This window comes from Uloborus diversus, chromosome 1 (assembly GCF_026930045.1).
Source record: "Uloborus diversus isolate 005 chromosome 1, Udiv.v.3.1, whole genome shotgun sequence".
Classification (NCBI taxonomy): domain Eukaryota; kingdom Metazoa; phylum Arthropoda; class Arachnida; order Araneae; family Uloboridae; genus Uloborus; species Uloborus diversus.
The window spans coordinates 11,224,978-11,297,066 of record NC_072731.1 but is presented as its reverse complement, the minus strand read 5'-3'; the positions used below and the strand labels follow the sequence as shown (position 1 = coordinate 11,297,066).

The 72,089-nt window shown below is 33.0% G+C and overlaps 1 protein-coding gene across 1 annotated transcript; it reads left to right on the top strand.

Moving 5' to 3' along the window:
• Positions 1 to 19,789: 19,789 nt before the first annotated feature.
• LOC129234424 (uncharacterized) lies at positions 19,790 to 63,393 on the top strand. Its single transcript, XM_054868423.1, has 4 exons — positions 19,790 to 19,926; positions 25,215 to 25,322; positions 29,633 to 29,746; positions 63,217 to 63,393. The coding sequence occupies exons 1-4, from the start codon at positions 19,879 to 19,881 to the stop codon at positions 63,256 to 63,258; spliced, it is 312 nt and encodes a 103-aa protein (XP_054724398.1). The 5' UTR covers positions 19,790 to 19,878; the 3' UTR covers positions 63,259 to 63,393.
• The last annotated feature ends 8,696 nt before the right edge of the window (positions 63,394 to 72,089 follow it).

The following is a 72,089-nucleotide window of genomic DNA, read 5'->3' as shown; positions in this document are numbered from 1 at the left end:
ATAACTTCTTTGTGTATTTCATTAATTACTGAGAATGCAACGATTAATCGACAAAAATATTTTCAAAATAAATATTTTTAAGCATACCTTCAACAAGAAACTATGGTGGATACATTTATATTTTCATATTCCGAAATACTCAGAAACTTTTTTGAAAATTTCATGAACCGCAGCTGTCCGATGTATTCAGAAACGTTTCTGGATTTTTTTTATAGTGTATGAGCATTTAAAGTGACTGTGGAGAACAGAAAAAGTTCACGACATTCGGTTTTTTTTTTTTCTCAAATACGTTTTTCTCAAAACAACTTTTTTTCAACTGGTGGGCATACTAGCTCAAAGAGCTGTTGACCAATCGTGCTGAAAATGTGTGTGAATAATTTTTATTCACTTATACTCTATATGAACCTAACTTTTTGATGATAAAATTAATAAATATTTTCTTTAACGCAAGGAACGTGAAAAAAAAATAGTAGAAAAACATAACATTGTAATCAAACACCGACCGCAAAAACGTGCAAAGAATTATGTTCACATTCTAAAGAAATATGCTGCTTATGAGAAAGAAAAATTTCAATGATTACAGACAAAAATTGTAGCTTCAGTAAAGCCTACCAGCAACAAGCTCTGGTGACCTCCGCCCATGGACAGCAGATACTAATTCCACTACTTCTATGGGAAATGACTTTTAAAAATTACAAGGTGTACTTCAAAAGATAAATAAAATATACCTCAAGTTTAAAGAAACGCTAATCATTTATTTCCTGTTAAAAAATTCACGAAAAAGCTAAAAATTTTTGTCTCCTTAACTGGTAACAGTTTAAAAAAATTCTTAATGCTTGAAACTAAATAATGGAATTTTTCTTTTGTAATTCGGTCAGTAATTTTCACCTTAGTCGAAACATCCTTCGTTTTCATTATTTAAAGTTGCAAATCGAAACTAGTGGTAAGTCAAGTAAGTCCTTAAGTCAAACAATCGATTGGTCAAATTTTTTCTTCAGTCTTTTTGGATTGGAGATACCAATAATTGACTCATAGTTGTCTTGGGCTAGCTATATTTTTCCAAGTGCCTGGCTAGTAATATGAGAAATTTATTATGGTTTTTTTTTTTTTTTTTTTTTAAATCCGTTTCTAGATTTTTATAGGATTTTGGAAATATGCCTCGAAGCTATCTGTACTGATATCTCGTAGCAAGGGAGAAGTGGATACTTAGCTATTATGTTCTGATTTTATTTATATGATTTATGGTGTTTTTAAGCCGAGCAAAATTTTCCCAACATGATACTAATGTATAAATAAATATTTCCAGGGGAAAAACTACTAAATATTCTCGCACTTTTAACTTCGACACAATAAATATATATATATATATATTATTGTTTCAAGATTTCTATTTGTTTTTATTCGTGAGAATTTAATCTAAAAATAATAATATACTTTTTATTTTTATGAAAGGCAACTAACGAGAATGTAGATAGCGAGAATATGCAATTTCGTTTATTCATACTAATGAATCGATAGATTTATTTTATTTCACTTCTTGTTAGATTTTCGTTTTATACATCAAAGCATCAATATTTTTTTTTTTTTTTTTTTTGAAAGCTGTTTCAAATATATCAGCTTTCGCACTTATAACCTTCTCATTTACTCTTAAATGCAAAAGTTGCAAATATATTAAGGGTTTAGGCGCACCTAGAACTAGTACAAAACAAAATTTTTCTTTTTTAGAATAGATGTACTTATGAGGTTTTCCACCAGTATTTCGGTAAAGCATCGTCGCTAAAAGAATACAGGTGTAAAGCAAAACCAGCGGTTGTAAGAAGCGCGCTACAAGTAGCGACGCTACTGTAGTAAATACATTTTATAGTAGTTTGTAGTGTAGCGCACTACTTTTTTAAAAAAGAAGTGTTTAAGGGCCGTCGTAGCCCGATCGGTAGAGTGTCGGATTCGGGGCCGGAGGGTCCTGAGTTCGAACCTCGATGGTCGAAGATCCACCGTCGTCATTAAAGGGGACTGGGCGACGTTAAATATGCTCGTGGTCTCAATGTCCTCCAAGTGAAACGATACCTCTGGGGGTGCTAGCACCAGGTAGCTATTAGCTCCTGGTCTAGTTCTAAATTCTCATTAACTGTTCGATCCGGTGATGGTCCTGCCATCTATCGGTATAAAAAAATAATGGAGGCAAGGCACTTAGTATGCAGTCCTCGACATAAATACAGTTGTAGTCAGTTGTGACTCGGAATCGAAATCGAAATCGAAGTGTTTAAAAAAAGTAGTTACATTAAAAAAAAAAGTTGTAGTTGAAGTTAAATACATTTGTAACAAAATATTTGTAGCTGTAGTTCACTGTATAAAAAATGTAGTTTTTTTAACTACTGAGCAAAACATGTGATCTCTTTTAGGCGAAAGACCGAAAGAGGTTTAGTTGCGACCCGAGTGTATCATTGACTCAATGAAAAGCATGCTCATAAAATAATTAATTCAGCTATTTTTCTCCAAAATCAGTAGCATATTTGTGGCTTGATGCCGACATCAATTAAAAGACAGGAACTAAAGATCGTATAGCACAACTGTTAATTTGGTGTTTTATTTCCCGGTTATTGCTAATTATTCAAAATCACGTTTTTACAGAGAACATTTTATCGCTAATTAGAAGCATTCGAAAGTGCTAAGAAGAATAAGTTTTGTTAATTGCCTTCGTGTCCTGGCCGCATATTCACGCGGAAAAAGAAGCCATAAACTTGGCAAGTGAGCAATGATTTGCAAAATATATCTATAAAAGTTAATTAGCTTGCACAGAATTTCGAAATCATGAAACTGTTTTGGTTTACAAAAGGCCGGAGCATTAATAAGGTTGAAAAAAGTAAAAGAATTTTAATTTCACGTTTTACTTTCTTTTCTCATGCTTTCGTTTTATTAGTTCTTTTTTTTAATATGCGTACATATAATCGCATAATATCACACTAAAGTGGGTGCGAGGTTATAAAAAATGAAAATATTACAGAAATTATCATAAGTTTCTCCTTAAAAACGTTACTTTGTGAGAAGAAAAAATAAATTTATTTTTTTTCTTATTATTTTTCTTTTCAAGTTTAAGCATCTTTTATGTTTTAATCACTAGTTTTTGAGGTTTTGGCAACAAGGACTTTGAATATTCTGCCGAGGTAAGTGGTGTGGTGTCGTAAAATTTTGACTAGGTGGAAGAAAAAGAATAAAGTAGCTGTTAAGGATCTTTGTTATTGTAGTCTTCTTTTAACACAGAGTTGTTAAAACATTTTTAGTTTCCCAAGTGAGCATAAATTATGCGACGAGATTCCAGAAAAACAAAAAAGTGTTAAAAAGTGCTTTCATTTGCACCTTAATAACACCTCGTTATCCGCGACGGTCATTTACTAAGATAGCGCTTTTGAAACTACCTTAAGAAGGAGAAGATTTTGTTTCAGCTTCATTAGGTAGTTAAAAACTTTCCCCGAGCATGTTTCGTTATTTTTAAATATTAACAGAGTAACTAATGGCAATGGATTTACTATGACTTTCAGTTACAGTACCGCTAAAAAAAAAATAATTTGAAATTTGACATCTTGAATTCAAATTATGTTTTTCGCAATCACGAGAATGTGCATGTGTGTATGTAGGCGTGTGTGTTTGTGTGGGGGGGGGAGTACGTGTATGTGTGTGTAGGCATGTGTGTTTGTGTATGTGTAGGGGTAGTTGTGTGTATGTGTTTGTGTGGGGGGGGGGTATGTGTATGTGTGTGCAGGCATGAGTGTTTGGGTAATTGTGAGTATGTGTAGGTGTGTGTAGCTGTAGGTGTATATGTGTGTGTGTGTGTGTGCGTGCATGTATGCGTGTAAGTGCAGGATATTGACGCAACCTGGTGACGGTTTTCGGTAGAGGAGCAGCATCGTGAGACCCGGTGGTGCTGTAGAGGGAGGCGGGGGGGGGGGAATAAAATCATAGGAATTCAAAACCGTCAAGTGAGAACAATAAGCAATCGTGATTGCTCAAAAAAAAAAAAAAAAAAAACGAAAAATGTTGTTTAACATATTTTTTACTAACATGTGAATAGACTAAACTCAAACAGAAAGCATTGCTTTATTAAGTCCACCATACTGTTATATTGCGTATATGTGACTGAAAATGTGGACTTTAATAACACTTTGCTATATTGTGTGTGACGATTATTCCCCGCAATTTGTTAACAAGTTTCCAAGGCATATTCCGTTAGTTTTAAATGTAAACACACTAATGCAAATCAACTATGATTTTCAGTTACTGTGCCCTAAACTATGAATATCGTTTTTATGAAGCGTATTGTATAATTTTAATTTTTTTTAAGCAGAGAGATTGGACAGATCTCAATTAAAGAAACCAATTTTATTAAATCATTATTAAGTTAAATGACGTGACAAGTGCCACCGTTAACTAGAAGGTAGTCTGGTAAGAGTTTTATTGCTTTTATTGGGCGCACAAAACTTATAGAGCTGATGTGTGCATCACATGACTTCCTTTTACTCCAATTTAATTTCATTTCCCCATTACTGGCAATTTAAATGTGATTCAATAGTCTGCTCTCTAAATATCACCAACAGTGGCCAAATCGGAACCAGATTTCTTTTTTAAAAAAACGCCAAATTTGTCGCTAAGTTGGTGACAAAATCTGGTGACCAAAAGACTGGCGATCTATCGCCAAGTGTCCGTCAAATTGTAACACCACTTGAGTTTACATCGAAATCAACAATGATTTCCCCCCAAAATGGAGCAAAAGACCCCTTTAGAAACACCCGAATGCAACCAAAAGGCGAGGTGCACAACTAGACCCCACTAGGAGTCTACGTACCAAATTTCAACTTTCTAGGACATACCGTTCTTCAGTTATGCGACATACATATGCACATACACACATACGCACCTACATACATACGTGCGTACAGACGTCACGAGAAAATTCGTTGTAATTAACTCGGGAATCGTCATTATGGATATTTCGCGTGTCTGTACGTTCTTAGGCACTTATCCACGTGTGGTCGAGTGGAGAAAAAAACTCAATATTCATTCGGGGGTGAGTAAAATGGAAATTAATGTCGATTTCTGAATGAAATTTTTTTCGCGAATACAATACTTCCTTTTTTTTTTTTTTAAAGGAAGTAAAAAGCAAAGGTAGAACAGTATTACACACCTAGTTGATATTTTTAAAGTTTCAATCGTTATAGGATCAATCTTGTGCATAAAAACCTTTTTAGGTTGGAAAAAATTGAAGATCAGTTATTTCTTTCGGCCAATTTAATGAAACTCATTTTTCGTCCCTGTTTTTTTGAGCAATCAGGATTGCTTATTGCTTTCATTTGACTGTTTTTGGCGTGCTATCATTTTATTTTCCCACCAGCACCCTCTGCAGCATCATCGTTGACCGGCTCCTCACGATGCTGCTCCTATAGCGAAAACCGTCTCCAGGTTGCATCAATATCCTACTCACACGCGCATACCTACACAACTACCCACACACAACTACCCACACATTCATGCCTGCACACAGATACAAACAAATGTGCCTACACACATACACATATCCCCCCCCCACACACATTCATACACACAACTACCCACACACTTATGCCAGCACACAGACACAAACGCACATGCCTAAACATACATACACATACCCCCCTACACACAAACATCCATACTCCCCACACACAAACACACACGCACTGTCAAAAATGAAACGCTCAATTTTGACGATTCGGCAATCCTCGAGCACTATTTCGTTATTTTCGACGATCTTTTTGTCACTGAATCACGTGATATTTGACGAAACCAGAAATCTCAAATTTTTCACGAAATTATTTCGTTCCGATTTCGTCACATTGCAGTGCATTCTGGGAGTTTTCGTTTCAATCTTGTACTTGCTCGTTAAATTATCTTACTTCAATTATTCTAAAGGATTCATAAAAAAGGTTAGTATTTATTGAAATTTATATGTGCAATGTGCCTTCTTTTATGTATTGTTACATTTTTGTTTAGTGTTGTGTTGTAGTTATATTTAAAACACATTAAAATTGAAAACTAACGGTTCGATTAGGTTTAGAATTCTGTGTGTGTTAACTTTGAGTCACCTCCATGTTAGGCTTAGCTAGTGTTGTTTTTTTTTATTTGTAAAAGAAAATGTTGGTTCGTTGACATTTGTTTTCAAAAGCGTACTTCCTTTATTCCGTTAAAAAAAATTACAAACATGACTAAAGAGTTTGTACGAATTAAAACTTTTTTTATAAAAGGTATAGAACTTTGAAGTTTTTAATTTCAACATGGAATATATTACATGGTTATGAGTTTTCATTCTTCTCCATGAATTTTACAAAAATAATTCTGTTAAACGAAGTGTATTTTTTAGTTTAATAGTTCAAATTTGTTTCATTCTGCATTTTTATTTTCTTAAACAAATATTATATACCAATCCCCCAATACGCTTACCAGCTTACCCCACGTTGTTTATATAATCTCTTTCCCTGCGGCAGATGTTTCTAGCAATAAGTGCTTACGTTCATTATTTGTGCAGTCTTTTTTTTTTTTAACTTGCATAAAACATGAAGTAATATCAATTTGATAAAATCATTTTAAGATTAAAAAAATATTATTTTCCATAAAGAACTCTATCTTTGTGCTTGATATTTCAGCAGAATATTTTCAATATTTTTTCAATTTTCCCGCAAATTAAAATAAATTATTGAAGTGAAGTTTTAATGTTTAACCTCGATTTAAAAAGAAAAAAAGAAAAGATAGTATAGCATGTTTGAAAATTGTAATAACAATAATAAGCATTTTTTGTTGTTTATTTTCCCACTTCATGCACTAAATTTATAAGTTTTTCTATGTCAATTTGTGTTACATGATTTGTCATAATTATGAATTTTTTCCATTATACATAGTTTCTACAGCTAAAATAAATGCAGCATTAATTTTATTGCCATATTTGCCGCCTCAAGATATTGACAACAAAAAGTGAGAAATCCCGGTCTACATTAAATCAGACTAAGAAGCATTTTATAGATGAACTTCCAATAAATCTAAATCTTTTAGTTGAAGTTGTGATTTTGCTGGATATAAAGTAAAATGTCTGAAAATTTAACCGAACTTCAATTGAAAAATTGAAAGGATAATGAAAATATATGAAAAATTAAAAGGATAATGAAAATATATGATAAGCTTTATATATGTAACAAGCTTTACTCACCACACTAGTCCCTATTTTCATTATATGCCTTTGAAAAAAAAATCCATCGATATCAGTCAATTAGTTCTCAAGACACAAACAAACAAGAAAATGCACTTTTTTATTGGGTTTCCCCTATCTTTGGCAGCTCTTCTCCCTTGACGTTTTTTTATTTACTGCGTGAAAATTGCATATTTTAAAAATCAAATATGCTTAGTTAAAAGGTGATACTCCCTTCGTCTCCGTCCCAAACTAGTAAGTAGAACTACGTTTGAATATTTTTGTACTAGTGATTGATTCTGATGATTTTATGATTTTGTTCGAATATTTTTTAAAAATTTCAAGGTACTATACTATCAATTAACAACTTTACTTGGCAAGAATTCCCTCTTAAAATCATTACCAGCTGAGTTAAAAAAATCCTAAGTACACACGCCCTTAAGCTACGCCCCATTTTGTAAGTACTCTACCCCCAGTATTGCAGAAAAATCAGTTTTTTTTTTTCTCCTAAATCCCTATCCATCAGCTAGAAGGTAGCTTTATGTAATTACTAATTAGTTTATGAAATGGAGCGTGGCTTCGAGTGTTGGAGCCCTGGGTTTTTTGACTCTAATTTGGTAGTGGTTTAAGGAGGTAAAGCTCGGTAGGTAAATGTTGTTTATTGATAACATAGCACAATAAAATCTCTGAAAAAAGAGCAAATAAAATCATAATCACCAGTTTCAGTACTACTTAATTCATAACTACTTTATTGGAACTAATTTGGGTAGGGGGGGGGGGGAGTACTTCAGAAAACATTCGTGAAGAAAACGAAACACGAAAATCTAAAAAAAAAGGTGTATTTTGGCTATCGGTTAAAATAAAAAATAAATTTAAAAAAAAATCACAGATCAACAATTTTTGCACTTTTGATTTTTTTATAGCTCAAAAAAATGAAAATTTACGACTTGATGTGCAAAAGAATTAACTCGTTTAATGGCTAAATAATGCTGATTCTCGATAAATTGAAGAAACTCTAATTCTAGAATATTATTCAGAAATTAATTTCAGAAACTAATTGAGAGTCTAGCTGCCTAAATAAAAATTTTGTTCATCCGCTGTAAAAATAACTCATTCTTGCAATCTGCTTGATAAAAAGCTGTCAGCATCGAAATAATCGTATGTTTTGAAAAATATGAAAATTAAGTCAGATGCTTTTCAAAGTCACAAGCGAATCGTAGCTTTTTAACTTAAGGAAAAAAAACTCAGATTTTGAAAGAAATCGTGAAAACATGTTTTACTTCAGAAATAAATTGCTGAATTTAATCGTAAAACTTTCCTCGGAATAGAAAAAAGATCTATGTGCATGAGGGCATACACCCATGGACTTAATTTATGGACCTTTTCTTATTATGTATATATATTCTCTTTTTAAAACTTTTTTAGGATGGATCCAACATCACGGAGATAATCAGAACAAGGACAGACGAAGACTTTTTCATAATTATAACAATATTCTAAATGTTCGTATATTATACATTCTTTTCATGTTACACATGTTTGGAAATAAAAATAGAAACTTAGGGGTAAAAAGCAAAGGTATATTTTTATAATTATTTAACAAACATTACACTAAATTAATTTTACCAAAAGATTTATTTCACATCTGCACTTTTTTAAAGATTTATATATTCAAATACCTTTTGCAATTTTGGCAGAGAATTGTTTTCAAAGTATGAAGTATGAAATGCATGCAATAATAAAGTTCCTGTATTAAACATAAATTTGGCCAAATAAACATTCTACATACAAGCAAAATTAGTAAAACAAATAATTAATTGGAAAAAGAAAAAGGTAAGATTTTTCTTAAGATTATCTAATTTTATTTTCTGTATCTAATTTTAGAACAAATATATACTAACTTAAAGTTGTCCATTTTATTGTACTTTTTTTTTTTTTTTTTGAAATTTGGTATAAATTGGATAAAAATCTTTTTTTTTCTGGAATTTTTTCATGCGATGCAATGAAGAACAAACTTCTCAGCAATTTTCTCGCGAGCATATATCAATCTAACTGTGCATAAAAGTGGCACATGATTTATTTTTCCAGTACCCAATGTCTGCTGAGGAAGTAGCACTTTTATATTCCCAAACGAGGTACGGGGAGACATACTGTATCTCATGGTGAGCAAGGTTCAAACATTAAGGGGTAAACTCCCAGCTGGGTTGACGCCCAGCACGTAAATGACGGGCCTGTGAAAGTGACTATACGCAATAAAGTGGAAAACTAAGGTGGTAAGATTCTGAAGTTAGAATTTGATCACACGCACAAAATCTTATAAAATACAGTCAAACCTCGTTATAACGAACTTAAAGGGACCATTAAAATCGATTATTATAAAACGTGGTTCGCTTTATCCAAAAAACAATAAACAATAAGACAAAGATTGCAAAAAAGTTCATTTCAGCAGTTATTTGTTTTAAGCGTGTTCGAATTAACGAGGTTCGACTGTATTCTCAAATAAATAAAAAAAAAAACTAATGTGCTCAAAGAAAAAAAAAAAAGGAAATAAATGTTCTTAAAAATTTACGAAATTAACGTCCTCATATATGACGAAATTAATTTGACGAAACTAATGCTCTCAAAACTACGAAAATAATTGTTAATTTGATGAAACTAGAATGAAGAAATACTTCATTACATTTGACGAAATTCGCATCCTCAAATCACTAACAAAAGCAGTTTCTTCAATTTGACGAAATGTTCGCTCGGAGCATATCCCTGGAAGTGGTTTCGTCAAATACGAAGAAAATTTCGTCAAATTTGAAAGTCCATTATTGAGAGTGCGCGGAAATATACAAGATCGTGATTGCGAAAAACATAATTTGAATTCAAGATGTCAAAATTCAAATTAATTTTTATTTATTTATATTTTTTTTTCGGAGGAGGGTGAGAAGGATTGTTCTTCTAGTATATAGCAAAATATATGCGCGGTAGTAAGTATACTGCTCTCAGCGTAAGAAAGACACCATATAGTCCGTGAAATTTGTTAAAATTACGAACATTAAGCAAATGTTAAATATAATTGGATACTAAGAATGAGTTAACCAATAATATTCATTTATCTCAAGTTTCTTGGTTGCATTTCACATTGTTCCGCAGATTAATGTTATTAAAACAATTCAAATAAATAAAATTAAATTCTGCCGGTTAGCAAAGGAAAAAAAATATTTTTGATCGTTACTTTTAAGAATTTAGTACTTTAAAGCAGTACTTTTTTACCAAATAAAAAAATAATGTAAGCAGTAAAAAGAATTAACTGTCCATAAAATTACGTCGTTCGAAGAAAGCACAATGTACAAATAGAACGCGTCATGAAAATCTTGTTTCACTCTCAGAAATGAGGGGAAATCATTCTTTATACCTTTAAAACTCGGATTTTAGAAATTTGATTGCAATACTGTAGAATGCTTGCAAAGTAAAAATAAAATAAATAACCAGAACCTAATTTCATAAAGAAGTTTATATTTTAAAATAATGATTAACTTAAACTAAGGACAATCTACTACTGTTTAAGCAGAAAATAGTTATCACCTTATTAAAATATTTTCCTTGAATCAATACTTTAAATTACAGATAAGTTAAACAAATAACGTAATCTAATTAACTGCATTCAGTTAAAATATATCATTATTAGGAGCTATTAATAATATTTTCTTTACTTGTGAGAAACAGAATTTTTTTCTGCTGGAAAAAAAAGAATACCCATTATTGATCATCAGTGAGGATATGATTAATGTTGCCTAACATTGAGCTCGCGATCTCTTCAATATTCATAGCATCTTTTCTCATGGAAAAAATCCTAGTCATTTATACAGATTGGACACACACTTCGCAAAATATCTGATACCAGTAATAAAGAATTCTGCAGCAACAAAGGAACATCCTGCTCTATAATTGAGCAAAATTGAAAGCTACATGCATTTAAAAGAAGCAAATGAACCTTTGTCTGTTTCTTCACACAATAGTCATCTGCGCAATTGAAACGGATAAAACAATTTTAGATCACATGACTCCTATAACAATGAAATCATTTCATTTGTCTGACATCTTGATTTTAATCGCCTTACGGTGCTTGAATACAGAATCATAAAATTAATGATTTAATCCTGGTAGTGAAAATTATAGCACCTTCTCCAAGCGCTAAATACTTCTTCACACTCTTGAGATAAACATCAATTATTGCTCTTCCCCATCGATTAGCCGGAGAAGTAAATTGCCGCACCATTAAAACCGCTACAAGTTTTGCAACGCGAAAAAGGAGGCCTGAGAATCTGAAATTCTTCCCTCGATACTCCCCAATTTCCCGCTTACGGAAAAAATCATGGTGAGATAAATTAGGCCACGCAGGTTGGCGAAGGAATCGAATTTCGAAACTTTCCTTTGGGTGGGTGGAGTTGTTCAAGTCCCCTTCATTGAACATCATCGTTTTGGTTATTTGCTTTCTTATTTGCTGTGCCGACAGACACAAATAGCATTCGCATGGCCGCTGTGGCCTCCGTATGAAGATGTAATTGACTGATCTATGTTGGACTGCTGCATTCGTCGTGTACAGCCCGAGGAGGTTGAGGCCCAGTCAACTATTAATTCCTGTCTCCTCCCCAGTAGTCTGCCCAAGAGATGTGACCCGCAACCATGATTGAAAAAAAAAGAATATTTTCGCCGGTGGGCAGCATGTGTTACGAAGGGAAAAAGTACTTTAATAAGTCTTCTTATGAAGATTTTTTTTGTTGTTATTTTCACTTTTGTTTCCCCCGGGTCAAAGTTCGCCAGAGGCTCGGCCCCAAAATGAAGAAAAAACTACAGGGTGGTTCTTTTTTCGGAGGAAACGTTTTAGTTGACGAAGAGGTGTTCAGGTGTCACGGCTGCTATTTCATGATTTGGTTATTAGTGGGTGATATTTGCGGCATTTATGGGCCTCGCATCGATCTTCAGAACCATGGACTACACCCTTGTTCTCTGATTAGAACTCACTCTGCGAGATTTCAAATCACATTTTTTTTTCTTCACTTCAAGCTGCGTTTTAGTTCGGTTACAATTGCTTTCGCGAAAGGCATCAAAATGGAATATAATAGATTATAATTTAAAGCCTCTTTAGCTTTAATACATTTTAATTTCAACTTCTCGGACTTTGATCGAGTCGAAAGTGTGAGCAACTCCCTCCGTTCGTTACAGTTTTGATTCATTGGCAAATTGCCCTTTAATGCTGGTAATGGTTGCATAACTTAGGTAAGTGTCAATTCAACTACTATGTCTTACATATTTTTTATTGATCTTTTTTCTTAAAATTAAACTGCAGTCTGACTTCAGATTAAAAGGAAATATTTTTTTCCCTTGAAATTCTCCTATTTCTCTTCAACTTTTTTTTTCTTTTGTAGAACTTTTTAGCACATTAGTTTTAGTACTTTATGTATATTATGTACTTATGATGCCATAATTATACTGCTGTAACACATGCCACGTCTTTTTCTAAATGAATCATACCAAGTGAAAAATCTCAAACTGACTTCTGCAAAGAAACACCTGTCTTTTTCTTCTTCTTCTGTTTTTACTTGAATAGTACAACCGGTAGATACTCTTACAGAAGCGTTCTATGCTACGCAACTACGGATGCTCCAATAATATCAGTATTTCTAATTAGTTGTAAGTGGTATCGTCATTGAAATGTACAATACAATACCTCTAAATATCTTTAGAATACAAAAGCTCTTACAGTTCTGTCTCCAAAAGTTTTATGGTTCCATTTCTCTTCAGACGTTCTCATAGCTCTATGTATCTCCAAAGATCTTATAGCTACATATATCTCCAAAGATCTTACAGTGACATATATTTCCAAAGATCTTATAGTGACATATATTTCCAAAGATCATTCAATTTCATTATATCAAAGATCATACAGTTTCGTTATATCTCCAAAGATCTTATAGCTATATATATCTCAAAAACTCTTATGGTGACATATATCTCCAAAGATCTTATAGTGACATATATTTCCAAAGGTAATTCAGTTTCATTATACAATCGAGCCCGCTTAATGGAATATCGGGTAATAGAATATCCCGCTTAATGTTATAAAATTCCCATGTACTACACCGTTGATGTGTGTAATTTTTATCCCGGATAATGGAATATCCCGCTTAATGTTATAAAATTCCCATGTACTACACCGTTGATGTGTGTAATTTTTATCCTGGATAATGGAATATCCCGCTTAATGTTATAAAATTCCCATGTACTACACCGTTGATGTGTGTAATTTTTATCCCGGATAATGGAATATCCCGCTTAATGTAATAAAATTCCCATGTACTACGCCGTTGATGTGTGTTATTTTTATCCCGGATAATGGAATATCCCGCTTATTAGAATAATTTTTCCAGGCAAATTACCTATTCCAATAAGCGGGCTCGAGTGTATCTCCGAAAATCTTATAGCTATATATAGGTATCTTTAAAGATCTTATAGTTCTATGTATCTGAAAAGATCTCACGCTTAAATATACCCATATAAAAAGATCTTTTGCTGTCCTTTCAGTTAAGATTGACTGATTATTATTTGAAGATCGCTTGTAACACATTTTGATATTTCTTCTTTATAATTACCTTACTATTTATATTTTTCTACTTCTGCTGATTTCAGTTGTTAACAGTTAACACATTATATGCAGGTCAATTTCGTCGTGGTCTTCCACCAGCAGCGGAAATATTTAGACTGAAGACGTACTTTTAAGTGGCCAACGCTCCAGTGACCGTCTACGAAAAACGTATGAGTACATTTCTCCTATGCAATGTGTTAAACCATAAAAGACATCAAAATTTAAACGATTAATGAATGGTGAAACTTGCCAATTTTCCTATTTCAGCTATCTTTAACGAAAAAAGGGATCATTAAATAGGACAGTTTGAGTTTTAGTAAGGTCCCAGATGAGTTACGAGCTTTTCAAGCTGAAAGTCCTAGAGTCATGCTGAGTTTGCTGTCGCGTGGACTACTCAATAACTTTAGAACATCTAAGAAGTCTTTTTTTTTTGCTGCGCTATTCATTCCGCCATTATCTTCATTTCCAGTTTACTTTTTGCTATTCAGTTTTAGAAAATTTTCCTAAGTTCATACTTTCTGTAATTCATATTTTTATTCATCAGGAGTTCAGAGACGGCAGGTGGCAAATTTATTACCTGCGAAGACACTAATTTTTCAAACTGAAGCAGCACTAAGACTCAGTGGACCTTGTTGTGTTGGTAGATGATTATTTGGAGGCCTTAAAAGAATGCTTGACGCATAATCTGTAAATGTAAATATTGAGGCAGTAACAATGCTAAAAAATAACCAAACTATTTAATGCATTAAACTACTGTTTAGTTTTTGCCATATGAATTTTCAAATATAAATATAAATTTATTTTTAGTTAAATAGTAATTACAATGTTTAGAGGAAACATTGTTACACTGTTCGAAACAAATCATGCTTTAAATTTTTCACGTAAAAAAAAAGAAAAAAAATAGTCGGATATTTTTTTTTCCCGAATTTTTCGTTTGTTTTAAACTTAGTATAGTTTACTTAACATTTAACATTGAATTTACAAAAAAATGTCTCTCAGAAATTCTACTGTGTAGCTTTTCAAAGCTTTGATTAGAGGTAGTATCACAGTCAGTGAAAAATACGTACCTGCTGTATATTTTCCTTCTTTCATTAACTTTTACATGAAAAATATTTAATCACTGGGATAGGAGAGTTTCCAGAAATTAATTTGAAATGAAAAATCGAAAAAAAGTCTCGCAGCCTTAAGTCTCGATGTCCAACTCATAATACAAATGTATATTTCAAAACCAACGTTTAGGGAAAAAAAATCCAAAGTACGCATTTAAAGTTTCAAAAAGCCTAGAATTTGACTCAATTTGCATCTTCAAGTGTTTAAAGCGATATGTGTTTGCACAATGTTATTCAAGTAATTTCTTGTTCTTAAATTGTATTTTTGACACTTACGGATGAGAAATCGAAAGTCTTCCGTTTCTGTATCTCGTTAGGAGGATAACACTAACCTGCAAATATAAACTTTTTGTTGGTTGCCTAAAGTATTAAAGAGTTTTTATAGTATAATGTCGATCTGTTGCCTCGGAATTTTCAATTCGTTTACTTTTAGCATGTCTGGGTTTCTTGCAAAATCATTTTACCTGCATTGTATAATTACATGAATTCCACCACAAACATATTCAGAAACCATCTTTCAAAAGAAAACACAATATTTAATGCACGCAACTCGCTGAATTTAGTTATATAATTGCTCTTTGGACACACGGAAATTACTCATTCAGGAAAATAAAAAAAAAGTTTCAGGGGGAATGAAGTAAATTTGATTCAAAAGAAAAAGCCTATATCCAATGATATGTTTGACGACACAGTAAATGAATATTTATTTCTGTATTTAATTAAATTTATGATAAATAACATTTAAAGAATGATCTGTGAAACTTTTCTTAGTTTTTCTGAAGGAATGAGCCATTAACAGTAACTCTGACTTCTCAAGACAATTTTTTTTTTTTCACATTGTAGTGCCCCTCATAACTAATGACTAAATGAACAAAATAAAAAGCAAACCAAAATTATTTTATAATCGAATAATCTCTTGCTGGTACCAACGTCGGTTGTTATGTATTTTTAAACTTTAGTATGATTTTAAAATATCAGACTTTAATTTTTTAAATGACAACCCGGTATTTTGTGTTTTAAGTGCAGTGAAAAATTAAAAAATCAATTGAGAAAATCAAGAAAAATCATTTGATTTAAGATGATTTATTGATGAGTAAAAAAGGAATGAAACTTTTCTTCCACCATCCATGAAAAGTCACTGTCAATGGCTCATTTCTTCATAAAAATTTACAAAAAGCTAACAGAATATTCTTTAAATATTACTTAATTATGTAGCGATTGTAGAAATAAATATACACTAACTGTACCGACAAAAATATTTTTAATATACTTTTTTAGTATCGAAACAATCTTACTCTCTTCTTTAAAAAACAAATAGCATGTGTTTGGAACTTTCAGGCTTCGAATTTGATTTTAACACGCTAAAGACACTCAAAAAACATATAAACTTAGGAGGCAACAATTTTATCGATTGAACTTATAAGTGGGGTCGAACGGATTGAATTAATTAGACTATTCCTGCCTATACATATTTAGGAAACTGATTTAACCAAGTACAATTAAGCCAACAAGACGAACGATATGTTTTATGGAATTTAAAGTCGCATTTCACTTCCAATGCCTGAGTCCTTCAGTAGAGATGATGTTCATTTTATCATTTTTTTTTTCCTTTTTTGGATCGTTTTTGGAAGATACTAAAGCACAATACTAATTTATGATATATTAATAGGTAACATTAAAAACCAGATGATTAAACCGCGTCGTGGGAAGCTGCAGGTATATAACTTCAAGCGCTTGTTAAGAATTCATTATTTTCAGTCTTATATAATCCGCAACAAATCAAAAATAACCCTGAGAGTAGAAATAGTAAAGAAACAGAATTCAAGCTGCAGCATAACTACGGGAAACATTTGGAAATTGTGTGTGGCAGTTGCTCCGAAAAAGGCTAATATCGCACGACAGAGAATAAAGGAAAACTATGTCCTATGTAAGTGCTTCTGCAAAGAAAATGAAAGGGGGAAAAAAACATTTTTTTTTTCAGGAACGCAATTTGAAAGACAGCGGAACAAAAGGATAATATAACTCTCAAAATGACAACAAGTCTGCTTTTGAACCTAACAATAAATGAGCTTCAGTCTGACATCTTGGGGAAGAAAGCTTTAAAATATAAACTCAGAAGAAAAGGAACATGCAGCAGTTTTTTGAGCTTTCTGTTTTTCGTTAATGAAACGCAAGAAATGCATATTTATTATTATTTTCAAGGTTTTTCTATTAAATGTTTTTCAGTTATGTACTATATACCAAAGGTGAGGACGTGCGTATTTTATAAAAAAATAGCTCGTTATAATTAATATTTAACTATACAGATTGCGATAATTTAAAATGTGTTGCATATAAAATTATCAAGCTAATGTTCAAACTTGATAATCTGTTCGTTTCGAGCTATTGTAAGTTGTCGGCTTAAAGTCAATATATTAAGTAGTAGTAATATTCAATTAATTTCACGTGAGAAAGTGGCGCGAGTTTCATTGTTGAAACACAATGGTCACTCGATAATCGGCTATTATTCATAGGAGGGTTATTGCGACATGTTGTTGAACACTTATTTTTCTCGTGAATTTCTTCAAAGTAGTGTAGTAAAAAAGGTTTAAAAATAAATAATTGAAAACATTTCTGTTTTATTGTTTTCATTTGAAGTGGTAATTTTAAATTCGTATCTCGATATATTTAAAACGAAGTAACGTCAAAGAAATTGTGAACGGATGCCTGTGGCGACCTGCGTCCAGAAGTAGACCTCACACTGTAAAAACGATTCAGAAACGTTCCAGGAAAATAATAGGCAGCTGATGTGCCCAATTTCAACCAGTAACATATCTTACAAAAACCAGGAACGTTTTCCGATACAAGTGAGTAACCTTCCTGAAATGCTGGGAAATATCCCCTGTTAAAGCCAGTCGTGAACCTTCTACAAAAATTAAATAAGTTTAATGTATTTGATTAGAACCTTCCTGGTTTACCAAGAAAGGTCCAGAAGCATTACCGCGACCATGGCCAAAGCTGCGCGAATAATTGCAAGCAAGAACCAACCATATTTCTTGCCTGCAATTCCTGCCTCGCAAGGCTGCAGCTATCCAGTGACTTATTTGCTCCCATTGGGAGTTCAGTCAATCTGGATGGGCCGTGATCAAATTGAAGCCGATACACTTTATAAACATGCTCAGTCATTCTCTAAACTGGTAGCAAAAAATATCTTTCACACCAGTGAAATGTCTGCATTCGTGCATCTTTTAGCCATTCAGGAAACATTTTTGAGAAGATACTTGATTTTGCGGGGAAATAGGTGAAAACCTCTGAAATCCCGAAACGTTCCACGGAGATAACCAGTAACGTTTCGGATTTTTTTTACAGTGCAGAGCACCCTACAACCTTCAAATTTTGTACAAAATTACTTCGAGCGCCGAGGATTTGCACCTGAGGTTGTTTAATTTAAATTTCGGATTAGCTTTTATTTTTGTTATTAATTTTTTAAGTCAAAATTTCACATAAATTGCCTATTAAACGGATGAAAGATTTCTCACATTCCTTAATATTTCATGTTTCAAAAATATTTTTCGGCATCAAATAAAGCTTGCAACAATTTTATCAATAAATTAGAAAGTAGTTTTAGAGTTTTAGTTTTAGCGAAAAATCCTAGGCTCAGTCCGGAGCTAAAGAGCAAAATATATTACTACAAAACTGCCGTTTTGCAATGCTCGGGAGCCCCTTTCGCACCTATAGCTGTGCAAGTTAGTTTCGAACGCGGAAAAATGCTCTTCAAAGCGATTTTTTTTTAATGTTTTATCTCGGTTATGCATATTTTTTTCTATCAAATTATTTTTATATTTTCAGATAGGAGTGGCATTGTGTTCTGAAAATGAGCTCTTCACTTAAATTCTATTTTCTATGGGAGGGAGAGGGAATTTTCAATTTGTTCGAAACGGAACTCAAGTGTTTTTTAATCTGATTCTTTCTGACAGACGATTTAAATCTTCACGAATCAAATAAGGTTGCGAAGCAACCTTTGAGGGTTGGTAAGCGTCAGCGAGCAGGGGGCAGAGCCACCTGGTAAAAAAAAAATGATACAACAAGTTTTTAATTATTCTCTTGTGGAAATACAAAATATTTTTCCTTGAAAAACTTTGTATGTAAAATAATGAATAAACTATTTAATGATTTTTACTCCCTATCAAAATTTTAAAAAATGCAGTACAGTGATAAAACTGCATAAAAACTTATAATTACGTAAAAGTTGTATTTATAGGCTTATTAACGTATGCGGTCTCCTTTATTACTGCCTAATTTAAATTAATGTTTTTAAAACAAAAATTTAAAAATATTTTTTTATGGGGAAGGGGGGGAGGGGGCGCCGAAACGAGATCTTGCCCCTGTTCGAAAATGACCTAGTTACGTCCCTGACTATATGACTCCGACTCCGCAGCCCTGATTCACATATCCATCTCTGTACTTCATAGCATGTACCGACTTTTAGTAAAATTCAATTTTGCTCAATAACACCGAATAAGAAAATCATAATGCGTCTAAACACATAGGTGGGTGTTATTGAAAAGGAAAGAAATATATTTCAGAATTTCCCGGATAGGTACAGAAATTAGCTGCAATTCTTATCATTTCCAATTGACGCATAATGGGCCCAGATTCATTCTTATAAATATGTTTACAAAATATACTCAATCCACTTTTCTGCCACGCCAATTAATACATTAAAACGAAACATCAATTAATAGCAGAGAAAAGATCATAATTGGATCAGCTGTTGCCGTGACGCATTTCATAATACATTAACACCTGTTAGCGATGATTACATAAAAATCCAACAAACATTCAGCACTGTCAAAAAACGTGTATAAATACTGATGTGAACCTAAGCCAAACACACAACTGCTAGTTTCTTGCATTTGACTGATCACAGTTTTTTGCTACTTGCAAATATGTCTACATCTATTTCCCTCGCATTTCTGTTGGTTTTGGTGTCTTGCGTAAGTATATTTCATCCAAATGGGTCACACTTAATTTGTTGGTTTATTAAATACAGCAAAAGAGTATAAGTTATTTTCAAACCATGATAAAATGACTATAGAAAGCCAATTTTTGTGAACGTTCACGAACCAAAATGTTAAAAATTGAGAACTTATAAATGAGTACCAATTATGCTGCGTAGTTTTTAACCTTTTATACACTGTAAAAAAATTCCGAAACGTTACTGGATATTTCCGTGCTACGTTTCGGGATTTCAATGGTTTTTATCCACTTCCTGGAAAAAACAAGTACCATTGTCAAAAAGTTTCCTGAATTGCTACAAGTCGCACGAATGCAGACTTTTCACCCTTTGTGAAAATATTTTTAGTTCCCAGTTTAAAGAATAAGTGAACGTATTTATAAAGTGCATCGGCTTCAGTTCAGATACGGTCCGTCCATGCTAACTAAGCTCCCACAGGGAGCGAATAAGTATGGACTATGTTGCTTTGCAAGAATTGCAGGCGAGTAATATTTTCGTTACTTGCCAGCAATTCTTGCTAAGCTTTGGCCATGTTTGCAATGATGCTCTTGGAACTTCCTTGATGAATCAGGAAGATGCCGAGCTATTATATTATACCTTCTTAAGTTTACTCGAATTTTTCAGAGACACGACTGGCTTTTAACGGGAATATTTCTGAATATTTTAGGAAGTTTCTAGGATAATTTCAGGATGGTTACTGAATTTCAACGAAAAACGTTGCTGGATTTTGCAAGATATGTTACTGGCAGAAATTGGGCACATCAGCTGCCCATTATTTCCCAGGAACGTTCCTGAATCGTGTTTACAGTGTACTGACGCTTGCCCTGAAAAAATACAACAAGTTTTCCAAAAAATCTACTTTACGAAAATGGCTTCTAAAGTTAAAATATCAAGGAAAACATGGTTTTAAGGTGATTAAAATGAAGCAGCACATTAACTGTGTCGCAAATATTTTTTTTTAATGAAAATCATTTTATATAGCAGGCAGTTAGTTTTGGAGATCATTGCATTGACTATTTCTGATGGCTTATCTTCATTTTTTCCATATCATATTTTCCCAAATGTTTTACGGTATTAAGAAAATCTTTTTTCTCATAAAGTATTTACTTTACGGTGCTTTAACTTTTCTTTTTAACTTTATTACTCATATAATGCTATAATATGGATTAGAGAGGCAGAGTTACCTAACAATAAGTCTGAACCTGCCTTGTGCATAAACATCCACTTATATTTGCATTTCAATTTTGAAATTTGAAGTGGCTTTTGATGTCCCAATGGAAAATTAAAAAATGTTCTTAAATATTGGGTCCTTAAATAGCCGTTGCAGTGCTTTGTTAGAGTATTACTCAGGGCTAAAACTACTCAGGACTGCTTATTTTACACTTCCAAAATAATAAAATATAAAAGAAATTCCAATATATGGCTCAAAATTAACGATGCTAGCCTTTGCTTTAAAGCTTAAACCAGCTATCTCCAAATGAAAGGAAAATAGAAAAAGAGAAATACACTTGTTGTAAAATGGTTCAGTGGGTAAACTTGCCACATCGAATTCAAAAATTGACAAACACTTATTGAAGGTTAGAAAAACAATTTTAGTTAAGAACTGTTAGTTGAAACGTATGTACAGTGCACATAAGGTATATAACGAAGATTGGGAGCACATGTCCCATCAAAAGGGGGTGACTTTCGTTACATCAAAATATCGAAATTATACATTCATCGACGGCAATTCAGTGGCGACTGAACGCTTGATTCGAGTTTATGCTAGGAAGAGTTGAATGACTGTTGCCATTCCAAATCAAATAATTTTCCTCACACTTGAAAGAGAAATACACTTTTATACAGTTATAGTCATAGACTAATAACAAGAGTAGATCGAGCTATGGCAACCCTTTTGCTGCTCATAAACCAAACCATGTGACTGGTGGATATCCTAGCAACAGCGGGCGTTGATCGTAGCAGACGATCAACAATAAATAAAATAAATTGAATTGATGGAACACGGAAGAATGATCTTTTATGGAGTCCGATTTGTAAGTTTGTTATTCTAAGTTGTAAATATTTTGTTAATGTAGTGAGTTTTTCGCTTAGATAGTACTGTGCATTTTCTTGAGTCAATTTCAATAACTCTCTAAGCAATTAAAGATGCCAGCGCCCAAAAAAAATCGGCAAACGGTAAGATTTTTACTTACAATTTCAATTTAAAATACCGGTTAGTACATTTTTGCGTTAACGCAAAACGTTTACGCCATTATGTTCACGCCAACGCTGACGTAGCAGTTACAAATGAAATAAAAGTTAATGAAAACTGAGATCAAAAACGAATTACTAATGTCAAAATAATGCACAACTAAAAGAAAAACAGTTCAATCTCTGCACCTGGAAAAAAATTATAATGAGAACACATTACGTCTTAAAATACATGTCGAGTGCCAAACTATAGATAATGTTGCCATCTAGCAACCATGCTGCCAAAGTTTTCGCCAAGCCTCCCACCAGTCACATGATGTATCCATGAATCAATTTTTTCATCAGCAAGTCTGGAAAAGCTCGGTCTACTCTTATTATTAGTCTATTGTTAGAGTCCCTACATTTTAGTCTTACTCCTTAGGATCCGCACGGGAGAAGTGATGGGGTTGACTCATGCCGGGAATCGAGTTCGAGTTGTGTCGGTTTAAATACCACCCCTGACTTTTTTCCTCAAAGTACCATTGATGAATTCTAAACTTAAATAAATTGGGAGCAATTTTTAAATTAACTTTGAATTATTTTCCTTTCATTCCATAAATCTTTAACGGATTTTGATATTCTGAATTTTTAATTTAAAAAAAAATTTAAGTTGTAATTTTGCTAAAATCACGGCCTGGATAGAAGATTAATATTAATTTTTCCGTTAAAAAATACGTCACTTGGTGCAGTTTTTATTTTTAAATTTTGGCGCGATTAAAATATATATATAACTTTATCGCTATTGCAAACTAAAACTTGGTATTTTGCGACATTCTGCAACTAAAAGTTCTAAATTTTAGGGTTTCCACGAACTTGTAGATATCGCCAATTGCTTTAAGAAAATTTTCTGTTGCCGTAAATGTAGAAAGGAAACGAGTCGCCAAAAAAAGTAACTTACCTTTAACGGAAAAGTACTGCCGATTAAAAAGATCTAAACTTTCCATTTTCCCTTTTCGCCTTTACTAAGTATGACTCTAAACCACGAAATATTTCAATTAGTTTAGGTATGATGTTAGTATACTTAAAATACATGAAAATACATGTTTGTGAAACATTTTTTTCAAAAATTATCAGTGCCCATTAATATCAAAACATTTTTATGTTTATTTTACGAAATATCTTCGAGCCTTTAGTGTGCAAAAACAAACAAGTTCAGTGTCATTTACCAGCAAAAAAACTTTTAGAAGAATGGTAAGTCAGTTCATTTTCTCTTTAATTTAACCCCAGTTTCTGCATTCGAAAAGTAAATGCGAAATTTCAATTAAAAATAATGCCTAGGTTACCTCTTTAATCTTGATGTATAGAAATTTATACTTAACTCCTCTGTCATTGACTCCAAGAAGCATACTTAGCAGAACATTTCAAAAGTCACTGTGGAAAGTCATTTTCTAAGAAATTTCGTGCATTTTAAGCTTTGTTTGATGGAGTGAATTAACGTACAGGATAAAAAAATATAAAACTGAAAATCTTGCAACATCTTAAGAAGCACAATTGTTTGATCTCTCAAATAAACATCCTTTATTCTGTTGGACATGAATGAAGTAAAGAAAATACTATTGAAAAGTATGACTAAGCTGCAAAAGTGGCAAATTCGAGCCTTCCTGGAAGATATTTTAAATATATTTTTAATTTAAAATGACTACATATAATAATTTTCTATAATTTTTGTCAAAGGCGTTTTACTCATCTTCATATACATGATAGCTAATATAGCTAATTCACTGATCGAGTAACGCACTGACGTCTCTAACTATGAAACTCGCGCCCTAGCATGCGTAGCTGCATTATTTCATTGTTCAAGCCATAAAAATTCAGTAAGTTATTTATAATTTGATTATATTTTTTGGAAATGTTTGACATGCTAGGAAGCGCTTTATTTTGACAAGGCTGAACTGGATCCGGTAACTTAACCGTTTTACTGTTAATAGGTTTTTGGAGAATGAGGAAAGAAAAATTGGTCAATAATGAACGCTATCTACAGGAGTTAAGGTTTAATCCACTACAGTTAGGATTAAAATTTCAACTATCAAAATATTATCAAACAGGCGATTGCTTCGCTCAAATGTAGAAACAATTTTCACCCGTCATATCTTGACGGGCAATTTTCTAGTGTATAATGATTATTTTTATCAAGCAGAAAAGATTTAAAACCTAAAAAATTACTTTTCTTCACACTTAAAAATAATTGTATGTAAATCAAACTAAAAATCTTACAACTAGCTTGTGTAGCATATTTTCAATGCGTAGTAATTTGTTTGTTTTTTTCTAAGTATCAATGGGGAACGCTGTGTTAAATCATTAGGAAAAGTATCTGCTGATGGATTCCCCTTTAAAGTCGCAAATTACGTAACTCGCATTTAATGCACAAGCAAATTTTCACGATGTTTTTTTACAAAATATGTAGCCAAGCTTTAAAACACGGAAATTCATTTCTGAACTTAACTTTTGATCATGAAAAGTAAATTTTGCAGAGTTTGACTTCCGAATCAATGATTACAGCTTCTGTCTCTATTTGAATGATGTCGGTCTCTTGGCAAAAAAAAAAAAAAAAAAAATTAAAATTACTTGAAATAAAATCAAAATCTATCATCAGATGATGAGTTAATGAAGAAAATTACTTCTGAGCTGAAACAAAAGTTTAAAATGTCGCATCTTTCTAGAAATTATTGGTCATTTTAGAAAAGTTTGTACATGAATTCTTACAGGAAATTGATTTATGAAAAAAAGATGTAAAACATCTAGACCATTGCAGAGCTTTTTTTTTTCTTTAACAAAAACTGGATAGACAGTAAAAGTGGTAAAAACATGCCGTAATTGCATAAATATTTTTTATGATGTGCGAAAAATTGAGCTGGATGTGGAGGGGGGGGGGGAATGAAGACATAAAAGTATAATAGGTTTTTGTTTTCTTATATAGAAAAACATAATTAAACTATAACCTCTTTGTACACTAATTGCTCTGCCCCATTTTTTTTTTTCATCTTATTTCTTTTTATCCTGTAATGCAAGCGTATTTCTAATTACTTTCCCTTTTTTCAGACTCTGATAACTTGTCAGATTGGACCACCTGCATATGTGCCAACTGAAGGTGAAAAAGAAATTTGTGCAAACAATGCTAACGGTAGAACTGTTGAAAATGTCATGAAGGTAGCTATCATCTGATCACGGCTCATTAATTTTCAGAATTATAATATGTTTTTATCCTAAATCTTTCATTTTACGTGAATGTATTGACCTTCTTATAGGAAGGTTAAAATTTTCTATAGTGAGAAGTTCAATACAGCCCTATTTAGAAGTATACTGTTACACGTTCGGTGCAGCTTCAAATTTTCTTCAAATGACGACACAGTTTTTGAGAAAAACACTGGAGATTTATTTACAACTATTTACAAGAAATGATTTACAAGAAATGTCGTTAATAACTACTAAATTAACCATAGCAATGAGGCAAATATCGATTAACACCGTAAACTCAACGGTTTCACATCAAAATGCACAAAAACACAGCCCAAAAGGCTTCACAAAACAGAGTTAATACACTCTCAGCGCAACGGCTCAGTCGAGACTGACTTTTTATCACGCGTCACGGCTATTTATAAACATCGAAAGAGAGCTTCCAGAAAATCCTACACCGTTCTACCAAATTCTCAATTCTTTAGATTCACAAATTTCATCATTCAGAAATGAGGGGACCGTATACTTCAGTCGAATGTTATTGGGTTGTATGTACATTACATGAAACTATTTACAAGTTACGTTACTAAGACAATTTTAGAGGAAAGATAACGCCAAACTTAGCTAGATTACAACAAATTAATCACGAAAAAATAATTACTATTTACAGAATTTGTAACAATACGTTATGGTAACTATTGAACAGCAATATGGCATGCTTTACTTGAGAATTCTAATGAATAAAAATATGTTTAATACCCAAAGTTTAAAAAAAATGTATATATTTTTTTTATTCACTGAGTAACTATGTTACATATTGAAATGACGTTTATCTCCAATCAATAGCAAATTACAATATCAAACAAACATAGCTTGAAAATATAGCTTAATGTATTAGAGTTACGTGAAAAAGCATAGCAACGACAAAAGTATCTAACAAAAATGTCAATTTCAAAGAACTTTAAAATTTTTACTAATATTACTTTCTTTCAGAAGTCAGCTGGTGGCTTAGTGGATAGTGGCACGGCGTTGACCACATGCGCCTCTGTTCACGGGTTCTGACCCGGGGGGCAAGTGACCTGTCGGTGAATTTTCATGATGCAGAAAATCGACAGCGCCCATATCGTATGATAAGGCAGCATGTAAAAACCCCATTAAGTATTCGTTTGACTTTGGATATCCTGGCCAAAACTAAAATCCTTGGTGCAGTTTCGCATCGATGAGAGTCCAGATGTAATTATCTGATGAGACTCTGCTTCAAAATTCTCTGTGCCATGGATACCTGTGCCTAGATGGTGGAACATGAAAGTCTGGATGCCATATCGGGGGACTGCGCTAGGTCTGCATAAGGCAACAGCCTTTAACAATAGTAGTCCCATTAAAAAAGAAAGAAAAAAGCTTTCGATCAGAAAGATATCATGTGGCAAGAAATAGCGGGAAAGGGAGGGGAGGGAGATTGAAACGTTAATAATTGAAATAGAGGAAACACAATAATACCAATGCTTAAACGCTCCGAGAATTATAGCCGTTATACATCTTTATATATAAAAATGAATGTCTGTCTGTAATCCATGAACTCAAAAACTACTCGGCAGATTTGGCTGAAACTTTCACCGTTTGTTATTTTTGGTACTGAGAATGTTTATAGACCAGTTCGAAAAAAATCCGATCGATCCTTTTTTATTCTAATTTAAGTCACAATCCATTGGATAAATACGAATAAAATTATCGGCTGCAGAAATTGATTCGCGTGAAAGATCTCATTGATAAGAAGTTAGTTGTTGCCATTTTTCTTGAGTTTGAACAAATAAATTCTTTCTTTATTGTTTTATGGCTTTTCATGCAACGGGGGGATTTAAATCTTTTTCTATTTGATATTTTTAGCGATTGATTGATCTTGCAAACTGCGTGAGTACAAAATTTGAGTATAGTCACGACTTCACTTGATACGTGTTTCTATAAGACGCGATAAGACGCGTATCGAGTGAAGCATTGGTATAGTAAGCTAATCGGGACTTTTAGACACGCGATTTAGACACGTGTCACATGAATTTTGAAAAAAAAAAAAAAAAACGAACGATATGTGCCATTTCTAGTCGAGAGCGAAGAATTTGTATAGTTGAATTGTTTTCAACGATAATGATGTATTTTTTTGTTGGCGTAGCAACGCGCGTCGGGTACAGTTAGTTTTAGATAAAAGTATCTTAATTTGAAACTCGAATAAAATCATCTATATGTAAAAGAAGCAGTCAAAAACTTTGTGGACACACTGCAAGTGGAACACTGGAAGTGACATCCAGTCTATTTACTTATTCTCGTCTGACTTATTGTCGTTCCTTTGTCCGTCGTCGGTCTTCGTACTCCTTCGTTCTTTTTTGCACTGATGAAGGGGTTTGGTTGTATAACCCCGAAAAAGCTGTTTGGAGCGTTTTTAAACTCTTTTTAATTGCTTTTATTTGTACACGTATACACGTTGTCATTTTTTCGCTCAAAATTGTCTATGCTGATCCAACATGTCAAGAAGTTTTTAATATGAACTTCTTAAAACGAAACTCTTGGATGTCCTGGAGATGCGCTACCCACAATTGCAAATATCAACTTGAAAATATCAACTTTATGGGCCACTTTTGGAATTTGAACTTGAGATATTCTGATGAAGTCATGAAATTTGTATGAACATTGCATAGTTACTTGTTATTTTATCCATTTTGAACATTTTGTACGTTGTACCATTACATTTCTTTTTATTTACTACTTTATAAGTACTAATGTTCATATTCAAGAATGTTGAACATTTTGTACGCATCAAATTTTCCTACATGCTGAAATTTTCGTGCGCCGCACACTGTAAAAAAAAAATCCGAAACGTTAGTGGTTATTTCCACGGAATGTTTCGGGATTCCAGAGGTTTTCACCAATTTCCCCATAAAATCAAGTATCATCGCAAAAAAGTTTCCTGAATTGCTAAAAGGTGCACAAATGTAGACTTATCACTGGTGTGAAAAACATTTTTTGCTACCAGTTTAAAGATTAACTTAGCGTTCTTATTAAGTGTATCGGCTTCAGCTTGATTACGGCCCGTCCAGGTTGAGTAAGCTCTCAATGGAAGCTAATATGTCACTGGATAGCTGCAGTTTTGCGAGGAAAGGAATATTCGTGTAGCCTTGGTTGCTCTAATTCTTCTGGAACTTTCTTGGTAAACCGGGAAGGTTCTAATTTGATACATTAAACCTATTCAATTTTTGTAGAAGGTTCACTACTACATTTAACAGGGGAGATTTCCCAGTATTTCTGGAAGGTTACTTGCTTTTATTGGAAAACGTTCCTGGTTTTTGTAAGATATGTTACTGGTTGAAATTGGGCACATCAGCTGCCGATTATTTTCCAGGAACGTTTCTGAATCGTTTTTACAGTGCGCTACTATTAATTCTCTAGATATTAAACATTTAATGTGTACCATTGCTTACGTTTAACAAACTCTTATTTGTAAAAAAGCAGTCGAAGCACTTTGTACTTAATAAATGAGTGAAATACGACAACGTGTGTACCAGTACAATGAAAAGCAATAAAAATGAGTTGCAAACTCAACAAACAACTGTTGCGATTCTATAAAATGAGCATCTTTAGTTCATAAAAGAAAGATGGTGAACAAAGCCCGAACCAACAGTCAAGTGAACTATCGTTAACTTGACTGCAGATTATTGCTTTTATTTTTACTGGTATACACGTTGTCGTATATTACCTATTATCTTGAGAGCCAAGCAAATATCTATTTCTCTTTGCATTTAAAACTAGTTTTGACTCAGCCACACAATATTGAAGATAATTAAAACGAAACAAGGCTGTTTTTATTTTTTAAACCCCAGATCTTAAAAATTATACCAATAAAACAACATATCGATGGTAAAACTACCCAATCGTAAAAAAGGGCAAGTTTAGAGGGGGTATCAACCCATTTTATATTTTCCTTTTTAATAATCAACGTTATCATACCTCTACATTGCCTGTTTGGATCATATATTTACTGGAAGAAATGATATGGAGGTTGAAAAACTGAAACAAAAGTAGAATAACATCACTTTTGTAAAGATAAAAAAATATTAAAACTCACAAAAGTTAACTTTGGAGGTTGGGTACCTTTATCATCGATGTAACTTAGAAAAGGCAACGAGATCAAAAACGCGCTTCAACAGAAAGCAACATCAGAGCAGTGATTCGATTGGAAGTATGATAATCATACTGCAGAAGAGGGTTTTAATTCAGTGTTATTCTAAATTCTATAGGACCGACCCCAATCTTGCCATGTTGTTTGCAGCTACAGTGACGGACAGGATGAGACTTACAATTCCCCAGATGGACAGCTGTGTTGCGACATGGTGGGAGTTGGGCCAACAGGGGTAAGTAAAAAGTTCTTACTGAGGTTTTCAGTTCTAGTGTCATTCGACGACTTTAGAAAATATGCAAGACTACCTAAAATAATTTAAGACCATCTCGGAAACGAACGGAATATGAAAGATTTGCAACAAAATTTTAAGAATTTAATTGTCTAGATAATAGATTTCAATACCGGTTTACCGGTATACCGAATACCGGTATTTCAAGCTATTTTGTAATTTCGTAATACCGGTATTTTCTGGCGAAAAATACCGGTATTTTCGATATTAGCTGAAAACAATACATGTTTTTAATTAGGAAATTTATCTGATTAGATAGCTACTTTTGCTTTAAATGTACATTTCTTTTTCCATCATACAGTGCCGAAATCAATCTATTACACAGGGGAACAAAAAAATGTTTTTTCTTTGGTGCTCAGAGTTTGAGAACTGATTTTAGATATTTTTGGGGCTTTGAATCGAGAGATAAAATTAGTTTTTTTCTTTAGCAGCTCCACTTTTTTAAATAAGTGCTGCTGTTTTACCCAAAATGTGCAGTTTTAGCTCAATTTTGCTCATTTCTAAATTAAGTAAAGGCTTCTGAAACAAGGATTGCTTCTGGCATATTTACCCTATTGTCAACCTGCAGTCTAGTAACCTAAAGGAATATTCACCAAATGTAGTAAACATTAAACAAATTTAGCAATAACGCTTCAACAAGTTAAGGTCAATTTGTAAGTTCTTACTTTGCATAAATTCGCTTCGCGTGATGTGTGATCAGTTGGAAATTTGTATGCAATATTTTCAGGGCCCGATTAATATAGTGGGTGACACAAAATAAACATTTTGGGGGAGCCCTCTGAAGTCAAATCTTATAAACATTAATGGGGAACCAGGAGTGACAATTTCAGGTGCGTTGAGGTGTTCAACCAGTCGTTCAAAATATTTGTTGGGATGCAAAGTATCCCACGCTTAAGTACACCTAAAAAAAAAAGTAAATACGTAAAGGAGAATACCATAATTTTCTTTCATTTTCTTAAGTTAAGCTTTCTTTAATAAGACTACTTCCATTTTAGTCATTTTGAGGTGCTTAAAAATTGGAGTCCTATGGCTAACAGTCTACGTGGCTTGTTTGGTAATCAGGCTCTGATTATTTGTACAATACAATCGGAATAAAAAATCCATGTTTTGTGTTTTATTTGATCGATACATGTAACTTAAACCCGTTTTATGTATATTTAATTGTTATACCTTAGATTGTTATACCTAGGCAAAAACTGATGTCATATTTAAACTCAGGGTACCAAATTCATACGAAATTAGTTCCGAAAACCCCAGCATTAAAATCATTGTTTCAATGTGTTAATATAAATATTTGGCTTCAAAAGCACGATCTAATTCTAATAGAATATCATTAAATAAAAGTAGAGAAAAAAATACAAAAGTTTATTTTCATCAATGATGGTTTGTCGCATTTTCCTGCATTTGTGTGCGCCATGTTTTTTTTTTTTTTTTCCCATTTCCCTCATCACTCTTTCCCTTTTTAGAAGTTCAACCATCAACTGCAGCAGTACTTTACGATAAATATATATTTTAAATATTTGTCTCAACACACACACACACACAAAAGGATTTATCCCAAAATCACACGCAAGAGACCTAATTTATTTGTGAAGGACGGGCTTCGAGACAATTAGATAAGGTGTATTATTAACAGTACCACCAACCTGCGTGAATTCAGAAAATGTATTTTCAACTGCACTGCAGAGAATTTGTGCGCTAAAATGAGTTACAGGCTCAAAGAGTGTTCAATAGATGTACTATTTTTCTTCCCATTATCGATTTTGTTAATTCATTTTATGTTTGTTCACAATGCGTTTCCATAAATAATACATTTTTTGCACAAAAATATGAAATATGGGAACGAAACAATTTGTTTTCTACCATGTTTTGAGACATTTATAATACCTATAGTATACCAAATATTCCGTTATCACGTTTAAAAAAAATCTAATATTATCGCATTTTGGGACCGATATTGCAATTCTTACTACCATTAAAGGATACTCAAACAATAAAAATGTGTTTCAATAATGAAACAAATTGCGATTCTGAGTCTTTGTTAAAAATTAAGGAGTCCATTGTACATCAAAATTAGCATTTCCCCAAAGTATTTTGAATAGTTACACACGACTACATTTATTTGATTTTTATGCATTGTTTAAAAGATCTTGATTTGCATTCAACATCATTAAATGTAGATATTTTATGGGTGATCCGACAGAAATAGATGTGCTAAACAGAATTTTGACTCAAAAGGGATTATTGCAAGCATTTTTTTTTTTTTTTTTTTTTTGAAATAAATAGAATGCAACAGACATAAATTTCATACTTTTGGATAAACTGAAGTGAAAATATATTTTAACACTCAATTTTCACTTGCTAATATTATGATCACTACACTAAGGTATTAGAAACCTCATTCATTTTCATTTAGCTAATATATTAACTCATTTTTTTAAAGGTAAATAATATGTAATAAGTAATATGTATATTTAAAAAATCAATAGCCTTTGTTGACGCGATTGCTGAAGAATGCTTTGGCATGGGGTTCACTCATTATTAGCACGAAGGTCTAGCCAATTGAACCAATGGGCCTCTACTTCTTAATGCTATACATTAAAGCAATGCATAATAAGAAACTAAATAAATCGGTTTTTTCGACAAAACAGTCAAAATGAGAGGTCTCTGTTTATTTTTCGCCGAAAACTAAAAAAATCTTTAAAATGATGCTTCACAGTTGTAGTTTGATAGAGTATTAAAGAAATCTTGGCATTTCCTCAAAAAAAAAAAAAAAAAAAAAAAAAACTTTCAGAAATAATATATGTGATTTTAAAAAGATTAGAATCCGGCAGTATGTATGGGTGAGATATACTTTTTTTTTTTGAGCTGTTATTTGTTTTTTAACTCCGGCAAAGGTATGGGTAATTTTAGTCGCCTGTTTTTTTTTTTTTTTTTTTTGAACCGTTATTTATGTTCGAACTTACGAATTAAGAAAAAATCAGTCAAACTTTTCATAATTGGAAAATTAATTGTGAAATTCCAACGAGAAATTACAATCTTTGAATTCTGAAATCAATCTACCGCACTGTAAAAAAAATCCGAAACGTTACTGGTTATCTCCGTGGAACGTTTCGGGATTTCAGAGGTTTTCACCTATTTCCCCGCAAAATCAAGTATCTTCTCAAAAATGTTTCCTGAATGGCTAAAAGATGCACGAATGCAGACATTTCACTGGTGTGAAAGATATTTTTTGCTACCAGTTTAAAGAATGACTGAGCATGTTTATAAAGTGTATCGGCTTCAATTTGATCACGGCCCATCCAGATTGACTGAACTCCCAATGGGAGCAAATAAGTCACTGGATAGCTGCAGCCTTGCGAGGCAGGAATTGCAGGCAAGAAATATGGTTGGTTCTTGCTTGCAATTATTCGCGCAGCTTTGGCCATGGTCGCGGTAATGCTTCTGGACCTTTCTTGGTAAACCAGGAAGGTTCTAATCAAATACATTAAACTTATTTAATTTTTGTAGAAGGTTCACGACTGGCTTTAACAGGGGATATTTCCCAGCATTTCAGGAAGGTTACTCACTTGTATCGGAAAACGTTCCTGGTTTTTGTAAGATATGTTACTGGTTGAAATTGGGCACATCAGCTGCCTATTATTTTCCTGGAACGTTTCTGAATCGTTTTTACAGTGCGAACACAAACACTGAAATTGCATTAAAGTTCTGAAGCGTGCATAAGTTATGAAAAGTGATACTAAGGTTTTGTAATGAAAAAAATCAAAGAAAATCTTATAAAATATATACTTATTCCGAATTTTTTCATTTTTTAGCTATGCAAGAACGGAAAATGTGCCCTCGGTGGAATTTTTTAGTGGAATAGAACATTTAGAGCCGCTCTTGTTGGGAAAACCGCAGTATTTCTACAAAACAAATGAAGGCTTTGTGCCCAAATATTGATCTTCTCAATTTTAATTGTATTCAAATCCAATAAAATGCTGCAACAGAACTTGTGTTGGAAATTTCTTCTTTTCAGGCAAAATAAAACACACGACTGAGAGAATGATTATTCCACATACACGATACACACCTAAGTATACAACAAGAGCCTAGCCTTTATGGACAAACAATTCACTATCACATATTTCCCTAAAACCGTCCAAACTGGTCACTATTTCACAGAGTCGAAGGCATCAAAATGGAGCATAATAGATTTTAATTTAAAGCCTCTTCAGCTTTAATACATTTTGTTTTCAACTTTTTGGACTTTGATCGAGTTGAAAGTTTGGACAACTCCCTCCCTGCATTACAGTTTTGATGCATTGTCAAATTGCCTTTTAATGCAGGTAATGGTTGCATAACTTGGAATTTCGAAGCAGGTATGTGTCAATTCAACACTGTGTTAAAAATACTTTTTTACTGTTTTGTTATTCTTTAAATTAAATTGCTGATTGACGTCAGATTAAAAGAAAATTTTTTTTCACCTTGAAATTCTCTTTTTTCTGTTTCTAAAATACGGCATTAGTCCAACTTTTTAACACATTGATGTTGGTACTTTATATAAACCATATACTTACATAATAGCATAAGTAAACAGCTGTAACACAGGCCTCATCATTTTCTTAATGGGTCAAACAGTCACAAAACAAGTCAAAAATCTCTAACCTAATTGTATGACTGATTTATGTAAAATATATTTTTGTACCTTTGCTTAAATAGTACAAACTGTATACAGAGCATGTAACAAAAACGTGCTAGCAAGAACAGATGCTCTAATAATAACAGTATTTTTAATTCGTTGCAAGTGGTATCGTTATTGAAATGTACACTCATGTCCAAAAATTAAAGTCACAAACATATTTTTCAAAGTAATTCTAGATGACTAACAAAAAAAATTACCCAAATTATATTTTATGTATAGTGAAGCATCGGTTACACGATTTTAACCACTGTTTTGGGAAAAGAGTTGTTTAGCATTAGTTTTTGAGGAACTACTGAAATTAGACCGTTTAGGCACATTGGATTTTTACCTGCAGTTTTATGAATATTGCATTAAAAAGTTGTCGGTACTGTTTGACCATCGATTACATGGAAAGGCTAATATCCGGTTTATGAGCGGAAATGGACCTATCAATTAGTTTATAGGTGTGTTAGTTGGTTTGTTACATATTTTCACTTTTGCCTCTCTATTATTTAGCCTTTGTTTTGTAAAAATGAAAATTTGCATTCAGCAACATTTTTGTAATCTTAAGTATATTTGATCTATATTCTCACGGCAAAAATTAATTGATTTATTTATTCACAACAAAGTTTAGAGCTTACCATTTTGCTTTTACGTTCCTGAACGAAATGAAAATATTTTTTTTTCTTTTTGTTGCCATGGTAACTATTTTTGTTTTCCCTTATTTTATTTTAGAGAATGCAATAAATGAATAAGGCACTAGTGACATTATAAAACGCGTGCATCAAAATCCCACCGTTATTTTCCCTTCTCCCCTGCTAGATTAATTCGGATGAAATAGTCTTTACTTGGCAGACTGCAATATTACATACAATCCGCGGTGAAACAGTAATGGTATTGTAACCAAGATGGCCGACCACAGCCGTCACAGAGCAATGACGCCTGCGCAAGACCGCTATTTTGCACTAAGCGTAAGACGGAGGATGAAACCGGCTTCCCAACTAGCTCGTTAACCTTGCTGCTGCGTATGGAATAAGAATTTCCAGACAAACAGTATAAAGACGTCTAGCAAAGAGGGCCCTTTATGCCCAACGACCAGTTCAGTGCGTCTCTTTGAATACATCCGGTAGAAAAGCTCGATTGTTGCGGAGCGGACACATAAGTCATGGGCACAGCAAAAATGGGGTTATTTTCTCTTCAGTGATGAGTCGAGATTTACCACGCAGAGTGATTCCCGTCAAATCTTCATCTAGAGAGAGCGAGGAGCTCGCTATCATCATTCCTACGTAAATGAAATTGACAGATTTGGTGACAGCTAAGTCCTTGTTTTTAGTGGTATAACGTTGGACAGCTGTACACTACTACACGTCTTCAATGCGGCTGTCAATGCTCATCGTTACAGGAATGATATCCTTAAAGCTTGTGTGAGGTTGTTCCGTATTGATTTTGATCCAGACTTCATCTTCGTGAACAATACGCACGTCCACACAGAGAACAGATCGTTGATGATTTTCTTGAGGTAGAGAATATCCGACTTATGGACTGGCCCTCGAAGGCTCTGGATCTCAATCCTATTGAACTTGTTTGGGATGGTTTCGAAAAAGAGCCATTTCACATCATAACCTCCGTTCTAATATCCTCCAAGAGTTAAAAGCCGTGCTTTTGAAAGAATAGGCTTTGTTGCCCCAAGCATTTATTGACACCCTTAGAAACAGTGTGAAAGCTCGTTGTGAAGCTTGTAAAGCGGTGCAAGGTGGTCATGATCTATATTAGACAGGCCTTTCAAGTTGTAAATGATTTTTCTTTAACTTATCATAGTTTAACACTTTTTGATATACCGTATTTCTTAACTCCCAATTAAAATCTTTTCCATGTTGATATGTTTCTATGTTCTTTCTCCCACTTTAATATACCTCTGTACCAAATTTCGTGGCAACAGAAAGAATAGTTTTTCTGTTTTCGCAGATTTTATGTTTGTGACTTTGATTTTGGACATGAGTGTACGATACTGTCTCCAAATAGCTTTAGAATCCCAAAGCTTTGACAGTTCTACATATCTCCAAAAATTTTATAGTTTCATTTATCTCCAAAGATCCTTCAATTGCATACATCAAAAAGATCTTACAATGCCATTCCAGTTAAGATTTACTGATACGTTTATCACACATTCTGAAATTCCTTCTGTATAATAGCCTGACTATTCATATTATTATGCTTTTGCGTATACACATTCAGATCTATTTCTTCGTGGACGTCCATCTGCAGCGGAAATGTTTAGATTGAAAACGTACTTTTACGTGACCAGCGCTCCAGGGACTGTCGACGAAAAACGTATAAGTACGTTTCTCTTATGCAATGTGTTAAACTATAAATGGTATCAGCATTTAAAAGATCAATGAATGATGAAACTTTGCCAATTTTCTTATTTCAGCTACCTTTAACGAAAAAAAATATCATTAAATAGGAAAGTTTGAATTTCAGTAAGGTTCCAGATAAGTTACGAGCTTTTTTATGCTGCAAGTCCAAGAGTCATGATGAGTTTGTTGTAGTGTAGACTACTCAATAATTTCTAAACTTCTAAAAAAATTGCTGCGCTGTTTATTTCACCCCTATTTTCAATTTCACGAATTACTTCATGTTGATATATTTTTGAAAATTCTTCAAAGTTCGTATTTCTTTTAATTCGGATTTTTATTCGTAAGGAATTTAGAGACTGAAAGGCTCATCAAATCTCCCACATGTTAAGACACAACTTATTTAAACTGAAGGCTTCGTGGACATTGATTTGTTAATGTTAGCTTTATAATCAGTAAATATCAATATTTGTACAGTAAACCATAGTACTAAACAATCACGAAGTTTTAACTTCTATAATAACTATGGTTTTAAATAATAATTATAGCCAACGTACTAATATATTTAATGCAATAAAATTGTGTTTTAGTTTTGGCATAGAAATATAAATACGATAATAGTATAACAGGAAATGTCCAATGTTGTTTAACCCAAATAAACAGATTACAGAATACACGCGTTTCGGGGTTTCAAGGAACCCCTTTTTCAATTCAAAGGTGTGAGCTTCTAGATTTAAAGACACCCTGTAAAAGGAATTTTTCATTGCTTTTACTGGGTGTCTGACTCCCTTTAATGGATTTACAAGAAAGGTTTCTCACAAATTCTGCCATCAGGCCCGGCTCCTGGGGTAGGCGACCTGTGCCACCACCTAAAAAGGCAGGTTTTAGGGGCAGCAAATTTAATGACGGCAAAACGTAAAGAGACAAAAAAAGAAAAAAATAATTTGAATTTTGACATCTTGAATTCAAATTATGTTTCTCGCAATCACGAGTGTGTATGTAGGCGTGTGTGTTTGTGTGTGGGGGGGGGGTATGTGTTTGTGTGTACGGGTTATGTGTATGTGTGTGTAGGCATTTGTGTTTGTGACTGTGTGGGGGGGGTATGTGTATGTGTGTGTAGGCATATGTGTTTTTGTCTGTGTGCAGGCATGAATGTGTGGGTAGTTGTGTGTATGTGTGTGTGTATATTTTTGTGTGTGTATGTGTGGGTATCTGTATCTATGCGTGTATGTGTTTTTGTAGGTGTATATGTGTGTATGTGTTTGTGTGTGTGTGTGTAGTTGTGTATGTATGCACGTGTGTGTAGGACATGGATGCAACCTGGAGACGGCTTTCGCTAGAGGTGCAGCATCGTGAGGAGCCCGTCGACGGTGATGGTACCGAGGGTGGCGGTGGGAAAAATCAAAGGAACGCCAAAAATAGTCAAGTGAAAACAATAAGCAATCGTGATTGCTCCAAAAAGAAAAGAAAAGGAAAATGAAAAACTAAAATTTTTTCTTAGATTTTTTACTTTGCTGCTGAAATTTCAGGTATACGATAGAGTTATACTCGATGATTTTAAAATATTATTAAGACCAAGAGACTACACTTTGACATTTGACACCCTCAGAGACCCCTGCACCTACGAATTGTTTGGTTTACCAGTTTTAAATGTTCAGATCAATTTCAGAAAGTGGATCCCCGAGGAATTTTATTAAAAAAAAATCCTTTGAATATTAGTTGCAATTTTGAAATTTAAATATAAAATGGAGTTATCACAGTTATTTTGCTTTTGTTTATAATGTTATCATAATTGACATGCCACGCAAGGTAAGATGCAACTCAACACCTTGAACCTATGTATTTGTTTTGGTACATGTACATTAAAAGAGAATAGAGTAGTTTACTGGAAAAAATGTGAGAAATGCACTGAGAATATTCTGAAAAGAAATCTCGTGTTAAGTCTAATAAAGGGCTACACTTGTTAACATCGCCTGGGGTGGCAAAATTACTAAAGCCGGCCCTGTCTGCCATGGAGCGTTTTAAAACTTCAATTATAGTTAGTCTCACAGTCAGTAAAAAAACACTACCTGCTGCATATTTCCCTTCTTACATTAACTTGTACATGAAAAATATTTAATATGGACTGGAATAGAAGAGTTTTAAGAAAGTCATCTGAAATGAAAAGTGGAAAGTCCTTTTTGCAGCCTCAAGTCCCACAGTCCAACTCAAAGTGCAAATTTATACTTGAAGATCTAGTCATTAGAAAAATTAAAAAAAAAAATGCTTTTAAAGTTTCAACAATTTTTGAATTTATGATTAAATTTGCTCCAAGATATCATTTGCATTTTAAAGTGCTTAAAACGGCATGTGTTCGCATTTTTCGAAACATTTCTGGTTTTTATATTATACTAGCTGAGTTGCTCGACGTTGCACGGTCTACTTACAACGTCGACAAACAGAAGTTGTAACAAATCATGCCTATTGAAATATCTTTGGTTTAACTATGTGGCTTAAATAAAATAAAAGAAAAAAACAGAGTAAAATTTCCCGTTAACGTGAAGAAAAAAGCAATAATATAATTATAACTCAACTCACTAACTTTGATCTCTTTGGTTAATTTTTAAAGTCCAAAAAATTAGTCATCGTTATTAATTGTGTATGAACATACCGTTTCACGGATTTTCCGGCAGAAGGTTTTCACCCTTCGCATTGGATGGGAAAGGGGGGCGAGGAATCTATTTGTGTGCAGCAAAGGTCCTCAGCGCCAAACTTGGAAAAAAAGTATTTTAACCATATATTTATATAAGAAACCAACCCCTCTATATGAATTCATGAGCATCAAGGGACCTCTGTGCCGAATTCGGCAAAAATACGATTTGCATAAGGAATATATATATCAGTGGCGTACCTACCATGGGTAAAACCCAGGACGGCAGTTTGTGATGTCAACCCCTCCCCCACCCCCCAACCCTCCACAAACGAAAAAAAAAAGATTTTAATACAGTGGCCTCGGTTTATTTGAATCACGTTTCTTCCTAATAGATTTGAGTCCACAAAGCGTACGATTTCATAAAGCGGTTAGTTCAATAAAGCTGGATTTTGTTATGTTTGGAAATTTGATTTATTAAAGCGGTTGATTCAATTAACTGGCGTCCACTGTATTTTATGTGAGCATGAAATTTATACAATTTTCAATCTAAATACTGCCAATATGAGCCAAATTCTGAGCATAGTATTCACCACCATTATGTGAGGAGGAAGAGAGGGGGGTTCCGGTTTCCCCCTCCCCTATTTCAAATTTGAAGCCTTAGAAACACATTTTAAGACGGTGAACACCGGGGAGAACCTCCACCCCCGTGGTGACACCATTGCTATATATATATATATATATATATATATATATATATATACAGTCAAACCTCCATATATGGAACTTCCACATATCGAATTTTTCTATACAGCGAAATTCCAGCAAATTTCTATGTTCATTATATAGGAAAATTGTTTCTATATATCGAAAAAAATTTCGAGACATTCGTAGATTTTTTTCCACTTTGTCTCATGAAAAATGAAGGTTAGAGGAGAAAATTACGTTCACTAAAGGTTGCTACGGAACTCATAAGAAATCTGGGGTTGAAAGATGTGTAGTTAAGTCGTTGTTCCGTTCTGAAGCTCTTAAGTGCCCTCAAGTTTATTTCAAATCCTAGCTGTAACCAGTAACACTGTCAAATCATTTTCAAGTTGACTTTTTGATTGATTTTTTACTTTTCTCTCGATCACATTGTTAAAACGAAAATCCCCTAATGTTGCGATCAAATTGAATTGCCGAAGAATATGAAGATGTATATGGTTGGCGTAAAAATGTAATTTCTGTTAATTTTTTAATCATTAACTTTCATTCAATCCGATGCTCGTATAAATTATAAATTGGGTTCCATACACGAAAATTAGCTTTTATTTTAATATGTTTTAGGATACTTTTATGATAAAATAAAAACACACACACACACACACATATATATATATATATATATATATATATATATATATATATATATATATATATATATATATATATATATATATATATATATATATATATGTATATATATATACATATACATATAAATATATATACATATATATATACATACATATATACATATATATATACATATATATATACATATATATATATATATATATATATATATATATATATATATATATATATATATATATATATATATATATATATATATATATATATATATATATATATATATATATATATATATATATATATATATATATATATATATGCGCGACGAACGCGAAACGGCAATGACGCGAGTTTCTCAGGATTTACGAATTTTAGTGCAAACGCGAATTTCTCGCTTGCAACACGAAAATCTTTGGAAAGGTATCGTAGTATTAAGCGTACGCTTCGTTATTGATTACTAAATATTGTCTTCGTGAATGTACTTTTACATCCTTTTAGCATCACCGACTGAGCAAGCTCCCACCTTACACTAGCCACACCACCTTAAACATTGATTTGTTACTGTTTAAAAATAACCTCTCCACATTTTTCAATTATTTATTCAAAGTAGATATGAAAGATGCCGAAACATTGTGGCACATTGGCATTCTGTTTCATCTAAAGATTGTGAGGATGTTAAGAAAAAGAGAAAATTTGTCACAATTAAAGAAAAAGTAAAGATTCTTGATACGCTTGAACAACTAAAAACTTTATCGAAGGCTGCATGACGATTAGACTAGAGCCGTTATATAAATAGGCCGGCGCATCAGTTGCAGATAAGCCATTTTGGATCTGAGCGCAATCATTTGATGACAACTTAGAGACATCTTGAAAATTTTGAAACTATAAATAATGCATCTAGTTCATTGATTAGCGTACATTGAGCGTATTCAACGATATTTTCGTCTTCTTTTGAATGTTTTCGGGGGAAAAAAACCATTGTTGTTGTAATAGCTTCTAATCATTTGACATTCGTTTTATTAAATTTTCAAATCTGACAAAAATATGTACAGATTTTGAGGAACAAAACATATTATACGCATAACAGAAGTTAACTTTAAATCTACAGGAAAACCAAATGACCTTTTAATTTTCTGCCACAGGCAAAGCTGTGCGAGCACCACTAGTTACTAATAATAAAAATGAAAGCTTGTCTGTCAGAAGGATGACTGAATGCCGGGGACGCACATAACGCCTAGACTGTTCGGCTGATTTTCATGAAATTTGGCATAAAATTAGTTTGTAGCATTAGGGTGTGCACCTGGAAGCGATTTTTCAAAAATTAAATTTTTTTCTTTTTCTATTCCAATTTTAAGCACGTTTTCCACATAAATTTGGTAAAATGGGGCAGAAATATTTCTCTAATATCTTAAATTTTTAGATCGTTCTAAACATTGGAATTTTCAGCATAAGAAGCAGTTTGTTGCATTAGGGTGTGCACCTCAAAGCGATTTTTCAAAAATTAAATTTTGTTCTTTTTCTATTCCAACTTTAAGCACGTTTTCCACATAAATTTGAAAATTTGGGGCAGAAATATTTCTCTAATATCTTGAATTTTTAGGTCGTTCAAAACATTGGAATTTTCAGCATAAGAAGAAGTTTGTTCAAAGTATCTGCAAGCATTAGGAGAGCTGTAGGAATTATGTTTTTGAGTCCAAGGCTTACCGTAACCAAGGCAAACGATTCTGAGTGATTCAGCTCATTAAAATGAATTAAACTGAAACATTTTGACTGTTCAAAAAAATTCGTATCCTTTTATCTTCTCAGTTTTATGGAATTATACTAATAAAATTATTAAAATATCGTATAACAGGCGGATATTGCATCATTCTTTCGAAAGTGTTCAATTACGGAAAAATGTTAAATCGTTACGATATCGGTTTATTACTACTGGTTCTGATTTAAAATATTTGCATTCGTCTCTCCCCCAGCTACCAAAAGAATTTTTAATTTAAATTAAAGGAAGAAACGATTGCTTTTTCTTTCGTTCAAAGATAATTCACTTTACGGCTCGGTGTTTGATTTATTATTCATTGAATGTAATATATAAAACATTACTTTTACTCGTAACAGAACAGTTCAAACGAATTTTAATTCAATAAACAAAATAAACGTTTTTGAAGTTCAGAAATATTTAATTTATAGTACTTTCGGCCAGATTATTAGTTTTTTTTTTATAGTTTTAGTGGTAAAATAACGGAAATAATGGGACGAAAATAATATTACAGATGGGTAAGCATTTTAGGACGACTTAGAGGTATTTTGAAACTTTGAAGCCGAAATGCATTCGCCAAATTCAGTGACTAGCCAACATGAGCTCATGCTGCCATGTTTTTCTTTGACATTTTTTTTTTAGAAAAAATATAGTTACTGATGTAATGGAGGCTAAACAAATTGTATTGATAAATTTTCAAATATACCAAAAATATGTAAGGACAATGAAAAAAAAAATTAGTTTGCGCATAATAGAAGTTTTCTATAAATATACAGAAGAACCAAATGACCTTTTAATTTTATACCACGGGCAAAGTCATCCGGGCACCGCTAGTAAAAAATAAAATACTTTTCCTTTTTTTATTTAAGGTAGTCCAGTTATAAGCAATAAAGGAATGAAACTTTTTTTTTCTTTCAGACGTGAAATTGAAAAGTCATTAATAGTCAGTCATAAATGAAAATTTCGCAGAATATTCTTCAAATGTTATTTTTTTATGTAGTAATTATAGAAATAAATATATATTAACTGTGCCGTCAAAATAATTGAAAATAAGTTGTTTTTGTATCGAATTAATCTTACTCCCTCCTCTAAAAAAATAAATGGTACGTGTTAACAAGTTTAGAACTTTCATATTTCGAATTTGATTTTTACACGCTAAAAATACCCCCAAAAAAAATTTCTAAACTTATTAGGCAACAAATTTATCGCTAGTTGAACATAAGATTGGGGTTGAACTGGCCGAATTAAATAGACTATTTCAGGCTATATAGTATATTCAGCAAACTATTTAACCAAATAAAATTAAGCTTATAGCCAACAAGACGAACAATATGTTCTGTGGAACTTGGGATCACTTTTCACTTTCAGTGCCTGAGTCCTTCTGTAGAGATGATGTTCGTGTGATTTATTTTTTCCTTTTGGATCGTTTTTGGGAGATATTCTAGCACAATTCTAATTTATGCTATATCAATAAGTAAATTTAGAAATCAGAGGGTTAAATTTCATCATACCTATAGTAGTAACTTCGAAGCTAGAAATATATAACTTTAAGAATTCATTATTTTCAGTCTTATATTATCCGCCACAAATGAAAAATAGCTTTTAGAGCAGAAATTTAAAAAAAAAGACATAATTCAAGCTACAAAGCAAATGTCGATGCAAGGAAAACGTTCCAGAGTCAGTACACATTAAAAATGATTCAGAAACGTTCCTGGAAAATAATGGGCAGCTGATGTGCCCAATTTCAGCCAGTAACATATCTTGCAAAAACCAGGAACGTTTTCTGATAAAAGACAGTAACCTTTCTGAAATTATTGGAAAATCTCCCCTGTTAAAGCCAATCATGTCTCGGGAACCTTCTAGAAAAAATTAAGTAGGTTTAATTTTATTGACTAAAGCTTTCCTGATTTACCAAGAAAGCTCTAGAAGCATTTGAGCAACCATGGCCAAAACAGGCGAAAATTGCAAGCAAGAACTAGACATAGTCCTGCCTGCAATTCCTGCTTTGCAAAGCTGCAACTGTCCAGTGACTTATTTGTCCCCTTCGGGAACTCAGTCAATCTGAACAGGCCGTACTTAAGCTACAGCCAATACGCTTAGATAACACTCTCAGTCAATCTTTAAACTGGTAGCAAAAAATAGTTTTCACACCAGTGGGAAGTCTGTCTTCGTGCATCTTTTAGCAATTCAGGAAACGTTTTGGCGAAGATACTGGAATTTATGGGGAAATAGGTCAAAACCTCTGAAATCCCGAAACGTTCCACGGAAATAACCAGTAAAGTTTCGAATTTTTTTTACAGTGTAATAAAAATAATAGTAAAAATAATAGGGAAATAATACGACTTACGTTTTTTTTTTTTTTTTAGTGGAAACCAAATAAGCAAGATTGTATAATAAAGCTTATGTAACAATAAACGACAAAAATGCAAAAAAAAAAAAAAAAAGAAAAGAAAAGAATAAAGAAAGATTTTAATACCGTTTACCTGTTCACTGTAGTATTTTCTTTTTCTCAATAGCAAAATTGAACTTTCCAATTGACACATCCATCTTTATACTTCATAGCATTTGGGCAATCAAATATGCTATTATGTAGGATTTTTAAAGAAATCTATTTAAAAGATGCCCTGGCTTTTCGTAAAATTCCATTTTAAATAATAGCATCAAATCTGAAAATCATATGGTCTAAGCACATTTGTTACTGTCATTGAAAAGGGAAGAAACAAATATTCTGAAATTTTCCCGGACAGATACAGAAATCGGCTGCCATTCTTATCATTTCCAACTGACACACAATGGGTCAACATTCATTCTGATAAACATGTTTAGAAAATACATTTCATAACTCCCCATTTGTGCCTCCCGAATAATACATGAAAAGGAAAAAAATCATTTAATGGCAGAGAAAGATTCATAATTAGATCAACTGTTGCCTTGACGCATTGCATAATACATTAACACCTGTTAGCAATGATTACATAAAAATCCAACAAACATTCAGCAATGTCAAAAAACGTGTATAAATAGTGATGTGAACCTAAGCCAAGCACACAACTGCTAGTTTCTTGCATTTGACTGATCATAGTTTTTTGCTACTTGCAAATATGTCTACATCTCTTTCCCTTGCATTTCTGTTGGTTTTGGTGTCTTGCGTAAGTATATTTCATCCAATTGGGTCACACTTAATTTGTTGGTTTATTAAATACAGCAAAAGAGTATAAGTTATTTTCAAACCATGATAAAATGACTATGGAAAGTCAGTTTTCGTGAAAGTTCACGAACCAAAATGTTAAAAATTGAGAACTTATAAAATGAGTGGTAATTATGCAGTGTACTTGTCAGCATTTTATACTGACGAATAACCCGAAACAATTACAATTCTTCCAAAAAAATCCCCCTCCCAAAAAATCTACTTTACGAAAATGGTTTCTGTTAAAGTTAAGTTAAAATTCGAAGAGAAATATTTTTTTAAGTTAATTAAAATGCAGCAGCACATTTATTGTTTTAATGAACTCTTGTTTTTTTATATAGCATGCATTTATTTTTGAAGATCATTGCGTTGACAATTTCCCATGACTTATCCTTATTTTTTGGATAGAATATTTTCCCAAATATTTTCGGTATTAAGAGAATCACTTTACTCATGAAATGTTTACTCTACGGTGCTCCAGTTTTTTTTTTTTTTTTAATTTATTGCTCATATTTCGCTAGAATATGGATTGGAGAAGCAAAGTCATTTTTACCTAACAATACATCTGAACCCTACATGTGCATAAAAATCGAGGAATATTCGCATTTTAATTTTGAAATTTGGAGTGACTTTTGATATCACAATAAAGATGTTTCTAAATATTGTATCCTTGAATAGTCGTTGCAGTGCTTTATTGAAGTACTACTCAGGACTAAACTACTGATGCCCTGACCCCCCCCCCCCCACCCCCGCCCCATTTTACGCTTCCAAAATAATATTTTAAAAAGAAATTCCATTTAATGACTGAAAAATAACGCTGTTAGGATTAGCTTTAAATCTTAACCCAGCTAACTCTAAATAAAAGGCAAATAGAGAAATACACTTGAATACCATGTCTTTAAAACAATCAGCCTCTACAGTTTGACCATCGATTACATGGAAAGGCTAATATCCGGTTTATAGGCGGAAATGGACGTATCTATTAGTTTATAGGGGTGTTAATTGGTTTGTTTCAGATGTGCACTTTTGCATCTCTATTATTTAGTCTTAGTTTTGTAAAAATTAAAATTTGATCGCAGCAACATTTTTTAGAACTAAAGTAGATCCGATCTCTATTCTCACGGCAAAAGTTAATTGATTTATTTATTCACAACAAATTTTTGAGCTTACCATTTTACTTTTACGATCCTGAACGAAATGAAAATATTTTCTTTTCTTTTTGTTGTTTCCATGGTAACTATCTTTGTTTCCCCTTACTTTATTTCTGAGAATGCAATAAATGAATAAGGCACTAGTGACATTATAAAACGCGTGTATCAATATCTTATCGCTATTTTCCCATCTTTCCTGCTAGATTGAATCAGATGGAATCGTCTTTACTTGGCAGACTGCCAGATTACATACAATCCGTGGTCAAACAGTACCTTTAGTATAATTCCTCAGAATTGTCATACAGCACGGGAGAAGTGGTTGGTTTATCCCATAGTTTCATGCTTTGAATCGAATAGTATCGGTTTAAATACCACCCTTGACTTGTTCCTCGAGATTACCATTGAATTCTAAATTCAGATAAAGAGGTAGTAATCTTAACTAATAATGAAGCTGAAATTCAGTGTCTCTGGATCTCTGTCGGGATGTCTATTACGAGCATACCGCCTAGACCGTTTCGCCGATTTTCATGAAATTTGGCACAAAATTAGCTCGTAGCATAGGGGGAGCACCTCGATGTGATTTTTCGAAAATTCGATTTTGTCCTTTTTCTATTCCAATTTTAGGAAAATTTCACTGAGCAAATTACCATAACGTGGACGAGTACATTACCATAACATGGACGGGCAAATTACCATAACGTGGACAAGTACATTACCATAACATGGACGCGCAAATTACCATAACATGGACGAGCAAATTGCCGTAACGTGGACGAGCAAATTACCATAACGTGGACGAATAAATTACCATAACAAGGGCAAGAAAATGAACGTACTAAATTGGCGGTAAATTTATCATCCATTATTTGTAAATAGACAGGCGAACCAAATGACGTTTTTTTTTCTAAAGGCAAAGCCGTGCGGGTACCACTAGTTTTTAAATAAACTTCGAACCATTTTTTCCTTTCATTCCATATAGATCTTTGCCTGAGTATAATATCCTGCATTTTTAATACAAAAAATCATTGCTAAATTGACGGTTTAAATATAAGATTATTACTAATCTCCATGCTAAAAGGTACGTTACTTGACACTTTTTTTTATTATTATTTTTTGGAGGAGATTTAAATTTATGTATCGATATTGCAAACTAAAAATTTCGTATTTGGTGACATTCAACAACTTAAATTTCCAAATTCTAGAGTTTCCAAAAACTTGTAGATATCGCCAATTTCTTTGAGTTTCTTTCTGTTGCCGCCAAGATAAGAGAGTAAACAAGTCACCGACAAGTGGTGTACCTTCAACACAAAAGTAGGAACGATCAATAAGATCCAATGTTTCTATGCTTATTTTTCGCTGTTGCTAATGATGACTTCAAAATTCGGAATATTTCAATTAGTTTAGGAATAATGTTGGTACATATAAAATCCATGTTAGTATTTTTTTTTTAATTATCAGTCTCATAAGTATCACACTATTTTTATGTTTATTTTACTTTGAGGTCTTAGTGTAAAAAAAAACATAGAAATTCAATTTAACTTACTGAACAGAAATATTTTTTGAAAGAATAAATGGATTATTTCCATTTTACAAAAACATTTTTTTCTGAAAGAGCATGGTCAAAAACATGGGGTAAGTTACTTTTTTTTCTTAATTTTGACTCATTTTCAATCCTAAAAAAGTAATCTCTAATAATGAGCAAATTGCTAGGGTTACCAGAATACAGTTTCAAGACTCTGGCAAACTTCACTAAATGAATGTTTTATTTAACTAAAAATTCTCGTTCCGTTAATAAATTGCTCGCGGTGAAAAAATCATTAAAAAGCGATATCTTGCCAGAAATGACAGCCACGAGCTCCGATTAAAGATAACTTTCATCACTTGTGACGTCACACGATGAAACATTTTAATTTAAAAATGAGACATTAAAAAAAATAAAATAATTATAAATTAAATGTTGTTAAAATAAATATATTTTCTGGGTCCATGTTCTTTTTTGAGCAATCACGATTGCTTATTGTTCTCATTTGACTGTTTTGAATTCCTATTATTTTATTTTTCCACCAGCACCCTCTGCCAGCACCACCGTCGCGTCAACCGGCCTCACGATGCTGCTCCTCTTGCGAAAACCGTCTCCAGGTTGCGTCCATATCCTACACGCACACGCATACACACACATGCCTACACACACATACACACACTCATGATTGCGCACAGACACAAACACACACACACACACGCATACACACACATACACACACTAATGCCTGCGCACAGACACAAACACACACACACACACACACACATACACAAACTCATGCCTGCACACAGACACAAACACATATACCTACATACACACACACGAACGCCTCCACACACACGCGCGCGTACACACCCAGCACTGCATACACAACACGCACACACATGATGCATACATACACACACACGCGCGCCCACACATATGCGCCAACACAAACACACACACACGCGCCTACACAAACATACACGCACATTCATGCACACACACGCTCGTGATTGCGAAAAACATAATTTGAATTCAAGACGCCAAAAATTCAAATTAATGAAATTCTTTTTCTTTTATTCTACCAATTTCAAAGACTAAAAGTAAAGGGGAATGTGGCCCAAATTTTAATAGCGGGGCAAAGTGAAATGGTGAAATATTTACTCCGCTTTTAATGCGACATTCCTAGTAACTATGAAGTAACATGTGTAGTCTATTCCAGTCGAAAAATAATTACCTCGGAAAATCAAAGAATATGATAATACAAGCAGTTTTCAAAAAATTGATACTGAAATTGCAATATTTTGTTGTAAGTCAAAAATTATTTTGATATTATTAATTGCTAAAGTACTTGCTATTAACATTTTTAGTATTTATTGGGAACTTTAATGTTCGGTGCAGTATCTATTTAGTTAATACTAGCTGCCTTGCCCGGCTTTGCCCGGTCTACCTTAAAAAAAACCATTCTGTCAAGTGAAGTATCTTCAATAACCAGGATTAAATGAAAGAAAAAAAACCATCATGCAAAATTTTCTCGCCAAACAATGACGAAAGATACTAAAATACGTTTAAGAAATTAAAATAAAATAAAATAATAATTTAAAAAACTAACAAGAAGTTCTGTCTAGAACTAGACGAGCCTACTTTCCCGTAAACCCATACTACTTTCTAGTACCTGATCAATGTTCTCAAAATAGCTAAAATCGCAAATTGTTTCAAACATATTTTTCCAATATTTTAAGCTACTTTCTAGGACTAAAATATCTCTCACTCATCTAAAAAAAATTAGATGCGTAAAAAAAAGAAAAAAAAAAACAAAACGAACAAATAAAATAGCAGCAACTTTTAAACAAAGCAGCTAATACACTTTTTTCCATTAAAAAAAAATTCTTCAACAGCTTTCAAAACGAAAAAAAATAATAAAAATTAATAAGCTCATTAAAATAAATACATCCTATCAAAAAAAAATCGTTTCTTTTTCCCCTGTTGCCAAAAATAATTTTTTAAATGAATTAATGCACTTATCAAGATAAATAAAAACAATAAAATGTCAACGTAAATAAATACTTTTCATTGTCAAAAAAAAAAAAAAACCGACAGACATTTTTCCCCATCTCAATACCCTACTTTCCAATTTTTAATTTTTCGATATTTATTTAATTATTTTATTTATTTTTGACTTTTTTTTTTTTTGTTTTTCGGGATATTTTTAAGATGCATTAAGCCTTCTTTCATGCTTTTCTCTTCTTTTTCTGACTTTTACTGGAAAAGTAGGCTAAAAAAACACGCTTTCGTAGCAAAACGAACTAACAAGAAGTTCCGTCTAGAACTAGACGAGCCTACTTTCCCGTATACCCATACTACTTTCTAGTACCTGATCAATATTCTCAAAAATAGCTAAAATCGCAAATTTTTTCAAACATATTTTTTTTAATATTTTAAGCTGATTTCTAGGAATAAAATATTCCTTACTTTTCTTCAAAAAAACGAACAAATAAAATAGCAGCACCTTTTAAACAAAGCAGCCAATACACTTCTTTCCATTAAAAAAATTTTTTAACAGCTTTCAAAACGAAAAAATAATAATAATAAGTTCATTAAAATAAATACATCATATAAAAAAAAATCGTTTCTTTTTCCCCTGTTGCCAAAAATAATTTTTTAAACGAATTAATGCACTTACCAAAATTATAAAAAAAAAAAACAATAAAATGTCAACTTAAAGAAATAATTTTCATTGTCAAAAAAAAAAAAAAATCGTCTGCGCATATTTTTTGAGTTTATTCACCGAAAACTAAATACCTAAATTAAAACTTTAGCGTGAAAATAAAAACAAATCATATCAACAATAATTATTTCACAGTTAAAACCACAGCAGCGGAGTCGGAGTCGGAATCAATCTCATTTTTTGATAAAAGAGTCGGAGTCGAATATCCAAGAATCGGAGTCAGTCATTTGTCCTCCGTGTATAAATGTTTGCCAAAGCTACGAAGTCAGAGTCGAAGTCGCGGGGAGTCGGAGTCCGATTAATTGTCGGGAACAGGAGTCAGAGTCGGTGTCAGGTGCCCCTAAATTCTCGGAGTCAGAGTCGGGAGTAGGTCGTCAAGAGCTATTTCCAACAAAGTTTGTTTGAAGTAAATCCGCCTTTAAGTTCGGAATCTATATTGACTTTCAGTTTCCCCCGCTAATGTTAAGAGATTTGAACTGTTCAAAATTGAACGAAAACTTGTTAAAATCAAAAAGATATTTTCGATACATGTTTTTTATCGAAAGTTTTTCCCTACAAAGTTTGTTTGAAGCCACTTCGCTTCTAAGTTCAAGATTTATTTTTGATTTGAATTTCCCCGTAGGCGCTAATGTTAAGTTTTTTTGAACTGTTCAAAATTGAACGAAAAATTGTTCAAATCAAAAAATGAGTTATGGGAATGAGATGTCCTCGCGGAGATCTTTCTAACAAAAAAAAATTTGTTCGAATCGGACTATTCATTCAAAAGTTATTAGGGGGGGACAGACAGACAGACCGACAGACAGACCGACAGACAGACAGACAGACCGACAGACATTTTTCCCCATCTCAATACCCTACTTTCCAATTTTTAATTTCTCAATATTTATCTAACTATTTTATTTATTTTGACTTTTTTTTCTTTTTCGGGATATTTTTAAGATGTATTAAGCCTTTTTTCATGCTTTTTTCTTCTTTCTCTGATTTTTACTGAGAAAGTAGGCTAAAAAGTGAAAAATAATCTTTGGATGATAGTAGTTGACCAATCACTTAATTTTAATGTAATACAAAAAAGCGTGGGGTGCTGTCTTTGTCTATTTACATTTTTGCTTGAGCAAACAAATGGAAGAAATTCAAGACAACTGATAAGAAGCCCCCCATGCTTTTTTCTATTACATTAAAATTAAATGATTGGTCAACTACTATCATCCAAAGATTATTTTTCACTTTTTAGTTCATTTTGCTTCGAAAGCGTGTTTTTTTTAGTTTTTTAAACTATTATTTTATTTTTCTGTTTTTTAGTCTTTTGTTGGAGAATTATTAGGCAAAGGTTTTTTTTTTTTTTTTTTGTGCGGTATATGAAAATTTGAATCAGATTGGGACTTAATTGACGAAATTGCTTATGAAACGAGTGCGAGGTAATATCTTAAAGTTGAGACAAGGGCACCCCGATGGGAAGCTACTGTGAGTCATCGATGTATGTTTGCGGAAATCATATTTACATTACTTTGAAAATTTGAGATGCATTTGAATAAAAGTTTTGTTCAACAATGGTCTCATCAGCAATGAATTTCCAATTGAAGGCTCGCCAAAATTTTGGCATGAAATTAGTTAAAAACAGTTATATTTCATGTTCTAATTGCCTTGGAACATTGGAACAAATTTTATCTGATGCAGAAAAATTAAAGGTTTTTGTAGATATTTTTAAATAATTTTTGCGGGCATTTTTTAATGTATTTTTTAAAATTTTTCCTTTTTCACATTGTTGGATTTATGCCAAAATATTGATTAAAATTGGAGAAAACTCACAATTAAAAGAGTTAATTAATTAATTTGATTATAGAACATTGCATTGTCATCGGGTCTAAGGTCGCGTGCCAAATTTCAAAAGAATCCGATCGCAGGAAGTGGGCGAAATTTGAGCTGCAAGATTCTGTTACAAGATACATACATACATACATACAGGTGAAGCTAATAAAAGCGTGTTAATAAGAAAGATGGATTTAAAATGTGTAACCATGGAAACACAAAATGAAATAAGTTTAAGAATTGAAAATGAGAAAGATGGAAATAAGCAATGAATTCAAAAAGCGTTACCGTGGAAACGCAAAATAAAATGGTTAAAAACTTGAATAGAGAACAGATTTTTGAACTTCATTTAATTCGCTTGTAACTTTTTTTCTAATGGAGATAGAGGGTTAAACATACGACCTTAGGTCGAGTTAGATCTGGAGTAAAAAAGACAGCTCTTTCTAATGCTGTCAAAAAGAAAACTGGGGGACAATTCCTTCACTTTTTATTTATGGATTTAATGAAGAAAGTAGTGCCTAAATTTCAGCTAAGCCTAAAAAAATTCGAGCTAAAAACGTAAAAAACTCCCGCCGCAATTAAGTTAGAGCATTGGAACAAATTGCATAGAACGCGGAAAATTCTTCCCTTTCCAACAATATGTAATATTACTATTTGCGAGTAATTTTTCACCCCCATATTCGGGAATTTATGTGAAAATTGGGCCTAAATTGGAATAAAAAAAGAACTATTCATCGAATTGTTTTCGAACTGGTCTGCAAACCTTCTCAGGACTTAAAGGAACAAACTGTGAAAATTTCAGCAAAATCGGCCGGGTAGTTCTCGAGTTTTGCGAGTTCAAACAAACAGACGCTTTTTGGAAACTTCATTTTATACTATGTAGAGATTTAGCTTATTTGTATTTTAATATTTTTCACAATTAGGTAAGTGCATGCGGGACAAACTGGATGGGGAAAAGGGAAGCAGTTCATTTCGTTTACTCATTCAATAATATACTAAATCACTTACGCATTCATTTATTAACTAATCAATTTACATTCCTTCAATTAATAATTATTTTATTAATTTATTCATTCACTATTTTATTCAATCATTTATTTTCCTCATGTATTAATTGATAAATTAATCAATTTATTAGTTTATTGTTTCATTATCTTTTCATTTATTAAATTATCCTTCTATTTACTCATTATTTTGTTCAAAAATCTTTTTCCCAATCGAATAGAAACTATTTCATTCAAAAAATACTTTTTTTTTTTTTTTTTGAAGGCACAATTTTACTGCCAAAAATAAAAAATAATGTTTCAATGCAATTTTTATAACAAAATTAGCTGTACCCGACGCGCGTTGCTACGCCAACAAAAAAACACATCATTATACTGATTTTCATGACAATCGGTTGAACGGGGCAGAAGTTGCTACTCTGCAGTGCCACCTGGTGGCGAGTGGCTTCAATGAGCATATTATGCACCTTCTCCGTGGAAAAATACATATATATATAACAATTTTCATAATAATCGGTCCAGGTATCAAGTGAAGCCGTGACTATACTCAAATTTTGTACTCACGCAGTTTGCAAGATCAATCGCTAAAAATATCAAATAGAAAAAGTTTTAAATCCCCCCGTTGCATGAAAAGCCATAAAACAATAAAGAAAAAATTTATTTGTTCAAACTCAAGAAAAATGGCAACAGCTAACTTCTTATCAATGAGATCTTTCACGCGAATTAATTTCTGCAGCCGATAATTTTATTCGTATTTATCCAATGGATTGTGACTTAAATTGGAATAAAAAAGGAACTATCGATCGGATTTTTTTTCGAACTGGTCTATAAACATTCCCAGTACCAAAAATAACAAACGGTGAAAGTTTCAGCCAAATCTGCCGGGTAGTTTTTGAGTTCATGGATGACATACAGACAAACATTCATTTTTATATATATAGATATAATGTTCTTTATTTATATACTGTAATTTTCAAAACAAATTACAAATTTGTTCATTTTGAAAAAGCTCACTAGTCAGTCACATGAACCTTTTCACTTTGCCCCACATTCTACTACTTTTGACCGTAGGAAACATCCCCGCTTAAACCAAATTATTTCGTCACTTTACGTCTGCTTATGAATTCAAATTGAAAAGTAAATACAAAATTCCAATTGAAAATAATAATTAGGATGCCTCTTTATAATTTTGAGGTTTAGCAATCCATACTAAGCTCCTCTCTCATTGACTTGAAGAAACATATTTCGTAGTAAATTTCAAAATCACTTCTTCAAGTGATTATTTCACGATATTTTCTACGAAGTAACGTGCATTTTAAGCTTCGTTTCCTGGAATGAATTAAAATAATGCACAGGATAAAATCCGAAACTGAATAAAATACTTTGAAATAGTGTGATTAAACTACAAAGGTGGCAAAAATGCAAGTCTTCCTAAAAGATTTTTTGTCTCCTAGCGAAAAAAAACTTCCTTTATTCAAAAAACAATAATAATAAACTGTCGTCCATATTTTGAAATTTACATGACTATATTTAACATGACATATAAGTGTTATAGGTTTTTGTTTTCGTATGTTTGTAGATTAAACAACATACAATCTTCTACAGTTGAACTGTCTTATAACGACCACAAAGGGTATAACCGAGTGCTCGAAAAAAACTTCCTTTATTCAAAAAACAATAATAATAAACTGTCGTCCATATTTTGAAATTTACATGACTACATTTAACATGACATATAAATGTTATAGGTTTTTATTTTCGTATGTTTGTAGATTAAACAACATACAATCTTCTACAGTTGAACTGGCTTATAACGACCACAAAGGGTATAACCGAGTGCTCGAAAAAAACAAGTTCGTCAAAAAATTCATCATGTTGCCTTTTTTCTTATTTTTGTTATAGCACCAAAGTTGCTTTGAACAGTCTGAATATCTCTTGTGTCATTGTTTTTGAGGAATACACATATACACACAACACAGATGTAATTTTTAGGTGTTTCTTTACTCCACAAATTTAAAAAAAAAAAATGCTGTCATCTCTTGTTCTCAGGATTTATGATTTCGTACTAACTTCGGTAGCCAATGTACCAAGAATGGGTAAGCTAAATTGGAAGTCAATAGAAATTTTATGAATTAAAAAAATATTGCTCGCTTTAAGCGGGGTTTGCTCATTAAAAGCGAGATATGCTCCATTAGAATTGACATTACATCAACCAAGTATTTCTGATTTCTTCGCAAAATCAGGGTTCGTGATAAGCGAGTTCGAATAATTATTCTTTCTTTTTGCCCAGAAAAACATAATTAAACTATGAACTCTTTATGATTACATACGTGTACGTGCTGTTCGCTGATTGGTTGTTTGATGTCTTGTGTCCTGAATTCTTATAGGTTGGCCCTCTTTGGTATAAATACCGGTGTCCACTTGGTTGTTGTCAGTTCTCTCGCAACCTCTGGTTGTGTTGGTGAGCTTTTTGCACTGATGAAGAGGCTCCATTGTAGCCTTGAAAGAGCTATATATGCTGTATTTTCTTCAAAATTTGTGCTTTATTTACGTTGCTTTTTCACTTTAATCATATTGTAGCACAAAGCTGATATGATAATTTTTAGCCTACTTTCCCAGTAAAAGTCAGAAAAAGAAGAAAAAAGCATGAAAGAAGGCTTAATGCATCTTAAAAATATCGTGAAAAACAAAAAAAAGTCAAAAATAAATAAAATAATTAAATAAATATTGAAAAATTAAAAATTGGAAAGTAGGGTATTGAGATGGGGAAAAATGTCTGTCGGTCTGTCTGTCTGTCCCCCCCTAATAACTTTTGAATGAATAGTCCGATTCGAACAAACTTTTTTTTTGTTCGAAAGATCTCGGCGAGGACACCTCATTCCCGTATTTCACTTTTTGATTTGAACTATTTTTTGTTCAATTTTGAACAGTTCAAAAAAACTTAACATTAGCGCCTACGGGGAAATTCAAAGCAATTCCGAACTGTGAGGCGAATTTGCTTCAAACAAACTTTGTAGGAAAAAGCTTTTGATAAAAAACTTGTATATAAGATATCTTTTTGATTTGAACAATTTTCCGTTCAATTTTGAACAGTTCAAATCCCTTAACATTAGCGCCTCCGGGGAAACTGAAAGTCAATGTAGATTCCGTACTTGAAGGCGGATTTACTTCAAACAAACTTTGTTGGAAATAGCTCTTGACGACCTACTCCCGACTCCGACTCCGAGAATTTAGGGGGACCTGACACCGACTCTGACTCCTGTTCCCGACAATTAATCGGACTCCGACTCCCCGACTTCGACTCTGACTTCGTAGCTTTGGCAAACATTTATACACGGAGGACAAATGACTGACTCCGATTCTTGGATATTCGACTCCGACTCTTTTATCCCAAAATGAGATTGACTCCGACTCCGACTCCGCTGCTGTGGTTTTAACTGTGAAATAATTATTGTTGATATGATTTGTTTTTATTTTCACGCTAAAGTTTTAATTTAGGTATTTAGTTTTCGGTGAATAAACTCGAAAAATATGCGCAGACGATTTTTTTTTTTTTTTTTTTTTTTTTTTTTTGACAATGAAAATTATTTCTTTAAGTTGACATTTTATTGTTTTTTTTTTTATTTTGGTAAGTGCATTAATTCGTTTAAAAAGTTATTTTCGGCAACAGGGGAAAAAGAAACGATTTTTTTTTATATGATGTATTTATTTTAATGAACTTATTATTATTTTTTCGTTTTGAAAGCTGTTAAAAAAATTTTTTAATGGAAAGAAGTGTATTAGCTGCTTTGTTTAAAAGGTGCTGCTATTTTATTTGTTCGTTTTTTTGAAGAAAAGTAAGGAATATTTTATTCCTAGAAATTAGCTTAAAATATTAAAAAAAATATGTTTGAAAAAATTTGCGATTTTAGCTATTTTTGAGAATATTGATCAGGTACTAGAAAGTAGTATGGGTATACGGGAAAGTAGGCTCGTCTAGTTCTAGACGGAACTTCTTGTTCATTTATGAACTCTTTAGACACTAATTATTCTGCACCATTTTTTTTTTTCATCTTATTCTTTTAATCAAATAATACAAACGTGTTTAAAATTCCTTTCATTTTTTTCAGACTCTGATAACATGTCAGATTGGACCACCTGCATATGTGCCAACTGAAGGTGAAAAAGAGATTTGCACAAACAATGCTAACGGCAGAACTGTTGAAAATGTCATGAAGGTATAGCTGTCATCTGATCATGGCTCACTGATTTATAATCAAAATATGTTTTTGTCCCAGCACTTTCATTTTAGTTCGTTCCACATGAGAATGTATAAATCTTATAAAAATGCTAAAAATTCCTGTACTATATTTCAATAGAGAAGTTCAATACAACCCTCTTAGAAAAATACATAATGTTGTGGTAACAACTGAACAACAATATAGCAGGATATACTTGAAAATACTAATGAATTTCTACGAATAATAAAGCTGAAAGTTTGTCTAGATTTCTGTGACGCGCATAGCGCCTAGACCATTCAGCCGATTTTCATGAAATTTGGCATAACATTAGTTTGTAGCATGTGGGTATGCTCCTCGAAGCCATTTTTCGAAAATTCGTTTTTATTCTTCATCTATTCCGATTTTTTTAAGCACAATTTTCACATAAACTTGATAGAGAAATATTTTATTCACGTTTTTAAGATTTGGTCATTCGAAAGCTTGGAATTTTCTGCTTAAGATGAAGTTTGCTTTTAGTTTTACGAGTATAAGGAGAGCTGTCAGAATCGTCTAGAGAAAACCAACATCGATGGCTTATCTTAAGCAAGCCAAACGTTTTTAAATGATTAAGCTCGAGGAAAAAAAAATTAAAGATAAATGGAAGCGGAAGTTAAATTTGTATGTTACCATGATTTTTGCTCCCATTGACTGTTTCGGTTTCCCCCCCCCCTTTTTTTTACATTTTTGAAAACGTGCTTATTTTAGCGATCAATCCTTTTATTTCATTGAAAATTATTCGAATTAAAATAGTTTAACTGTTAGGAAAAAGTCGTCTCTTTTTATTTTCTCAGTTTTTATTTAAATTACGTTCAGTAAATTATTAAAATATTGAATTACAATCTTCTTTCTATCGTGTTAATTTTGGAAAAATGTCTTATTTTGCGTTTTAAGCACGGAAGGGAAACTTCCTTATTCTTTAAAAATATTTCTAAGGCTTTTGCTGGTTTCGGTAAAGCTGCATGCTAAGTTTTCAAATCTGCTAAAACTATGAAGAGATCTTTAAAAAATATATTCATGTATTAGGCGTAGTTGTAAATATACAGGCGAATCAAATGACTTTCTGATATTCTACTACGGGCAAAGCCTTGCGGATGCCGCTAGTAAATAATATTTTTTACCCCGAAGTGCAAGTAGTCAGACGGTGGATTTTCGAAATGTAGGAAATCAACAATACCCATGTTGTATAATTATGTGACTGCTAAAAGATCCCATGGGTATTCGTTTGGGTTTGAATACCCTCTGCAAAATTAAAATCCATAGTGCGGTTTCACAACGAAGAGAACCTAGGTGCCTCCATCTTGTAGGAAACTGAGTGTCAATATTTTCTCTGCCATTGACATCCGCACCTTGATGGTGGCACATGAAAGTCTGGATGCTAAATTGGGGGTTCGCACTTAGGTTTGCATAAAATCCTTTTATAACTTTTTACAAAAGGGGAAAAAACCTTCGTTCAGAAAGCCGTCATGTGACAAGAAAGAGAGGGAAGGAGGAGGGGGGTTGAAATGTTGAATTAAAATAGTGGAAGCAAAATAACATCGATTCTGAAACATTCTGAGAATTTAAGATAGCATACATTTTGAATATAAAAATCCTCGAGAAAAATTGACTGTGTGTCAAGAGTTTTTTCTCAGATCTAAATTCTTGAACTTTCTGCAGATGCTCTCTCTGCCTATAATTATATCTCTTCAAAAAACTTTCCCGGCCACCTTTGAAATCTGATCTTGAGATATTATGCTGGTGTCGTTAAAAACGTACATATCTATAGTTTACTGGTTATTTTATATATTCTGAACAACTACTTCTTTCTCTTGAGCATTTTATAAGTACTAGTGCTTATTTTCTAGGATGTTGAACACTTCGTACGCATCAAAATTTATTTCCAACATGCTGAAGTTTTCGTGCGTCGCACCACTATTCATTTTCTAGATGTCGAACATTTATTGTGCGCCATTGCTTATCTTTTAACAAACTATTACCAAGCAACTATCTATTCGTCTTTGTACCTAAAAGTAATTTTAACTCAATCGCACAAAATTTAAAAGAACTTCAAATGAAACAAGACCTTTAAACTTTTTAAACCCCGGCTCATAAAAATGACATCGATAGAACAACATACCGATTATAAAACTACCCAACCTTCAATGTCAATAACGGCAAGTTTACAGGGGAGCATCAAAACTTTTTATTTTCGATTCTAGCAATCAACGTAATCATACAACTACCCATTGCCTTTTTGTGTATGATACTCTTATAATGCTATCGAGATTGAAAAACTGAAGCAAAAGTGGAATAACATAATTTTTGTAAAAATAAAAAAGTGTTAAAACTCACAAAAGTTAACTTTGGAGGTTGGGTGCCTTTATCATCGATGTAACTTAGGAAAGGCAACGAGATCAAAAACGCAATTCAACAGAAAGCAAGATCAGAGCAGTGATTCGATTGGATGTATGATAATTATACTGTAGAAGAGAATTTTAATTCAGTGTTATTCAAAACTCTATAGGACCGACCCCAATCTTGCCATGTTGTTTGCAGCTACAGCGACGGACAGGATGAGACTTACAATTCCCCAGATGGACAGTTGTGTTGCGACATGGTGGGAGTTGGACCTACAGGGGTAAGTAAAAAGTTCTTACTGAAGGTTTTAGACCTAGTGTGATTCGACGACTTTAGAAAATATGCAAGACTACCTAAAATAATTTAAAACCATCTCAGAAACGAACGGAATAGGAAAGATTTGCAACAGAATTGAAGTGCCTAGATTAAACTTACCATTAAACTTTACTCAAATACTGAAAATGTTTTTCAAGCATGAAAAAAATTGCAATTCTTTATCTTTGTTGAATATTGTGGGGGATTATTTTAAAGATCCTGAATTAACATAAATTCTTCTACATGTTTTGTTGAACTGAACTAAATGAAGGAATTTTATGAGTTAGAAATAAACGTGTTAAACAGAATTTAGGCTCAAAATAGATATTTGCAAGTTTCGAAACAAAACAAAGCAAGAAACAATTTAGATGTAACACCACATGTCCCAACAGTTCACATTCAAACTTCTCAAAACATAAGTCGTAAATTGATTGCAATTAAAATAGGGGCCTAGATATGCGAAATGATTTTGTGGGTTAACAACACACAATGTCAGTTATTGAAAGAGACCACATGAAGTTCATATTTTTACATACGTCAAAGTCAAAATATATTTTAACTCTCAATTTTCGCTTGCTAATATAATGATCAAAATACAATTAAGTATCAAACGCTTGATTGATTTTTCTTAGTATAATACATAAACTTATTTTTTGAAAAATAAATAAATAAAAATGAATAAAAGATGAATCATCTTCGTTAATGCGGCATTACATAAACTTTTCTATTTTGTCTAAAGCACAAACCACGTGCTTTAATTAGATGTTACTTGCGTGAAAGGTTTTCAACACCCAAAACTTATTTTCAAATTTATTTCATATAATTTATTTTGAAGGTCTGATACACTGTAACACAATGAGATAGTGTTGGAAACATATTTGTAAGAAATATAACTAATGTTCGCGAAGTGATATCCTTAATTTCTTTTTATTCATACCGTGCGCATTTAAAACTCGGAGTAAAACTAGATTTAAGGGTAGCCCAAACTTTCCTTTTTGAACTTTGACTAAATAACATTTCCATTCATTTTCACGTTTTTACTTTTTTTCATTAGCTTTCGTACAATGAAACGAACATATAACCTTCCCATAATACAAAAAAAGTACATCATCTTACACTCCTTGTAGTAACTTTCCTTCGTAAGATTGCTTAAATTTTGTATCGTGTAACAGTTTCCATAGTACTTATGAAAAACGACTGAAGAGAAGTTTAAAAAATGTCTGCAATGAACTTTACGAGTTCTCCTAAAAAAATGTTGATAGGTCTTGTTGGTTCTTTGGATTTAGATTAGCTCTTAATAATTGCTAGCTGACCCGTGTGAAATATACGCGCTCGACAGATGGAATTTGAAAATACGGTTTTTAAGTGTATTTTCTTCGAATAACAGCCGAAATTTGACTGTTTTGTTTGTTTTTCACTGATATCGGAGAAAAAAAATCTTTAAAATGATGCCTTAATTATAAAGTTTGATGAAGTATTTTAAAGATTTTTATGGCATAACCACAAGAAACACCATTGAAAAATAAAATATATGATATTACTATTTATAACGCATTAAAATAACCGTTTTCTATTCTGATGGTAATGCAACAACACAACTGTTGTTTCAGAATCCTGTTCCCAACGATTTCAGGTAATACATTCAAAATTTCAGCTGAATAACATTATTCCTTGTAAACTATATTTTTTTGACCCATGGGATGATTTATCTCACGGTCCTCGCGTTATAAGCACGACGTTCTTAACTGAGCTAATGGGCTACCATCTCAGTAAGTTTAACACAAATGCCGTGCGTAATAAAGTTACAAAATAAATTGAAATCGATGGCTCTATCTTATTAAAAATATTTTTAAAAAGTTAAGTACTGCGATTTTGTTTACTTTTCGCCGAAAAGGGAAAAAAATATCTTTAAAATAATGCCTTGCATGTATAGTTTGAAAAAGTATTGAAGAAGTTTTGGGATACTCACAAAACAACAACAACAACAACCTTTGAAAAAAAAATGTGAAATTTTCAACTGTATAGAGAATCCGACAATAAGTATGCGTGATATTGGTTGAATTCTTTCTTTTGGAACTATTATTTGTTTTTTAACCCGCGTATTAAAAAAATTTGAGTCAAACTTTCCGTAGTTTGAAAAATTAATTGTGAAATTCCAATGAAATTGCAATTTTTAAATTTTGGACTTAACTTACGTAAAATAAATCTACAGAACACAAAAGCTGAATTTACACTGAAGTTCTGAAGCATGCATGATTTGAAAAGTGATATTAAAGTTCTGTAATTAAAATAATCTAAGAAGAAATTCTTATAAAAGTTATACTTATTCTTAATTTTTTCACTTTTTAGCTATGCAGAAACGGAAAATGCGCCCTCGGTGGAATTTTTTAATGGAGTAGAATATTTAGAGCAGCTCTTGTTAGGAAAAACTACAGTATTTATCCGGAACAAATAAGGGCTTTGTGCCCCAATATTGATCTTCTCAATTTCATTTGTTTTCCCACTCAATCCAAATAAAATGCTGCAATACAACTTGTGTCTGAATTCACTTCTTTTTTTTTTTGAAAATAAAACACACGATTGAGAGAGTGATCTTTCCACGTACGTGATACTTAGCTAGATATAGCAACAAAAGAGCCTATCTTTAATAACTAATCAATTTAGTACCACATATTTCCTTATAATCGTTCAAGATGGTCACTATTTTTTTGCTATGTTTATTTGGGAAGATTTTATTTATTCACAGAATCATATGAATTCCTTTTATAGCATGATTATTCCTTCTTATGATTAAACACCGTAATCTCTTATATAATTAAAAACTGAGCGTATCTATGTATGTCCAAGCTTCTTCTCCCGAACGACAGTGAACCATCTCCCGACCATCGAACAAGGTATCGATGGATTCGTAATCTTCCCGTCTTCATGTTTGGCTATTTAACATAATCCTCCGATAATAATTAGCGGAGATATCAATTAAAAACTATTAACTATGAAACTTGGATTTCGACATAAAATCCCTATTTTTCGAAGGCTCTCCTCCATTAAAATTATTATTCAGTGCTTCATCTCAACTTTCCACAACAACGCTTTTATTAAAATGTATAGCGGTGAAGAAAATCATTGAGATGAAAGATCTGTTGCCATTTTTTTTCTCGAATATGAACAGGTAAAAATCTTGTTTTTGTTTTGAGGCTTTTCCTGTAATCAGGGGATTTAAAATGTTTACTTTTTGGGGGTTTTCCGCAATCTGCCGCAAAATTTAACTGATTTTTTTTTCTCTTTTTTTTTTTTTTTTTTTTTTTTGGTGCAAGCCTGAGCGTTGAACTCGCGTCACTTGACATAACTTTTATTTTCGAGGTAGACCGTGCAAAGCCGGGTGACGCAGCTAGTCATTCTTTATTGGTCGCTGGTTAGTGGACTGAATTACTTTTAGATGATAAATAGCTGGGGCCGACACAATTTTAGTTTTACTTGGTTTATTAAAGAACAGTCATCTTGTGTGCGTAGTGCCGCCTCACTCTTAACAGTTTCTGACTCGCGTCACAGAGACCGCAGTATAAAAATGCAATCCAAGAGGCATTGCCACAGGAGAATTATAAATAATGAAATTTACATGTGCACAGTAATATACAACGTTGGTACTTTTCTTATAATAATACGAATATTCCTTATAATAATACGAATATTTCTCTCTTCTATAATAACACGAATAAATACTGGTATGGAATATCCAGAATTATTTCTTCCTGCTTTCAATATTAGAAAACATAGTCTAGTTATAACAAAATGTAATATCACAGTTTTTCTCTTGTATCTCAGATCACATAGTATGCAAGTTATCAGAAATACCTTTGGTTCAATTAGGAAAATGTATGTACTTTTTGAGTATTTAACTGCTTAGTGCATTTATAAAAGTACAATGGTTATAGACTGAAATTACTCTTAAAAAGAACTGACACTGTTGCTCTAATAAGTAAAATTAACCTTAACATTTTTTTTTAACTCTAACTATAACCAAAAAATATATATCCATCTGAACTTAAATCTACATAATTATCATCCGGATCTGTCATAAAGCAAACGACCGCTAACTAGAAACGAAGAAAACCAGAACGGATACCTACGCTGGTGGTCACTGAGAACAACTCTACCTTCAGAAAAAGACCTCCCACGAACTAAAATTTGCTCCAGAAAATTCATCAAAGAAAGGATAATTTTATCTCGTAAAGCCGCCTTTGACTTTTTGCGCAAAAGCCGGATCTTTTCCATTGGCGCCTATGAAGCCAGAATAACAAAAATTTCAAACTTTGAAGTGTACCAGAATTTTATCTGTCAACGGGAACATGAGAAAACTCAGCAAGTATGTCTTTGTGACTAATGAATCAGTGAAAAATTCACTTGAGACCAGTTATTTTATCCTAATGAAAGAACGGTACTTTAAGGCGTATCAGATATAAATCGTAATTGGTAGTCCCCTTAGATGAATAACAAAACAGTCAGCTGGTACCACCGGTGAAGATTTGCTTCAAATAGCATAAGGTAGTCCATCCCTTCAAATTTAAGCAGGTGGCCTTGTGGAGGGGCAGCTGATGCTTTTCAGGGCAAAGGGTGGTAGCGACTTTTTTTATATAATAAGGGGCTATTAGGAGGGTGGTTTCTCCAGGAACATATTAAGAAAATGATGGATCGCTGTCAGCATTTGCTGGTACCGCAAGATTTCTATCCCTGTTTTCATAAGTGAAAAACTATTCAAAACGAAAATTGTCTGTACTTTGCATATCATACTTGGAGGCTGGAGCATAATTGGGGGAAATGATGTGCAATTTCAGGCAAAATTTAGCGAAAATCTTTAACTGCTAGCAAGTTAAGGACTTTCTGATAAAAAAAAATTAAATGGACGAAGTTAACAGCATTTTATTTTATTTATTTTTTATTTGGTCAAAAACTAACTAATATAATTTTATTTTTAATGAATGTGGGTAATTTTAGTTTGAAGACTATCAATAAAACATATTTTTTCAAATATATATTTTCAACTTTTCTTGCTATAAACTGAGTATTTTTTTAAATATTTGAAACGGAGGGAAAATGTTTTCTGCTAGAAATATTACTGTTTCAACAATGAACATGGTAACAATGACAAATTTGTGACTATTGCTTGCGTGTAAAATGACTAGATTTTGAATAATTCTTTTTGAATTTCAGCACATTACACGCACTTCGTAAACAAGATACATTAAAAGTAAAGTACGTGGATTACTTTATCCAAAGTCTTACCTCTTATAATACATATGAAGTTGGGATTCTTTCTCTATGCGAAAACTTTAGCAGCTGTACATTTTCTTTACCTCTAGAAAGCATAGTATGTTTAAAAAAAATTACAATACTGGTCGCACATACTATAAAACTATGAAAAGATGGTGATGGATAATAATCAAATGGTGCAATCACATTAGGATTGAAAGTTAGAATATCGTTGCAAGGAATTTTGTTTCGTTCGCATAGAAACAAAAGCAGTAGATTAGTCATAAACGTAAGTGACTCTGGTAACTTGGTACTTGACTTCGGACGAGCTGAATTACGTTTGGATTGAAACAGGAGAAAGAATTAGATGAGAGCACAACGCCAATAATCACAATCGCAACGCAAACCGGCTTTTATCACCCTTGTTTTTGCAAATTTGATCGTTTTAAGTCTCTGTGGCTCGAAATGTCATTTTACCGAGTCAGCCTATGGATACAGTATGTTGGATACAATAATTTCGAGAAACTGAACTGGGTGCAATGTTAGCATCGCATTGTCGACTAACACAAGCTTCAACTTTGTCCATCCATGATCCCATGAAAGTCATTAGTAGCGATATCTGTTCCCTGTGAAGTTCGATAAAGATCTTATTTGAGAAGCATTTATCCTCTCCTGGTATGAAGCTGTACAAGAAAGATGCGTCTAACAACTCCGTACCCTGTTAAACATTCAGGAAGATTTTCTGGTAATTGTTACTGTAAAATAGTAAAATGGTGGACTTGCAGCATCGCTGCTTTTTACGGTAATTTATACCGGAGAAATAAGCGATCCCAGCTCCAACTGGTTGCTGTGGTCTACCGAGGAAACCGTAAAATTTTACTGTAACTTTTGATTTTTACGGTAATACTTACTGACAACATGGAAGCCAATAACAATTACCGTAAATCTTCCGAAAAAATTTTAACTGTGTAGCCTGTATTTCAATTAAGTTTGACCCTTTTGAATAGTTTTTGCAATTAAGCTGAACACAATAATATCTCACACATTCTTGCTTTTATACCTCATGTCTTTCTTGCAAATCATTATTTTGCGACATAAATGTGCTCTCTACTTTTAATTGATATTTATACAGGGCTAAGTGCTAATGCTTCACTGAACTAGAATACATTTCTTTGGGGGGAAGGGAGAGTAACTTTACGTAAATAAGAAAACTTGATTGCAAGCTTTATACAAACCATTCACGATGAAAATATAAATTCTTTTAAATTTAATTTATTATTAAAGCAACTTGAGAATTTAGCGTGATATATTTCGCTAATACATTTGAAAACCTTTTCATATTCAAACTTACATCGGAAAACAAAACGAAACGGAAAATTAATTCTTAACTTTAAAATAAAATATCTCGAATGAAACGCTTAATTCTAATTGGTACGTATTGAGTAATAAACACGGAATAAGAAAAACAAATAAACTGTTAATTACACCCTGTGGCGAACCAGACAAATTCATTCCGAGAGTCATTTCCTTCAAATTTTCTTTTCATTCTTTCGCATCTCGTACGGGACGACTTTAAATAAAGGGTGCTTCGGTAATTATTCGTTTGACATTGCAATCACGTTCGTAAGTCGGTCCGTTAGTCGGATAAAGCATTCGCAAAACGAATGTAATGGCAATATTTTGTCACTGAGTTTTCTTTCACTACCTCCCTAATTACGTCTCCAGTTTAAGTATGGTGAGGAAGTCGTTTTATATGCTCCTCGCTTCTCACAATTCGTGTAGTGAAATATAGTCAGCTTCGGTTCCACACTTAGCATTCACGTTCGAAATGTGCAGGCGTGTAAGTTTCGAATTCAAATACGCGTGTCGTAGTTACCAAAACGCTGTGACAAGAGCGTAAAACATTTTATTTGAGTTTCTGACATTTAATATTTATTTGGGAGACAGATAAGATATTTTATATCACAGAATGTTTATACTGTCTGCAAAATATGTCTAGTCAGACTAAATTATTACAATCAGAGTCAAACATTGAACGAAATATGTTTACAAAAAAATCATCGCTATGTTTTTCAAGTTAAAATTAAAAAAGAACTTAATATTATCTTGAATCCCAGCTTTCGTAAAAATTCTACTCGTTACAAAGCAAAATTTAAAAGCGTCTATATTTCTCTTTCTGATTCTTTTTCCCACAACACTATTGACAATCAAAATTAAAACATTAATTTAAACAGTCGACCCTGCTTGTAGGTATAGTAAATTTGCCACGAAAACTTATTCTAGTAAGCGAGATATTCCATTATCCGGGGGGAAAAGACTATATTACAATGGTTTGGTACAATGAAAATTCAGATTTTTAGCGAGATATTCTTTTAATCGATATTGCAACACAGAAGTGCCACACCCCCTAAGAGCCAGGGCACACTTCCGTAATTTTGAACCTCCATTGCTGCCTAACTAGAGCCTATGCAGTCAACCCGATTTACCTGAGTCTAACACGAATCGACATAAATCCAGAATTTCGTCCAGATCCATGATATTCTAGGTCGTGCTGTTTGGTAGTGAGCAAAAATTTATTAGATTGAATGAAAATGTACGTATATCATAACAGGACATGTTAGATCATTAATATGTTATCTTACGCTGCCCTTACTCTCCTTTCACACTGGACACAGCATCTTTCACGTGAATCCATTAATTGTGATGTTTCTTTAATAAGTTACTTTATTGCATTAATCTTTACTAATAATAGAGCTGAAAGTCTCTCTGTCAGGATCTCTGTCTGTCAGGATCTCTCTCTGTCAGGATCTCTCTCTGTCAGGATCTCTCTCTGTCCGGATCTCTGTCTGTCAGACGCGCATAGCGCCTAGACCGTTTGGCCGATTTTCATAAAATTTGGCACAACGTTAGTTTGTAGCATGGGGGTGTGTACCTCGAAGCGATTTCTTGAAAATTTGACGTGGTTCTTTTTCTATTTTTTCTATTCCAATTTTAAGAACAAAATTATCATAAGATGGACGAGTAAATTACGAAATCGTGGAACCGTAACAAGGGCACAAGTCAACTGGCGAGATACGAAATTATCATAACGTGAAACCGTAACATGGGTACAAGCCAATTGGCGAGAAAATTCACCACACATTATTTGTAAATATACAGGCGAACCAAAAGACCTTTTAATTTTCTATTGCGGGCAAAGCCGTGCGGGTACCACACTAGTTATGTTATGAAATGCTATGTGCGGTTTTTAGCAAAATTGGTCTCTTCTCTCTCAGATGTTTGCGTTATCAATTTAATGAAGCTACTAAGGAAAATGACCCCCCCCCCCCCCCGTACTCTATAGCAGTTGGAAATACACACAATTAAGTCTAATTCACTAAAACAGATCATGCTAGCTACACTTTGTCGGTTTAAATTGAACAGTAAGTTTGTATGCATGGAAAGTATCATTAATATTTCAAACATTGTTACTCCAATTCTTAGAATAGTTTTTGCTAGAAAAATATTCTCACTTCTTTTTCAAAAACCGAAGCTTTTTCCTACTTCTATCTGCCTCGAGGGTTCTTTCACTCGTCAAAGTCTAAGTGTGGTGTCATTTTTCTTCGTTTGTGACGAAACAGTGGATGAGAGCGTTCCAACCACATCCTACCCAACCACAAACATTGTTCTGTCCTCAATCAACACTTACTCTTAAGGAAGGTATTGTTCCCCGGGCTTATCCGAGATGAGCTATTTGTTACTTATTTTATCTTGACATTAAATGGGATTTAACAGGATTACCGGAGGTTCTGTTAAGTATCAAGTATTCACTTTCAGTAAAGAAATATTTTCTTTAGCTTCAATCTACTGGGTCGACATTATAAAGCGGCATTTGATTGAGTTTGGGTTTGATTCTATGAAAAAAATAATAATAATTTGAACTTTTACATCTTGAATTCAAATTATGTTTTTCGCAATCACGAGTGTGTGTATATGTAGGCGTGTGTGTTTGTATGTGTAGGGGGGTATGTTTGTTTGTGTGGGGGAGGTATGTGTATGTATGTAGGCATGTGTGTGTGGGTAGTTATGTGTATGTGTGTTTGTGTGAGGGGTATGTGTATGTGTGGGTAGTTGTGTGTATGTGTAGATGTGTGTATGTGTTTGTGTGCGTAAGTGTCTGTATGTATGCGTTTGTGTGTGTAAGTGTCTGTATGTAAGCGTGTGTGTATGTGTTTGTGTTTGTGTGTGTGTGTAGGTGTATATGTGTGTGTGTAGGTGTATATGTGTGTGTAAGTGTAGGCAAGTAAGTGGCGCAACCTGGAGACGGTTTTCGCTTGAGGAGCAGCATCGTGAGGCGGCCGGCCGGCCGACCGTGGTGCTGCAGAGGGAGGCGGGGGGGGGGGGGGGGGAAATAAAATCATAGGAATTCAAAACTCAAGTGAGAACAATAAGCAATCGTGGTTGCTCAAAAAAAAGACAATTAAAGAGTGATGATTCTGTTTCAAAAATAAAGTTGCATGGATTTTATAACAGTGACACGCAATTTATTAAAAGATGCTTTAATTCCGGAGATGCACTAAATTTATGCCCAAAAATTAAACTTCGTGTTCCTAAAAATGAACACCTGTGAAATACTTTCAATGCAGAGAGTTTCGTCCTTTGTCCTTATTTATTTTCTTCATTCAGCTAAATATTTTGAATTTTTCCCACGATTTTTTTTTTTAACTAAATTCTTTTTATTTTATTAGTGAGTAATAGAAATTGCTCAAACAACAAATTTTCATGGTGCTTTAAGACAAAAAAAAAAAAAAAGGAAAAAGTAAATGTGATAAAATGTAAACATATTTTCACCTTTGAAGCAAAAATTATTCATATCTTTTAATGTATGTGGTTGGAATGTACAGTACTCAACCATTTTTACTTGTTTCTCAAAGCTACTTGTATCTAGTAGCTAATGCGCTTTATAATTTCCGTAGATACTACAGGCATAGGACAAAATAATAGGAGCATCCAGTTAAAATTCAGTCTTTTTTCGACCGCCCAATAAAAGGCCGAAACGTGTTTCAACAGTTTGCTACCAAGTGTCGGTGTTAGAGAAGATACCATCCAAGAATTTGGCAGTGTGAGGGTTGCATGGAAAAATTCTGTATTTAGTAAAACGTGATTATGTCCGACCTCTCCGCCGTCAAAAAAAAAGCATGGTTACAGGAGTTCTTCTCACTGGAGCGTCAGTGTCCATAACAGCCAGTGTTTCAAAGACCACTTTATCAAAGGTTATGACAGCCTTAACAAATCTGGGGAAAGTATCTTCTACGAATCACAACTGTGAGCAAAAGTCCGAATTGAAGTATCGTGATAAACGAGTGTTGAACAGGATTGTTCCATGAAAACCCCAGATTACACTGCCGCAGATAACGTCCAAAGTGAATGCAAACCTTCAGAGCCCCGCATCAATGAAAATTATTCAAGGGAAGTGGCCTGCTGTCCACATTCATGGCAGAGTAGCTATTTAAAAACCGTTAGTTGCGACGCAAAATGCTTAGAAGAGACTATAGTGGTACGGAGACCATTTAAATTGGACACAACTGCAACGGGAACAAGCCATAGGGTCTGAAGAGTCATCATTTACATTTTTCCAGAATACTGGACCTGTAAGTAGGGGATAAATGACAGTTCTGCGCCAGCCCGCGGCTCTGCGGCTATGCATCTGCAATCCGCCTCTCAATCCGCCTCCCAATCCCCCTCTGACCTTGGGTTGATCCCCCTCTGATCTCATGGTTGCGCCTCCGTGTAATCTTTGTAGAAGATTACGGGGGTATTTTCGCGCATTTTGTCGTTTTTCGCGCGTTTTCGAACTTTGTCTTTTTTTCTTTGTAACCTTTTACGAGGATATTTTCGCGCATTTATATTTTTCCTCCGCGTTTTCGGACTTCGTCACCTTTTTCTCATAATCTTTTACGAGGATATTTTCGCGCGTTATTAGATATTTTGCGAAT

Coding starts and splice junctions, on each gene's coding strand:
- LOC129234424 (XM_054868423.1), top strand. CDS start 19,879: ATGTCTACATCTATTTCCCTCGCATTTCTGTTGGTTTTGGTGTCTTGC. Junction 19,927..25,214: donor TGTTGGTTTTGGTGTCTTGC/GTAAGTATATTT, acceptor CCCTTTTTTCAG/ACTCTGATAACTTGTCAGAT. Junction 25,323..29,632: donor CTGTTGAAAATGTCATGAAG/GTAGCTATCATC, acceptor TAAATTCTATAG/GACCGACCCCAATCTTGCCA.